At 38.1% G+C, this 60,948-nt stretch overlaps 1 protein-coding gene across 2 annotated transcripts; it reads left to right on the forward strand.

Moving 5' to 3' along the window:
• The first annotated feature begins 11,047 nt into the window (after nucleotides 1-11,047).
• On the forward strand, nucleotides 11,048-60,681 carry SPARCL1 (SPARC like 1). 2 transcript variants are annotated; one of them, XM_004463926.5, is made up of 11 exons: nucleotides 11,048-12,146; nucleotides 43,127-43,191; nucleotides 45,999-46,175; nucleotides 46,560-47,540; nucleotides 48,785-48,857; nucleotides 49,544-49,674; nucleotides 50,566-50,686; nucleotides 51,941-52,077; nucleotides 54,923-55,071; nucleotides 55,678-55,826; nucleotides 60,224-60,681. In XM_004463926.5, exons 2-11 carry the CDS (start codon nucleotides 43,138-43,140, stop codon nucleotides 60,250-60,252), a joined length of 2,001 nt encoding a protein of 666 aa, XP_004463983.1. In that variant the 5' UTR covers nucleotides 11,048-12,146; nucleotides 43,127-43,137; the 3' UTR covers nucleotides 60,253-60,681. The 2 variants fall into 2 exon arrangements, with proteins under 2 accessions (XP_004463983.1, XP_004463984.1); XM_004463927.4 differs by having other exon boundaries at nucleotides 11,441-12,146; nucleotides 49,556-49,674.
• The last annotated feature ends 267 nt before the right edge of the window (nucleotides 60,682-60,948 follow it).

Consider the following 60,948-nt stretch of genomic DNA (forward strand, 5'->3'; position numbering starts at 1 on the left):
AGTGCCCCACCCCCTTCACCCAGGTAACACCTACTCATCCATGGGTTCAACAGTCACTTCTTCAAATTAATCTGGTCCTCTGTTATATGCTCTCATAGCAAGGTTCCTTTCCTACATAGCACTTTTCAATTTGTCATTTATTCATTTGAGCAATTAATTAATATCTCTCTCTCTCACTGCACTAAAAGCTTTATGAGGGCAAAAATTTATCTTTTTTTCTTTTTGTTCCTCATTGTATCTCCAGCAGCCAGCAAGCAGTACCTGGCATATAATGGACACTCAATATATATTTATTGAATAAATGAAGCCTCTCAGCAGTCAAAGCACAGAGAAAAGCACAATGAGTTAAAATATTTGCAAAGTTCATAAATAAAAACAAACAAGTTTTAAAAAGTTATGCTTTTCCTGCATTCTGAGTTTGGAGCAAAATTTCACCCACAGGTCCTCAAAAAAGAGAACATTGTGTGACTTGGTAGAAATCATCCTTGCATTGATATAGTAATACATTTTTAACTGCTGTTTCTTAAAAGTCCCTCAATACAGGCCTATGACAACATGTCCAATTATAATTCAGTGTAAACAATTCCAAAGGGGCCAAAACAAGGTGATCCAAGAAAACAGTTCCCTCAGGATTCTGGTTTAAGGCAAAGGTTAAAGAATTTAGGGACTGCCAGTATTTCAGGCCGTCCAACATAAATATTTCTTCTAACCGAGGAAGCGGTTGTGGCTCAACTGATAGAGCATCCACCTACCATATGGAGGGTCCGGGATTCTATACCCAGGGCCTCCTGACCCCACGTGGTGAGCTAGCCCACACGCAGTGCTGCCATGCGCAAGGAGTGCCGTGCCACGAGGGGTGTCCCCCGCGTCATGGAGCCCCACGCAAGGAGTGCACCCCGCAAGAAGAGCCAACCCCCCCCATGAATAAAGCGCAGCCTGCCCAGGAGTGGCGCCGCACTGACGCAACAAGATGATGCAACAAAAAAGTGACACAGTTTCCTAGTCCCACATGACCAGAATGCAAGCAGACACAGAAGAACACACAGCGAATGGACACAAAGAACACACAACGGAGGGCAGTAAGGGGAGAGAAATAAATAAAATAAATCCTTAAAAAAAAAAGGATTCTGATATGATTAGATGGCTGAGAGTTGAAGGCTATATTCTCTGTGAACACATAAAGGGCAGATCCACATTCATACTTTAACATTCCACTGGAGGGAGTGCGATCGTTTGGTTGACAACTGTTTAGGAGCAAGCCCACATTCCCCTGGAGAAAGAATGACTCATCAGTCCCTTTCATTTGTCAAAGATGACCGAGGTTCATACCCCCCTCTTGTGGCCACTTTCAAGGATGATGGTCTGTACGCAGGAGCGCAACAAGACAAATGAGATAAATTCCTTACTCAAGTCAGATAACCACTGTAGTCCTTTGTGAAACCCTTTTTATTTTCTTTTTAATATGGCAGGATGTTTAACAGCGTGTTAAAACGAAGGCCAGAAGAGGTTTTCTTAACTAAATATCCAATGATTAACATTCAAAAAGTGCAGCAGTTGCTCTAAAGCAGATGGAGGAATTTGTGTAAATACGTGGAACCCTAGCGGTTCCTTGCACGTTACCCTTCCTATATTATATTTGTCTTCTTTCACTTTGGCCCCCTTTGAAGAACATGCCAGGAAATTTGGAACTTTGCGGGCATTTTGGAAGAATGATCTGGTGATCAATCAATAGTCACAAATGCTTATGCTATAATTGTTTATTGAGTATTTGCCACTGTAGAAAATTATAGTTATATAAGGAAATGATCCCTGACTGAAATTACCTAGTTAGGGAAGAGAGCACCTGTATACTAATAACTTTATTACATGATGAAAAGTGATAAATGCCAAAGGGGGAAAAAATGCAAATGATATGCTCTTCCCCTTATAACATAGGATACAGCCAGCAGAGGAAAATGAAGGACAGTTGATGGGCTGCTTCTTTGGAGCCAACACATTCTAGAGCAGGACAGGTATGTATATAGCCCTTACTCTGTGCTGGGTGTTTCAAGAGCTTAATACAAATAACACACTATTGAAGTTGAAAGAATAACTTCATAGCAGAGTCAGCAGGAAGGGCTTCTTGGAAGGGGAAGCATCTAAGCTGGGCCCTGAGAGATGGGTGTGATTTAAGGATAAAGGTTTCAGGAGAGGAAGCCAGCTAAGTACAAACATAGGCAGAACAATACAGAGCAAGGAAAAGAGAAAATGCTGATATACAGGTAGATCAATGGCACATAAGTGAATGGCACGCAAAGTGGCAGACAGCTTTAAATGCCTGGCTCATGAGGTTAATAATTGATTTGAAAGACAGTGGGATGCTATTGAAAGTTTTTAAGCAAGAGAGGGACATGACATGAGGTGAGTTATACTTCTAGAGAGTTAATTTTTTAAATAATGTTTAAGATGGATTGGATTGGGGAAGGGAAAAGGTATCTGGAAGTGAGATTTTTAAAAATTGGTCTTCATGTACCCCTCCCCATTATTAGCACCCTACATTAGTGTGGTACATTTATTACACTTGGGAACTCGGCATTTTCTGTGTGCTTTTTCTGTAAACCTACGACTTCTATAACTAAAAGAATTAGTGTTTAGTAAACCAACCCATCCCACAGACATGTTTTATTTGGCCCAAAGAACATTGGTCAATATTTAACAATCACATAAAGTTTCAGATTTCTGGCCTCTCTTTAAAGCAATAAAGTGATTTGGCAATACCACACTGTCATTTCCCCCATGGCAATAAGGCCACAAGAATTGCATGGCAGCTGCCACCTTTAGAAGGAACATGTTTTTCAGTTCCCCACGCCGTGGCACCGCTCCTGTCTCCCTGACACAGAGGTGCAGGGTCAGTTGCACATCAGCGCTCTCACGTGTGTTGCCGACTTACTTCTGACCGTCTTCCTTAAATCGCGTTACCTAACTGGCCCCTGCGGACCACTGTGTTCGTGAACGTGAGTCCAGAGGCAGAAAAACAGAGCAATATGAGGTAACGGCCCTTTTATCGGGGATGTGATCATAGGAATGACGAAGGGCCTGTGTAAGAGATACTTGTCCTGCTATTTCTGCCCAATTGCAACCAACAATTTATATACAACTTGTGAAAAGACGTGTTAACAAGACGAACCAAATTTAATTTATAATTAGGAAAACTTTAATTGCACTCTCTGAAAAGCAACTATAATGTGTTTTTAGAAGATTATTTCTCCCCTATTTCTTTATACAGGTTGGTGCAGTAATGAATGCAGTGATAAGTATTATACAGAGTTCCATAAGAACGCATGTATTACTCAGTTTCTCCAACCATAAATTATAATTGCCAACTGATTATACTACAGTAAACTGTGTATATTTAAGTATGAGACATGTTTCCATCAATTGGGTGATGGTTATTATCCAAGGGGGAACAAAAATTGTTTCTTTTGGAGAGCAAAACAAAATTTATTTTTTTATGTATAAAACACAGAAGGAATATAGTACATAAACAGATATGTGGTATATCTATGATATTACAGTTTCCTGAGGGGAGTGATTTGGGAAAAAGTGCTCAAGAGAATACTGAGAGGGTTATAATGAAAAGTAAAATCAATAAAAAATTAATGATAATGGGGGAGCTGGTGTAGCTCAGTGGTTGAGGACCGGCTTCTCACATAAGAGGTACCAGGTTCAATCCCTGGTCCTGGTACCTCCAAAATAGAGTTAAAAAAAAAAAAAAAATATATATATATATATATATATATATATATATAAAACAATAATGAAAAAATAAAGTTAAGAAATAGACCAGGATAGGGGGTGTACAAATCATTTGTTTTGTCTCCTTTCCAGTTGCCAATGTGGGCTCTAATCTGGCTCTCCTAACATTTGCTAGAAACAAGCCTCAGCTGCTGGAATACTGATTTGTACAACCAGAACAAGCAAAATCTCTATGACAATTATATTAAAATCTCTGTAACAAATGCTCTTTCAGAACTGAAATACTAAGAATTCAAATACTCTTTCTCAAAACCAAGGAGAAAACAAGGACCACAAATTTCCAGAATAGGATAGCTTCATTACACGTGCAATACTTCTTGCTCTGGGAACTTAACAACAGCCAAAAAAGCAACAGACAGATTTGGAGAAGGGCGGCTTTTGGCTAATAACAGTAAAGTGACCTCACCCATGAGAAGGATAAACTTCTGTCTTGGTGAACAAGACACAGACTGCAAGTCAAATGCACAGAAATATAAAGAATTCCAGCTGCCTCTCACTTGGACAAGAGATCCAAAAACGAGGCAATTTGATAAATTGTCTCTGCGTCTATCCTAAGATAAGGTCAGAACAAGAAAGCAGCTACGTAGTTCACGTTGCTAGAGCACAGCCAACCCAAATTCCCCCAAACTCAATGAGGATTCCGTCTGAGAAAAGATAACTACATAGGACTCCAGGGATTTATGTAAGCAGCTGTTGCAGTTGCAGAGCTTGACTAAAAGGATGTTTCTTCCCTTTGCCTGAAAGTAATCATCCCTCACAAGTATATTAGCAGTTCATGTGAAACGAGGAGGCGTTCTATATCCTATTACAGAAGGTCCCATGCAGAATCTCCAGTAATATTTGAAGTCCATATTGGTGGACTTGATCATCATCACCATTATCCTTATTATTATTTGATCCCTAGTCTAGCCATGCATTGGGATACGTACTTTGCAAACATCGTCACTTCTCCTCACAATTATCCTATCTGGTAGGTATTAATTTCATCCTCACTGGACACGTGAGAACATTGAGACATAGAGAGGTTAAGTAAGTTGTCTAAGGTCACACAGGTAGCAAGTAATAGAGCTGGGACTTTAATTCAGACCTAATGACTTTTCATGTCTCTGGTCTCCCAAGGAGAACAAGCATTCTGAACAGGCGATTCATCCTCAGAGGGCTTCACTGGTATAATTTAGCTGGAGAAGAAGTAGAATTTAATTCTAGCAGTTTAATTGGCATCAGTGAATACCTATATGTCATCAGGCCTAGATGATGTCCTTTGATAATCTGGCACACCCAGTATACAAGAAGTAGGTACAAAGGATTGAGGGACAAGAAAAGTATGGGTACTGAACTTTAACTTCAACTGTCCTTCAATTTAGGATTTAATGATTCTGAATCAAAGCACTGGATTATGTACATACTTGTAACTCTTGGGGCTGGAACTCAGACACGAGTCTTGTGCCTCAGCAGTGAGTTTGACAGTCCATGTTCATAGCCAAATGCCATCAGGCTAGGACCTTTGGAATCTTTAACAGTGATTAAAATTTCTTAGAGGATAAAAAGAATATGATTTCTCACTATTGTGATGAAGGATTTAGGGAATTATAAAAAAGCATTTAGAACTCAACTGTTACATGAAAATCTAGTCACACACAGGTGCAAAATAGCAGCATGAACTAAACCACATCAAAGCAATTGTGGAGTTTGGTTAAGCAAGGGGTTATTTTAAACAATTCCAGAAGAAAAAAAAAATTAACATCTGTTTCCTTCCTCAGGCCACCACAGCCTTACCTCTTTGACTCTCAACTTTACTTCTTTGAAACTCAGCCTTCCACCTCAAAATTACACTCAATCATTATTTTATGGATGTCCTCAGAGATGTCTCATTGTATCCAGATTCCCAATTACCACATGATGCCTCCCATTTTGAGACCTCTCGTGTTGGCTCCTTTGAAAGAGACAACATGTAGTTGATCCTGCTTGGAAGCCTATGATTGGGTCACATCTCAACAGGCATCATCCCCTTCCACTATGTTTGCCAGACACGGCCCCTCTACTGGGTACATGGCCATTGTTGGCTACACCCACTTCACCAGGCACTACTGTCTCTCCTGAGCACTTCTTCCCGTCAACACCACTACTGCCACCACACCAAGAGTCTCCACTGTGTACCGTTGCCAATAGCTGGAGCCACTGAAATGCCAAAGTGATTCATGTGCTCTGGACTCATCTTTGCACTGAACCTGCTGTGCTTTTTGTTATATTGTCTCACATAACTATCAGTGTTTTCAAGAGATTTAATTAAAGTAGTTCATTCCATTTAAACCCAGAGTGTCCTCTTTCTGGGATACAATGGAGTTCACTGAGGGTTGGGCTAGGGTTAAATCTAAGGAAAATAAACAATTTCATCACTCCGACAGCTACATTATTGAGCTAATCTTGCCTGCCTAGCTTCCTGTTCTCTTAGAATGAGTCTTGCCAAGGAAGGTCTCGGCTGCTCCTAAAAGGCCAACCCATCATCCTTCAGACTTGTCCATATTTATGCATAGTGCAAAAAACTAGGCTCCAACTAGAAACACAGAACAGAGATCAGAATTTAATCACAAATACCAATTACATTTTTGGAGGTTTGCTAATGTCAACATCTGATGGAAGAATAAAAAACAAATTATCACAGATCATTTGTTTGAGTCTCAGAGAAGTTCTCTCATTGAATTGCAATTTAGCCTTATTCTATCACTTACCTACTGAAGGGTGTTGTAAGAAATAGCCATAAGAAACTTGATAGTGCAAAGATGCTGTCGGGCCATCATCTGCTGCTTTACATAGTGTATTACATGCTTTCCCTGGAATTTATTTTACACTGTGGGACATTTTGGTATCTACCACTAATCATATTTTCCTCTTTCCTTTGGCCAACTAGAATAGAGTTACATCTGCAGTCCACCTCTTACAATGGTATAGGAACATACATTTGGTATTGCTCTAAGAGAATGTAACCCCATATATTTCTGTCCCAGCTCTCTCAATTATTTATTTCTATCTTCTGTTGAACTGTCCCTTATTTATATCCTACTCTCTTCTCTCTTCCTTCATTTATCTCTTTTTTCCCCACCTCTTTTAACTTTCCTTCTGCCTTTTTATCTTCTCTTCTTATTTCCTTCACATTTCCTGACACATTTTTCAACAGGCTATCCCATCATTCCATTCCTGATTAAAATCTATTTTCTGATTCTCTTACCAGTGGTTTCTCTCTCTGTGGGATGATTATACCTCCCCACCACATTGAATTCAGGCATGGCCATGCGGCTTGTTTTAAACAATTAAATATGGACAGAAGTGAGTATATCACACCCAGGCAGAAGCTCTAAGAACTAGGTGTTGTTTGCTCTATCTTTTTATTCTGCTAAGAAAACTGCTCAGTTAGCCTGGATTCCAGACTGGAGACAACATGGAGCAGAATTGTAACAGACCCGCAAAGAACATTTAGAATGAATGAAAAATAAGGCTTTGTTGTTGTAAGTCCCTAATATTTGATGACTAAGACATAACCTAGCCTATCCTGATTGGTACAGCAATTTACTCTTTTCTTCCAATTCTTCCTAACCCTGTGGTGGGAAAACATTCTAGAGCTCCCTTTTACCTAATGTATAAAGCCCAAGCTCCTTAGCCCAACTTTCAAAATTAACCAACCCACAACCTATTTTTCTCATTTTATTTTCATTGCTTTTCCTTTTAAGGTTATTACTAGAAAAATAGAAGTTAACTGCATCAGTCGCATTATATTTTGCAAAATATATTAGACATTTTGCTACTCTCTTAGTTGGTAATTGCTTCCTGTGAGTCAAATATAGTCAGGGCACACGGCCCAGGAGTTTGGCACCCTGCCAGTAGGCCCTAATTTGGAATTTATGCTCCCCAGAGTTGGACTTAGTTATGGTTTCCCTACACATGGCTTTTTGACCCCTTCTGCTCAAAACTATAGTTAGTACTAGAGTTGATAGGTCTATGTCCAGGAGACTTAAATCTTCGAGTTTCTCACATGCCAATTGGGCCCTGAATCTCAACATCATTGCAACACTGACTGTCCAGTTCATTGGACTCACCTAGGACAACTAACAAGGAGATGATGATGGACAACAACCATCCCAAAGAACAGAGTCTGCAAGCAAGATAGTCCCACCCACCTGCCCCATGGGATCTAAGCCCCTCTCAGTTAGAGGCAGAGTGGGCATCACCATCCCAGAATCCACAGGAAAGGGAAATGAAAAATAGACTAGAGTAGACTTACTGTTATTCTACTATAGAGTTACTGTGATTCTAGCAATGGAAGAACTGTTATCATTGATGTGAAGGCAGTAGCTACTGGAGGTTCTAAGGGAGGGAGAGGAAAAAATAGGTATACATATGTGGGCATTTTTGGGACTTAGGAATTATCCTGAATGACATTGCAATGATACAGGCCATTATATATCTTGTTACAATTTACAAAATTGTGCCAAAAAGAGTGTAAACTATAATGTAAATCCATGCTTAGTGGCAATGCTCCAAAATATGTTTATCAATTTTAACAAATATACCACACAAATGAAGGATGTTGTTAATGCGGGAAAATGTGTGAGGGATAGGGAGTGGGGCATATGGGAATCTCCCATAATTTTTTATGTAACATTTCTATAATCTAAGTATCTTTTAAAAAGTGTATTTAAAAAAAACAAAAACTAGTAGACAGTATGACTAAGTCCATAGAAGGTCTGGGCTGTAGAAGAATGTCTAGAGCAAAATCCTGCAAGGACAAACAGTGGTCAGAAAATAACCCAGAGAGCAATCAAAAGTTGATAACCAAGACAGAGCTGAGAGGTCAGGCTAGTACCATGAAATGGTTCAGTGCCAGGATGTGATGGTAGATTGGGCAGTGGGGGGAGGGAGATTGCAGAGGCAGAAATCAGTCACTAAACAAGAACTGAGAATGGAGTATAGGTTCCAGAAGCAAGACCCACAGAGACTGGACCAAGTATCAAGGTCTAAAAGACCTCGGTAAGCAAGGAGGAGGGTCCTACAGGCCAGCTCCTGGACAAGGTAGCTACCGGCACACTGATTCCACTTCCTACATCTATACTCACTTCCTGCCTGGAGTTCTGCAGTACCCCAAGGGAATTGTGTCACCTTCCGACAATGAGTGCTTGTCTCTTAAACACCTGCTAGGCAGGGATGGACATATTTCTCACATATCACCCAGAGATTTGTGCTGTGTAGAACAAAGAGGTCCATTATGTGTTCTCTAGTTCTTCATCTACATCAGAGGTTCTTACTCTCATAGATTCCCTAAGTGAGGTTGGGGGATGGACTTCAAAATTTTTCCCACAGCTTTCATCAGATTCCCAAATGGGATCCTAACACTAAAGTGTGAAAAATATACTCTATTTGAAGTTAGGTTGGTCAATACACATACACAAAAAAGTTCTTTATCTGTTAAAATTTTCCCTTCATGTTTAGGCATGGTATACGTTTCCAAATCTGATCTACAGCTCCATCTGTTAGGTGGATATTGTCATAGGTTTATTGTTCTCAGCTTTATGAAATATAAACTATTTTAGAAATGACTGCTTCAGAACAAAGAGTTTGGACATCTGCCAACAAACATTTCCCAAATAAAGCCATACTTAAAAGACATTGTGAATGCAAGGTCCTTTTATTTTCAAAAATCATTTTTCTCTCTTATCTAGTTAATAAGAAGTATAGGGGATTTTTAAACCATACTATAGATTAATAACTCTTAGGGAAGACAGCCTATAAAACTGAGAGTCAAAATTCTCAAGCTTTGCCACCTACAAATGAACTTTGTAGGTAGGTATTTACATGTAAGGGATGAAACCAGTTGGCTTTAACCAAATTATTGTGTTAACACAGATTTCGATAAGAAAATTTATTTTGATCATTTCACAGAAACATAAAACATCAATTTCAGTATTAGAAAAAAAATTTCAGTTTGTCAAATCTTTCTTTCCTAGTCCTCTAGGTAAACTTCCTCTACAGTCCCACTGAATTGATATAATTACTCGAAATCAGTCTCATAAAGCTTTCTCAAGTAAACGGGGAATGCTTGTTAGAGTAAGAAGGTAATATTTTGAGTCCCAAGGAAACGTTCCTTAATTAACCAGGCCAAAATCTTCAGAAATGAGGCTTCCGCCTGTCCGCTGCCACAGTCGCACCCTTCCCACACCCCTCAGGAGGCTGCTGGGGAGCCAGTGCCTGCTCCGTCCAACAGCTAAGACCAGGAGGCCCGCGGAAGCAGAGGAGAAGCAATGCTTAACACAGCTCGCTTCTTTTTTCCTTTCTCTGAGGAGATTGCTCATATCCTAGACCTTGACCAAAGAGAAATATCCATTGTCTGAGGCAAAAGGATGTTGTATCCTTCCATCCTGTCCCTGGAAAGGCGATTTGGAGCAAGTAATCCTGATTTTTGAGACGTGAGGCAGTTGGTTCCCAGCTGCACCGCTGACTTGTTTTCAGTTCCGAGGCAAATTGCCCAGTTTCCTCTGCTCCCAAATTTTCCCAACTGCAAAACAGAGATAATTCTTGTTACCTTTCTCTTGGGGTGTCCTGAAAATAAATAGAGCAGTGTTTCTAAAATACTTTCAGAGAACTGTTTGAGAGCATACGTGCCTAGAGATCTAGGTGGGTTCATGGTTTATTTGTTTTTTTTATTTTATCTATTTGTTTTGCTCTTGGCCTGACTTCATCATGAATTTAGAATATCTAAATAAATTAAATTTTATGCGTTAATTTGGTGTTAATGGATCACTTACAGTATGCAAAGTGCTGTGCTAGGAATGTGGAAAATACAGGGGGCTTAAAGAACTTAGAGCTTGCTAATTAGGAGATATTGTTACCTAGAGGTTGAATAACACATGCTTGGCAATCAGCCAAAGTCCTGGTTCAAAGCCCCTTCTACCACTTCTGAGCCTGGAGACCCTGGGTAAATTACTCAGCCTCACCAAGGTTCAGTTTCCTTATATGCAAACCATAATGGCTAACATTTATTGGATGTCTACTATGTGGCATATGTTATATGTACTTTACATGTATTAACTTATTTAAAACTTAGAACAATCACATGAGATAGATACCATTATCGTCTGCATGTTTGTATCCCCATCTTAGAGTTAAGGGCTTTGATGTATTAGAGAAGTTGCAGAATTTATCCAAGGTCATACAGTTAAAGAAGTGGTAAAGCTGGGATGCAAACCCAAGCTTCCTAGCTGCCAAAGCCTAGCAGCCACTCAAAACGTAGTTACTTAAAACATAGCTGCTCAAATAGCAATATAGAAATGAGCCCATATAGACTTGTGAAGATCAACTGAATTTTTGCATAAAAAAACTGTTAGCACAGCATTTGACATATAAAAACATGCAATAAACATAGCAGTAGCCGTAGAAGAGATTAGACATGTATACAAATAACCAGAATGCTAAGCCAAGAATAAACACAAATCTCCAGTCTATGTCATGGGGAAAGTTTTTATAGACTAACCATTATACATCAAATTATAGTAGGGAGCTCTGTGGGGGGAGAACCCCCTATAATCTGCAGCATTTGCGAATCAGCATTCAAGTGCTCTGCAATATAAAGGGGTGATGCTGCAGACATTTCTGAAGCTCATTCAAAGAAAGGCTAACGTGTCTGAAGTACTTTGCTTTTATTCAAATTCAGACTGTTTTCATGAGAACAATGCAGTAGCTGAAAAACCGTATCTGCTGCAATAATTCTTCCCTTCTTTACCCCCTCCTCCCAATTTCCTTAAGGAAGAAGCAGGATGCAGTTTCTTTTCAAATTCTAAAAATAAAATCACCTTGAAAGGGATCTTAATTGTAAAATCTTTTTAGAGTTGTTTAGGAAAGGGGAAAAAATTCATAAACAGCTAAGTGCTTATCTTCTGGCCAAGTTATGTGCCTCTGAGAACAAGAGCTTGAAGAGCTCACTAGAGGATTTAGTTCTTTCCCTTTTGGTTTGCACTGCCTGGAAAGCTCATTGCTCCCTTAGAGTGAGATGCCAGATTGCTAGAGAAATGCAGGGATCTGCAGCAAACATGATGACAGTCTGAAATTCCCCGCTGCCAGCCTCTGAAATTCCCAGCTGCCAACTCCAAATTCTCGCCTGTCACTTCAGATCCTGACTACTTGATAGCAGCAGAATTTCAACTCCAATAGACTTCCGTGTGTTTCTGAGCAAAGACGCAGAGCTAAAGAAGGGAGTTGAGGAGGTTCTCTTGTGTATTTGTCAAACCTCTTTCCTGGCTGTGTGCAAAAACGGGATTCAACTTCAATTTTCTACTCAGGTTCCAGATCCAGTCACCTACCTGAAGGTAAATTTTAATCTATTTACTGTAATATCTAATTGTATTTGTTAAACTGATTTGTATGCTCTGATAAAGCTGTCTGATATTTTTGCCTAAATAATACACAGCTATTTATTAACCAAAAAACGTTTGCACAATTTACAGAAAAGCTAGCTAATAGGGAACTTTTAACATTTGTGCTCATTTCCTCTTTTCTCCTCCAAGAGTAAAATAGTGAGTACTAATAAATGATGGTAGTTTTATTATAGATAAGATCACAAATGTAGAATTGTTGTTAGCCAGAGTAGCATTCTGCACTTGGTGAAGCCTGAATCATGAACAGTTTTATAAAAATACTTTACTAAATATCTGAAATATACCATAAGGAAAGTAGTTTAAAATATATTTTGAATCAAAGGAACTTGTAAGTTTCACATGCTTAGCTTACCTGAATGTATTCAATCATCACCATTGTTCCAGTCTATACAAAACAGCGTGGTAGAACTGAACATTTGCTTTTCCAAAAAGAAAATCCCAATAATAATATATTCTTGTTTGATTATTTTTAAACTATTGCAAATATTATCATGACCCTTTATAGCTTTGGGACTAATTGTTTCATGTCTCCTCTCACTTATTAAGATGCGCAACACACATACATAAAATTTCCCAATTCCTAATGTGTCTTATTAAAAGAAGCAAAAAAATGAGGAGGGGAACTGAAGTGCTAAAGAGATCATGCTATTTTATTACAAGGTATAATTTCTCATAAAATAAAATAATAATGCAAGTCTTGCTCAGTCATTCCTCCTAGGTATTAAAAGCTTACCCTGCAAGAGAAAGCCATGGTTTCAGCTCAAATCAATATCACTGAGACTGTACACAAAGCGGAAAGAGTATCTCTTTTATATTCCCTTTAATTTGCCAAATAGGTGAAATGTGTCACCTTGGCATTGTATCTGAGCTCTTCTCTGACCCAGGGCCTAAGGGCACTGAAGGTTCATTCAGTCCCACTCAGCAGGAATCTTTTTAAAATGTTCCCCTTTCTCATGGGTACCAGCTTTTTTATTTCACAGTTAAACCTCGATGGTTATGATTATTGTTAAATATTAAATAAACACACATATACATACCTTTCCATTCAATAAGATCTAGCAAAGCAGAGTAGTCTTTTTCATTAACGCATCACCCAATCAACTAATGCTGCTTTCCACATTTTTTAAAAAGAAAAGTACATGTTACTAATGAACCTTGTCTTTTTCTTTCAGAGAATTGTCTTTTAGCAATTAGAGTATTGGTGTTTCCTTTCCAGATCCTTTGAGATTTGATCCCCAATAGCCTCTCTTAGAGTACAGTTTCACAGACTAAGTAAAAATAACAAATAGTGGTGACAGCAGTGAGATGAATAGTGATACAACTGTGCAACTCCAAAATATTATTTATTTCATTTCCTCTTAACTATTTATTATATTTTACTAAGTTGATTATAACAGTACAGGAACATTACTATTTAGTTAAATATAACAAAACTTCCAGAACATGTGGGGAACCTTTTTCTACCAAGAACGTAAGCAACTGTTGCTGTAAGACTTGAGGTGCACTTTGCCTTCACATATCCCTCGGAACCACCTTCAGGAGAGAAGCAGCAGACCCCCACAAATCCAGGAGAACTTCCCTGGTAGGCCTGGCTGCCCAGAGAGGTCCAACCAGGCTGTAGCCTGGTTCTTAAGGGCTTATGGGGCATTTTTACCAAAGGCCGAGTTTGCAATGGCAATACTACCTGAACCTAGCTGACTTCTGTCTGGGACATCACAAGATGGGCAGAACTCTGGAAAACAGAATGTGCAGTCTTGAGTGACTGCTCCAAAGATAGGGAGATGGTGTAATAAAGTGAGCAAGACCATGGGCTCTGGAAACATATAGACCTGGTTTATATCCCGGCTTCACCACTAACAGTTCTGTGACTTCGGGCTTAAACTATTTTGTCTCAAACCTCTCCTTTGTGGAACTGCAGGTACCTCGAAGAGTTCTTGTAAGAACTAAGTGAAAAAAGCAGCTATCCCTGGTATATAGTAAGTGCTTAATCATAGCTAATATTAATATTAAAGTGCTGGTCAATTTACATATTCCTACTGGAAGTCTGTAAAAAGGGAACTTACTCTAGGTTTTTCCCTCATGGTTTATTTCTTGTACATATGCATTTTTTCAGGTAATGAAATGTCAGTACCAGGTCTATGCCTCAGAGTTAGCATGAAAGAGTGGACAGAGCATGGGGTTCAGAGTCTGACACACACTTCATACCTTCAGGACTCAGTTTACCCATCTATTAAGCAAAATAGACATAATAATACCCACAAATGGGTTTGCTGTAGGAATTAAATAGGTTGTTTATTAAATGCCAAGTACAGCAACTGGCAGAATAGTGGACACTCCATAAGTGGGAGAGAAATTTTCTTTATTGCTTAAAAGAAACCTCATGAATCCGTGAGAAGAGGTATCAGTTATGCTCTTGGAAAAATTTACTGGAGTTAACTTGGAGATCAAAAAGTGAATATTTCTTGAATTGTCCTTTTCTTTTTAATCCAAAGAAATGCAGAATAAATCTGGCATTGTATTTCTCTGGAGCCTTCAACATGAGGTATTTATTACAGCATCTTTACCGCTTCATCAATTAGCAGCGTCTTAATGGCCAAGTCAAATGAAACCAAAGAGTTTTCTGTTTCGGATTACCATTAAGCAGAGCAAGAAGAAATGCTACTGTGCAGTGGATTCTGTTTTATTGGCCTACTTGGACATTTCTAAAGGAAGAATATGGGTTTGACTTGCTCTAGGGGGAGGTTTTTTTTTCCTCTCTCACTGCAATTCAAACAAAAGGGTTTTGTTTGGGGTCTTTTTTTTTTTTTTTTCCGTTTTTTGGAATTTTTTTGTTTCTATAAACATCTCCCCTGTTTCTAGTATTGAAATGTCAGCTGCTTTTTCTGGCTGCATGTAGCAGGAGCTGCCTGTCGTCATAGCAATGAAAGAGTATAGAGAGACTCAAGTTTCATGACACACTGTGAAATAACTCTTCGTCTGCTTTAAAATCCTTCTTTAGAAATAAAGTCTCCAGCACTGGCTTGTTTTCTTCCTATTATGCAACCAATTTATGTACACCAGTTGCAGTAGATAAATGTTTCCTTTAAAAATGCAGTGACTAGGTGTTTAGAAAATGAACCAGAAAGCTATGAAAATGGTGGCAATTTCACTGTGGACTGCAGGGGGAAAACGACTGGGAAGGAAAAGAAAGAGAAATATAAACACTCCACTTTAAAACGCCTTCTGCACACCCCGCAGCAAATCCATTTTCCAAGTTCTCATGGCCTCCTGCCATCTTCATAATGCACTGTAGCACAGAGGCTATCCAGATGCATTCTGGGTCAGGCTGCCCAGACTCAAATCCTGGCATTCACATTTTTAAAATAATGTTATCCACTCTGTGCCTCCATCTTCTCATCTTTAAAATAGAGATAATAATAGCCATATTATTATTGTAGGGAGAATTGAATGAGATGTGCATGTAAGGTGCTTATCAGAGTAACTGGCCTGCAGTGAAGGTTGGCCACTGCACTCACTGAAGCCTCAATTTCAGCACTTACAAAGTGGGGATAACAGCTCATTCGTACGGTTGTCATGAAGATCAACTGAAATGATGGTTGTAGAGCGCAGAGCTTACAGAAGTTCTATCATTTAGTAAATGCTCAGTGACTAGTAATTATTCTACTTTTTTGATCTTCACAGAACTAATCAGTTCGCTTTTATGAGTTTGACTCTGATAGAAATGGCCTTTGCGAACTTGAAATCACGCAATGAGGAAAGTATAATGAATACTGCCCTCAGAGTTCTCATGGCATGAACTCCAAACACTGACTTTCTAAAGAAGAAGAAAAAAGAAATTGAGTTGACTTTTTTCACATTTATAAAGGGTAAAAACAGGCTCTTCTCATCTTGATTAACACTAGAGCAAAAAGGCATTAGAACATCTTATTTTTTCATTGAAATGCTTTTTATGAAAGTTTCTGTTTTAGTTTCTCCCATGTTTTCCAGGTCATGCAATTACGTCAATATGTCAAGTTTTATCTCATGTCTCAAGCAATTAATGTGTTCAGTGTTCTTTGCCACACTAAAAGCCAGTGGTATTGCAGGGAGCAAAGATAGAGAAGGCCTGTACTCTTAAAGCTTTCCATGCATCAAGGAGACAGTCATTAATCAAATTATCACATTAATGAAAACTGTATATACACCCAAACAGAAGGTGACCTTGACTACAAAGAACCCCAGCTGTTTTGTGACCCACATAAAAGTACAAATGGATAAGATATTGTACTGTCTACTTAGGATATTTGATCCATTGCCATACATACATATTTAAAATAATTTCATTTCATTCTAAATATTTTATACTTATAAATATTACTTTTTTCCTTACTCTCATTTCATGAAACAATTATATTAAAGTCTTTCATTTGTGTCCATAGTATTAGTGTCTGTCTTCGCTGAATCCCCTCTGCAAATATATATACTAGGGCATCATCCAGCCTTCCTAGTTGTTTATAACACAACTTTTTAAACCTACTGATGCTGCAAATTTGAGCCTGTGGCCTAATTACTCATTCTATGATGATGATCTCTACATATTAATTACTTACTCTACGGTTTTTCTCAGTGTTCTTTAAAGGGCTTAATTTTAAACCACCTGAACCTATAAAGTGTGGTTTTGTAAAATTGTGTAATTCCAGCACCTGCAATAATGAAGTTATAGCCTCAAGAATAATTTTTAAACCTTCTTTAAATATCTTTATATCCTTTTTTTTATCCAACCTGTCAAGGTGGTCTCCCTAAGAATAAAAGCATTACATGCAATCTTTTCTGTTTTCCAGTAATGGTACTTTGTCATTCAAAATGGAATAACTCAGGAAGTACCCTTTAATATAAGAAATTTTGGAATAATTCAATATAAGGCAAATCCCTTTTTTTACAGAACAATTTGGGGTTGAAAAGTATTCCCTTATATTTAAGCATATATTATATATAATTGTATGCCGAAATGAGTGTTGAGAGGGCAAAGAAACTTTGTCTTAAGGGAGTATATAAGGAGCTTACATTCAAGGTCAGTGAAGGCTTTCTCAAGAATATGATTCTTAATACAAAGGCTGAATAGAGGTTAACTCTGTGTGTGTGTCTGTGTGTGTGTGTGTTGGGTAGTGATGGAGGAGGAGCTGGGGGCTGGCAAGAGAATTCTGAGAGCAGGAACAGTGTGTGCCAAGACCCTGGAATAATGACCTAGTTGAGAAACAGAAAGGCCAGCTTTTCTGAGAGGAAGGAGAGAAGCAGTGTGAGATATAAATCCCAAGCAACTCCTCATAATGTCCACTTCCCTGACCACTTAATGTATTTACCCTTTGTTTGATTAATATTTAATGTATATCTTTAATGTCCCTGTTGAATTCTGTTTAGATTTGAAGCCCCCATAGGCATGTACCATGTCAACCCGTGGCTTGGATCCCATGGCAGCAGGTTCATTTAGGAAGGATGAGGGCATTTGAAGGTCAGTGCTCCAGAAAAGTCTATATCATCAAGTCTGATCTTATCAGATGCACTCACAGGACCAGACACTTTGATGTCAGATGGTGAATCAGCAAACAACTCAAAATAGAAAAGTGTCTTTTTAATCCTTCAGATTATTTTAGCACCAAGCTATAGAGCTCTCCCCAGAGACTCATTACAATTTTAAAAGCCCTAAAGCATCATTGCTAACTCAGAATCAGGTAATGACATGCACATGTTGGCTAAAATATGGCTAACAGATTTGTCCTCTGATAGCAAAGATTTTGACAATCACAAAGGAGAATGTACTGTTTGAGTCTGACTATGAAGTACCTGTAGTAAGTGCTTTCTTTGCTTACTACATTTCCCAGAAAGGGAATTTTTCCAAAGTTATACTAATTACTAAAAATAGCAGTCTGCAGGCTTCCTCTGATATAAACAAATACAGGAGAAGATACCTGGCCTTATTTGGAAATGTGGATGTTCATACTCCAGGAAATGAAATGCTAAAAGTATTAAGTAAAATAGAATAACAGCAGTGGATGCAAACATTTCCTTTTTCCAGGATACATGGTATATCTTTCTCAGTTTGTTTGACTTTAGGCAAGAGAAGATGAACAGATAAAGCAGTTATTATCTGCTATTGAAAAACCAAAAGCACTGACGTTTCTTCAACCTAGAGTGGAAGGAGGAGAACTTATAAATTTGGCTGAGGCTGCCAGCAATTGAGTCAACAAGCTGGGGGCCCAGCTGTCTCAGGAATTCAAAGAAATACGAGGAATATTCAATTAGAAAGACTAAGCACTAAAATTTTAAACTAAAATTTCCAAGGAGTCATGGGTGAAGACCATGTTAGAGATGGAAAAGAATAGAATCCAAGCCTCTTCCTCCCTTCAGAGGTAAGGATGGCTGTGTTTGCACTCTAGTTCAGAAGTCAGACAACTCTTTAACTAATGATCCGGGGGAAAGAAAGGAAGAGGGAAGAGGAAGAGCCAGGTAAGAAGTGCCCAGTGGAGATCAATAGTTATCTGAAGTAGACTTAAGTAGCAAGGCAATACACAGAACTTCAAAAATAAAATTTAGCTTAATTCTAAATAAATGTTCTAAAAAAATATAAGAACTGAAAAAAATCAATGCAAAAATCTATACCAATCGAACTTTAATTTAAATTTCTAGAAAATGCTAGAGAAACTGAAAAGAAACCAACTACAAGTAAAAGTTCAAAGTGAACCACAGTATCCAAAATATATTGTTTGTTTGTGTAAGTGCACTCCTAATGGTGAAGTTCATGCCTAATGGCCTAATGGCCAAACTTTAGACCAGCTGCAGAAATTTCAGAATACCAAAAGACAGAGACCAGTCAGCAGGTTTCATTCCAACGAATGTCCTATGTTCCCTACCCAATCCAGTGCCCAAACAATGGTTAGTTATTACACGTACTGCTTTTTCCATCCACTACCTGAAGGACTTTGCACTGGAACTTTAGAGACAAATATCCTTAAGGACCCATTGCCTTGGAGTATATTTTACTACCATGCAATAAAAATTATTTATTGTCCAAAAGAAATTACAATTGATTCACTTGTATGTATTACTCATCCAAAATACAGTTTCATTTCAACTCAGCTAATTAGACTACTCTTGATGAGGCAAATTTCTATGTGTTTTGGGAGTAACCACCACAAAAACAGTGCTTTAGCACAATGTTTAAAATGTTCAGTAGAACGTGCTTTCATCACTTGTAACAAATGTACCACACTAAAGCAAGACATAGAGAACTCTATATTATGCATGATTTTTCTGTAAACCACAACTTCTCTAATTTTAAAAAATGAAAAAGAAAAAAATTATTCGGTAGACTGAGTTGAGTTAATGAATTAGTTTCCTTAGGTGTGGGAAAAGATTGGAATGGAAAAGGAAAGAACAGGAGGACTAATTTACTTCCCAAGATCCCAGATTAATTCTGGTGTCATAACATTCAAGAATTGCATTAGAAAAATGGGAGAACACTGTACAGTGAAAATGTATATGCCATTTTTTGACACAAAATGCTTCCAGGACTAGTAATCCATATTTCTTTCTAAAGCTTTCATTTCATAACTTTCAACTCTTGTAATTTTATCCATAAAATAACCTTTGCTGGATGCTAATCACATCCAAATACCTTAATGCTTCTGATTTTCCCCAAGGACAAGGACTGTTGTGCTCCATTTGAAAGAAAAGTATGCACCGGCTGAAGCACCTATAAAAAGTCAAAATAGGGCAGCACTAGGGAACAAGAGGCAGTTATGTTGGCAGGTGACCAGAAAATATTCAAATTCATGAATCCTAAATATGGAAGCAATGGTTATATATCAGTCATTATCCCAGCAAGGAACTGACAGATCCAGGCAGGAAACTCAAACTTGGAATTTGAGGAGAGTGTAATTAAGGAATGATCTACCAAGGTGGACAGGATGTAGGGAAACTACAGGGGAGAGTGCAAGCAGGCTACTAAGAGCTAAGACTGATGCAGCAAGTTTGACTGCCTGGGGCTATGACCTTCAGTAGAGAACACAGTCACAGGGAGGAGCCTGAGAAAATCTATGCTCTGATCTAACTCTCATTCCTTCAAATCTCCCCTCTTGTGCTAGTGCTCCCATTAGCCAAACCCAACAGAAGCCATTGAGCAAGGGACCCCATTAATGAAAAGCATACAAGTCACCCTCTGAGGCAAACCTTAGGGTGGAGAAGGATAGAGACTGGATGTGGAGTGGATCTGGAAGAGCAAATCAAAGATATCTAGATACCCAGAGGAATAAATCTCTACCCAGAGTTAAGTGCCATCAACAAGCTATGCCTCTCCCAACTTTAGCGAATCTCCCCAGCTTCCCCTCTGAAGGCATAAATAAGCTTAGATTTCTCGCCCTTTTTTCCAGAAACTCCTCAGGCCCCAGCCATAAAATCTAGTAGGGTTTGTTTTATCTGTTTGTCTCAGAGAAAGGCAGATAATGAGTAACATCGCACTATTGGGCAAGCAATCATTCTCCCGATTAAAAGTGTTGTTGGCCCTCACCGAGGTACATGAGAACTACAAATATGTGCTGAATGCTGAAGGGGCTTCCTCTTGTCGTGAGTGCTTTCATTGGTGGTTCACACAAGAAATAAATGCTGAGCAAAGCATACATTGTTCCCAAGCAGGTCCCAACACCCTGAGAATGAGGCTACTTGGAACCCTTTCTAGGTATTATTTGCTGTTTTTCTTACTCTTGGAAGAGAACTACACAATTGACTAATTCTTGGTCAATCCACAGAGCTGACAGCCCTTGAAATTCCGCTCCCAACTAGCAGAACAACTGACTTACTCTATTAGCAAAGTAGTGGAGACAATTGCTTTTGAATCCACAGAGGTCTCGTATTATGCTGTTAGAGTTTAATGAGGGGAATTCAAATAAGAGCAGTCAGGGGAGAAAGCCAAGAACCTAGCATTAAGAGGAAAGAGATTCCAGGAAAGTAGAGAAGAGATAAATTAAGGGATAGAGATGACAGTTAAGGCAGAAAAGGAAAGGAATAATCAAGCTTTTCAGGGCCTAGGTTTTAAATAGGAATTAGCCTACTATTAACACCATGAAGCAACTCATTCAGATATTAAGTCCTGCTACAACATCACATCACAAAAGTTCACATCACAAGGGTGAACGATAATCAGAAGTAGACTCCAGATTTGTTAAGTCAGGAGTTTATGCAATGTGTGGGACCTTTTTTAAAAACAGGAAAACAAAATTAAATTAGATCCAAGGCTTTGTGAGAAGACTAGGCAAATGAGAAGCCCTGAAGCTTATGCTTCTTAGCTCTGTGGCACATCCACCTCTGGCCACGCTCAAATATCTATTTCCCAAAGAATATGCAGAAAAAAAGAAAAAATATATGTAAATAAGTGAGAAAACCCTGGCATTCACAGAGAAAGAGGAGATAGAAGGACAGATGTTATAATATGGCTTGAGCAAAGAAAAAGTCAACTGGCCCAAATAAACCCTCCCACTATACCATGTTGGGAGGACAGGGTGTGTGTGTGTGTGTGTGTGAGAGAGAGAGAGAGAGAGAGAGAGAGAGAGAGAGAGAGAGAAGACTTTCTTAATGGCTGGCAAATTCCTTAGGAAAAGAACACGGAGAATTGCTGCCATGAATCCATCTTAAGGGGAGTTCTGAAATGAGACACACAATAAGATGAGGAACTCTGAAAAGAATGATGAAGATGTATTAACATGGCTACCTCACAACCTTGCCTAAGAAAACCTGTGGGGATCCTCCAAATATAATTCAAGTAACCCTTCAATTATACACTATAGAAAGGGGAGAGTATGCTATTATTTCCTCAGTTAGAGAGAGAGCGCATGCTTGAGAATGTCTCTGAAAAGCCACAAAGATGAGGAGGGACTAGGAAATAAGTATAATGAAGAAATATTAAAGAATGAAAGATTATTCTTTCTGGAAAATAAAGACTTTTAAAATGTAGAAATCAGCTTTAAATGAAAAATGGGTGGATTGGAGTAAGAATCATGTTCATTCCTTCACTCACAAATGTGTATGGATTGCTCTACTCAAAGATAGGTACTGTGCTATGTAAGCAGTAGAGATACATGAGACATTGTAACTAGTCCATCCTCAAGGAGCTATAGTCATTAAGCTAGATGTTACTCTACCTTCTAACAGGTTCAATGAAGGGAAAAAATAATGGAGCTCTAATTGAAACACATAGCAGGAGCACCTAGCAGTGTTTGTTTAGAGGGCATGGGGATCAGAGAGGCCTTCTCTGAACAAGTGATGTTGAAGTTGAAACCTAAAAGATAAATAGGAATTAGGTTAAAGGAGGGTGAATTGCAAAGGGAAATAATATTGCCATCAGGAGTGACATATGCAAATGTTCAGAGGAAATAGATTTTGTAATGTTTTAGAAGCTAAAAAAGCTAAATATATTAGGAATGTAGAATTGGAAAGTGGAAATTGTAAGATATGTTGCCAAAGAGGTAAGCAGGTTTCCAATCTTGAAGATCCTCATATGTCTTTAAGCAGTTTGCATTTCTTCCTGGGAAGTAATGGAGAACCACTGAAGGATTTTAAGCAAAGGAGTAACAATGCCATACTTTTTACTCTCATTAGTTTTGGCTTGAGCTTGCAGTACAGACTGGAAGGCGATGAGGCTGGAGACAGGGAAACTACATAGTGATATATTTCAGCTCCATAGAGTGTTTCTTGAAAGGATTAGATGAGTAGATTACTAAAGGTTAACAAAGAACATTAAAAGATCCTTCATGTGATGGTTAAGCATTTTGATTCTGGAACCTGAGTGCAAATCCTGAATCAGCAACTAACAGGCTGTGTAAGCTTGGGCAAGTTACCTAATTATTTCATGCCTCTATTAATCCATTTGTATTATGGTGATGTTTCTTGGTAAACTTTAGTAATAATAGGGTTGTGGTGAGGACTATTTGAATCAATAGTAAATGTGCTCTCTTATTGATATATCTTTGACTGCAAGAGTAGAATTCATTTTCAACTGCTGAATTGATTGAAGCATGGCCTGGGCATAATAGATGCCCAGTAAATGATCATTGAAAAAAAAAGTCCTCAATCAAATTTAGATATTTCCCCCATGCTTCAAAAAATCCACCTGTGGAATACAGTAACAGAAGACAGCTCCTGCAAAAAACCTCTGCTGGTACTCTGGCAGATGCCAGAGACTGGAGAATGACTCCACAAGCACTGAATTGAAGAAAGAAAAATATCAGCTTTGCTCACCTTCTATTTGGTTGTGAGTAAAAATCCAGAGGAAGATAGATGCCTGCTGAAGTATTAACAATGCAATCCCAGAAGTTAGTGACCTTCAAAGATGTGGCTGTTGACTTCACCCAGGAAGAAAGGGACCTACTAGACACATCCCAGGGAAAGCTATTCAGAGAAGTAATGCTGGATAATATCAATCACCTGGCCTCAGTGAGCGAGACTCTCAAAATTTATCTACCATCTGTATCTATCCACTTACCATCTATCTAAGCTACCTATCTAATATCTACCGATATATTTATATCATCTTCCATTTATTTATTCAAATACCTAGGTTGGCTTCTTCACATTGTATAATCTTTATTTCCTCTTCTATTATATTTTACATTATGATTTTAATAGATTTTTGTCATTTTATGAAACACACAACTGCCAAAATGTAATTTGTTTCCTTTTTTATGTATGTTTACTTCATCCCAATAGAATTTAATCTTATTGACCATAAGAAAAAAAAAAAATCCACCTCTGGCCCTCAAATCATTGCTCTGTATCTTTTATTCTTTTTACCACCAAAACTCTCTTACTTTGCTTTTAACCCACTTGCCATTTGGAATCTTTTTTAATATTTCTTTTCCTCTCAACCCTACAGCACACTCACACAAAACCCACATGCACATTTTAGTGAATAGTGTAGTCATCATTTCCCTTGACCTCAAAACAGCTCTAATACTGAGAACTCCCCCTTTCTTTTGAAATTCTTTTTTTTTTTTTATTTTTTATTTTTGAAATTCTTGTATCCTTTGGCTTCCATGCTCTTTATTCAGAATGAGGCATAATAGCAAAGAGGAATGTTCAGGAAGCTCTCATCGGATGATTACTTCTATTATATGGAAGTTGAGGTCACAGATGGGAAAGAACGGGTGGTACATAGATGACGGGCTTAGCACAGTACCTGGCATACAGTAAAATCTCAATAAATATAAGCTCTATATTAGCTACTATTAAATAGTCAATGACAAAAGCCTACTTTTTCAATAAAATGATACTTTGATGAACATAAGTGATTCTACTACTTATGAATATATTTTACTCAAAATATTTGATGCTTATTCCAATTATCTATTGCTGCTTACAAACTTAATGACTTAAAAAAACAGCCATTTTAGAATGTCTCAAGATTCTGTGGGCCAGGAATTCAGACAACTTACTCACAGGACATTTGCCTGATAGAAGAACTGGTCTATAGGGATCAAGAGGACTCCACACTCATGTCCGGTGCCTTGGAGAGAGCTGGGATCACTGGAGAGTGTTGTAGAAAGTGTCATTTGTAGCATGCAGTCCTTTAGAAGTGACTCTGGACTACCAAATGAATGTTTCAAGAGAGCCAAGTGAAAGCTGCAAGGTTTCTTATAACCTAACTTCTGAAATTCTAGAACCTCACTTCTGCCTCAGTCAATTTGTCAAGTCACTAAGCCAGTACACATTCAAGGGGAGGAGAATTAGACTCCACCTCTCAATGGAAAGAGTAGCAAAGAATTTGCAGCCATCTTTATTTTACCACGATGTTTATATATACTAAAATGAAAGCCGTTAAGAATTTGTCTCAAGAAAGTTCAACCATGTGAGTTAGAATAGCGTTGGCATTAATAGGTGTTTGGTTCTTAGACCATCTCTGCCATGGCAGATGTTTCGTGTAGATATTTGTTTTAATGGTTCGTGAACCAGAAGGACTCTAGGCATTTGAAATTTCAAATCCTGGGTTTCCCAAAAGAGGCCATGCCTTTAAAATGTAGTCACGGTGTCATCTTTTAAAATTCCAGATGATGTTTTCCTGAAAGTTTGGTAATGAGGTCCGCTGTGCCTAACAAATGAAAAAGGTTCTCCTTGAAGTTCCCCTCCAGCCATCACATGATCCATGAAAACAAACAGGCATGCAAAGGAAAGAAAGAAATAACTTAGGGACTCTGCATAAAGTGATAGATTAAAGCCTCTGTGAATTATTGATTATTAGGGTTATTAAACAGTTTTCTGCCATATGAGGATATGAAAGTAATATGATATCTTTCATTTCATCTTTAGAGTTGGTGAAATTACTGACTGTATAATCCTATCTGGGTCTCAAAACTATCCTAAGAGATAGATGGGAAAGGCACTAATACTTTTGCTGTTTTGTAGATAAAGAAACCAGTGACTTGACCAAAGTTTCTTACCTGGCAAATAGCAGTTCAAGTCTGGAGCTTAGATCTTCCAATTCCACACCAAGGGTTCTTTCAACTCTGTTGGTGCCTTTGAATAAGCTCATATGTTGAGGCAAAATAATATTTCTCTAACTTCACATCAACAACACATATTTAAGTCTTCAAGAATAACTCTGTGCATTCAAAAGTTTGCCTCATTTCTGCATTTTTCATCTAGAGTTTTATTTGCTCTTTCTGAAAAAATAACAATCTGCATTTTGTAGATAGCACGCACCAAACTTGAATGCCTCCAAATAAGGAGGCACTTATCCAAGAAAAAATAGTATTCATCATACATACTTCATTTCCTAAGTACTTTGCAAGCATCAGCTAATTAAGCCTTCCCATATGACAGTTGTTTTCAAAACATCTCCTATTTCCCAGGAAAGTTCTCCACTCTGTCTTATTTACAAAAATCAACACATTTGTTCAGGTCTTAAAATAAGAAGCTAAAAGACCATGAAATTATTTTGATCTTTGTATGATAAATGCAATTAGTTCAGTGAAACAAAAATGCTAAGTGGCTGGCCTGAAGGACAAAGTGGGAATGCAATAGAAGAACTCAAGGCCTTCAGAATCCTATATACTGGACTGTCCTACAAGGGTCTATCTTATAAAACACAATGCAGACATCTTCTTTATTACCCAAAACTCAAGGCTGTTTTCTACTTGGATCACTCTAGATGAGATGAACATATTGTGTCTTGAATTTTGTTTTTGAATTCAAGATGAACATAAACACGAAATTCCTTAAAAAAAAAAAAGTTCTATCCTGGAACACCAAAAATAACCAGAAGAAAGTTGGATTTGACCTTCAGTTATCTTTTGCTGCATAACAATCCATTCCAAAATTAAGTGACTTAAAATCACAACCTATTATTGCCTCAAAAAGCCTACACAACTGTCCACTTAAGGTGATATTACAAAATCTATACTTGTTCTATGCCATAAAATATCTCCCTATATCTATGCCAAGATTCTCCACATTCCAGTAGACCCTATGGATTAAGATCAATGAGAAAACATCTCTTAAGACATTCAAAAGACATTAATTCAGGAATATTCCTATCTCCTAAGCATGCGTTAGATGCATGCAGAAATTTAATCTAAATGTACAGAATATAGGACAGGTGGATTTATTTTGAATGGGTAACCTAATTGGAAAAATGTTTTGGAACTTGGACTCCAGGGCATCTTGAAATCATCAAGAGGGAAGAAAAGTGAGGAAGGGGGGAGAAGAGACCTGGCAAAAAAGTAAGAGAATACTAAAAATTTATTTCCTTATATCACACTTAAGAATGTTATATTTGCCTTTAATAACACTGATGAGAAGCAGTAGGCAGAGCAATGGAAATAACATCTTATATGCTATGATACTTAAGAGTTCATAAAGAGCTTCTCCACCTTAGTGACTCCCTGTAACATTGGAAGGAATTGTTTTCCCACTCCATAGACGAAGTTTGGAGAAATTAAGTGATTTGCTCACAACAGCATTTAGTACTTGACATAGTCAGGCCCAAAGCTTCTGGCTTCTAGTCCATAGCCTCTTCCATTAGACCACGTTGTGAGAACACTGGGTTGGAGTCAGAAGCCCTGAATCACAGTCATATGTCACCTCTTAGATTTTGCACATTTGGACAAATAGTTTAGATTCTTCAAGCTTCTTTTTCTTTATATTTAAATATTATCTACCTTCTTTTCTTCATTGGATCAAATGAGACAGTGTATGGTAAAACACTTTATAAAATGTGAAATGCCATATAAATACAAGGAAGAGTAGACTAAGTCCACCTTAATGAATCGATATTCCTGGGGGCTCTGCCTCAACACATCCTTACAGTTAAGCTTTCTTCCCTTTTGTCTTCAAAACTAAAGAATCCCTCCTTCTCTTCAAAGCTAAACTTTCCACCCATGCTTTAATATTAGACTAGCAATTATTTATCAAGGGCTTATCGAGATTGCACCATCTCATTTAACCTTTACTGCCATTTTACTAGGAACTGAGGCCCCAAAAAACTAAAAGAAAAGCCCATACAAATTATGTATTAGAGCCCAGTAAGACCTTCTATTTCAGAGCCCATGCTTTTACTCACTGTACAATATTGCTTTCCTGATCACTAATGCTTCAGGCAGCTTGTCTGGTTTTTCCTGTTTCAGTTATCTATTGCTGCATAAAAATCCATCCCGTAGTTAAATATCTTTACATCACAACCTTCCAATTGCTAATGACTGAAATTTGAACTGGGTTCAACTGAGTGTGTCTTCTGCTGATGTTGTCTGGAGTTGCTCATGTAGCCCCAGTGAGCTAAATAGCTCAGCCGAGATGGGACTATCCAAGAAGTTCTCTTATCCTCCAGAGCTCTCTCCATGTGGCCTCTCCTCATTCAGTCTGAGCTTTTTGATAGCATGGAACTGACTTCTGCAAGAGGACAAACTCCAATGTGCAAGTTTATCAAGCCTCTGCTTGCATCATGCTTTCTAATGTCCCATAAGCCAAAGTCGAGTCACAAGGTCAAGGCCAAAGTCACAAGGGCATAAAGCCCAAGGGTTGTGGTTCACAGGGGCCATAATGTTTACCACATCTCTGCTCTTCCCCTCTATCTTTAATGTCTCCTTCTTTAGTCATGCTTTCCTTACAGCCAGAAAGTATTGGGCCACTCATGTTTAAAAGCGAATAAAATTTTCCTTTGAGCAGATAGTCCCTTTTAGCTACCATCTTACTCTCCTTCCTTTCATAGCCAATCATCTTGAAAGAGTGGTCTATATGCACTGTCTTCATTTCATCCTATTTACTCCCCAGTCACTGCAGACTGGCTTGCACCAAGTCTACTGCACTAAAACTACTCACCTAAACTCTCCAATAACCTCTGGATCTCTAAAGTCAATGTGTAATTGTTTGGCCTTGTTTAAACTTGATATTGAATACTTCCTTTGTCTCATATGACTCTCTCCAGCTTTTCCTCCATTCTCTCCTTTAATTAGCTCCTCCCATCCTCTGATGGCACCTAAAAAGGTATTCACTGGCTAGGGTTCTAGCTCCAGCCCTCTGGTCTAACTCACTGCAATATTCCTCAAGGTAATAGCATCCAAAATATACCTGTAGCCCCAAATTCTATGTTTAGTCCCTGACCCATTTATTCAAATGTCTGTTAAACATTTCTACCTCAAATTCCACAAGTTTAAAACTAAACTCATACTTCTAAAACTGGATCTTTTTCCTATAATCCCTTATCTTGGTGATTAACATCACCATTTACCCAACTGTCCAAATTAGAAATGTGATTACCCAAGAGTCTCACTTTCCTAATGACTATGTAAGTTGCATCTATTTTTCCTTTTAATATTTCTTAGAACTACTCAAGAGTTTGCTAGTAAATATTTAACGACTGGCTCTCTGAAAAGGAGGAGGGAAACTTTTGGTAGCATTTGGTGATTTACATGGTATAAATTCGCCCACAGTGGCTTTATCATACTACCAACGTCATGCCACTACTGGACAAAGCTGGGAATAAGTGCACAGTAGCACACTATTATATAGTATTTCCACCTACAGATACAATATGCATAAATAGCCTCAAGAGAGTAGGTACAGTAAAATAATTTTAAAATGTTGAGTTTTCAGAATTTATTTCCTTTGTTTTAAACTGATTAATTTGATTATAAGTGTATATAATTTAATTTTTAGTGATGGTACTGTTTAACAACTTGCTTGCTGTTTAACAACAGCTTGCAAAATACCTGAAAATTTAATGATTGACTTTCACAAGTAAGTACAAGCTGGATCTAGCCCTCTTCTCTTCATTTCCATGACCACAGTCAAAATGTAAGGCTCTGAACACCTCTCACCTTGACATTGCAGTTATCTTCTAACACATCTTCCAACTGGTCTGTCCTTCACACAGCTGCTACAAGGGTCCTTTCTGATATGTAAATCTGGTTATGTCATCTGTCGTCCCCCTCACAATCATTAACGGGGTACCCGCAGCTTTTCAGTTAGAACTCCATACTTCTCATTTAATGCACAAAGGCTTTCACAATCTGGATATCCACCTTGTTTTTGAGTCTTATTGCCATGTATTTCCCCCATTAACACCATAGTGGCTCAAAATATATGCTACTATGTCCTGTTCATCCATGCTGCTTCCACTCTCTTGATTGCCCTTCCCATCCTTCATCCAACTAACCTTTCCTGATTGATTTTTCAAATCTCAGATGAAGAATTAATTGCCTTCTGTGGGAGTCTTCTTTATACGGGGACAATATAGCTTAGTGATCAAGAACTCAGACCTGAAACCAAATAGCCAGGTGTCAAATCTGCTCTGCCACTTCTTAGCTCTGTGACCTTGAACAATTAACCTCTATGCCTTGTTTCCTTACCAGAAAAAAATGATAATAATAAAGTGCTGACCTGTAGGATTGTCAGGAACATTCAAAGAATTAGTATATGCGAGCCCTCAGAACAGTGCCTAGAATATAAGAACTTGGGATATAGTAATTTTTTACTATCATTAACCACCTAATTTTAAATACTTCTGATTTCTAATCCCATTGCATTTTGTGCACACTCAGCACATTAGACTATGTCACTGATTTACTTGCCTTCCTCCTTTATAACTCTTAAGGCAAGTACTGTGTTTCCCTTTGCTTAAACAGTATCTAGTAAGCACTCAATACGTGAATGAAAGTGTGAATGAATAATGTGAGTTCTAGCCAACTGGACAAATCACATGTTTCTTCTTCTCTCATTAGGCTGCATTTAGATTGTAGGTCCTGTGGTCAAATTAAAAGGGGAAATTGTCTCTAATTTAATTAGCTATGCATATTACTATTTTAAAAATCAAAAGAAATCAACCTTTTGACCTATGACACTTTTGATGATTCTTGTTTCCCGTTTAAGTTATTACCATGTGCAAAAAAGATGGTAACATTCTTTTAGCCTAATTTATGCAGTAACTTTCTCGTAGTTATTTGTGATGATATGGGGAAAACTCCAGAAAGGTAGAGGGGACTTGGGCAGATATGAGGCCAAAATGGACTGTAAGCATTCCACTGGAAAATTATTCTGACTTCAGAGTAAAACTTAAATTATATTTTGTTTCTGAGGCACTAAGTTGTTTATTGAACAATGACCACTGAACGTCTATGGAAGATGAGGGGGAAAAAAATTTTAATTTATTGAGCACCTCCTAGGTATCAGGCATTTTTTTAAAATTATTTTCTTTTATTTACTCTTTATTATTACTCTTACCAAATTAAATTTTATTTTATCCCCATCTTGAAAAGGAGAATCTGAGGATCAGAGGGTTAAGCAATTTGCCAAGGATCACATAGATGGCAAGTGTTGATCCAGAGTTCAAATGCATGTCTTTCTATCCTAAACCACCATGTTCCTTCCACTAAACCACTGGTTCTCAGTTGGGATGAGGTTGCTCTCCAGAGAACACTGGGCATTGTCTGGAGACATTTTTGGTTGTTATAACTGGTGGGGGGTATTTTGTTACTGGCATCTAGTGGGTAGAGGCAGGGATGCTGCCAAACACCCTGCAATGCTCAGGACAGCCCCCCATAGCAAAGGGTTCTCTGGCCCCAAATGCTACCAGTGCCAAGGCCGAGAACCCCAGTACTAAACTCTTCCATTTTTTGTTCCTATGTTTTTTAAAATGGTAGAGGAGACATAGTTACACAAATCTATCAAAAACTTGTGAAATGAATGAATGAATGAATAAAAGAATTCAGAGGAAGAAAACTGTATTTTTGAATAACTTTCTAAAAATTAGAATTCAGCAAGAGAACAAAATTTTTAAAATTATCAATAATTGATATAAGAAATAGACTTTACTTATTTACTTTAAACATCAGTTATGGATTGAATTGTATCCCTCAAAAAGATATATTCATATTTCTGTAAACACTTTCTGGTTATCCAATTTTATGGTTGCCTAGGAATGCAAACAAATGAATCGCCCAAAGTTCTGAAGTACATTTTTAATATCTTGGCCCTGGTATTATGATTAACAACTACTTTTTCTGCAGTCACCTTTCACAGAATAACCAATCATATTAAAGTACATCTTTTTTTTTTTTTTTTTTTCTTTCCCCTTCCCCTCCCCCAGTTGTCTGCTTTCTGTCTGCTTATATTCTTGTCAGCAACACCGGGAATCTGTGTCTCTTTTTGTTGTGTCATCTTGCTGCATCATCTCTCCATGTGTGTGTCGCCATTCCTGGGCAGGCTGCACTTTTTTCACACTGGGCGGCTCTCCTTATGGGGCACACTCCTTGCGTGTGAGGCTCCCCTACACGGGGGACACACCTGTGTGGCACGGCACTCCTTGCGCGCATCAGCACTGTGCTTGGGCCAGCTCATCACACAGGTCAGGAGGCCCTGGGTTTGAACCCTGGACCTCCCATGTGGTAGGCAGACGCTCTATCCGTTGAGCCAAATCTGCTTCCATAGAGTACATCTTTTAAACTCTATAGTAATACGTCAGAGATTTTCTCTCAGAGAGTCATATTAATCTGGTAACTTTGTATAGGAAAGTTGTCATTTTAAACACCAAAAACATGATAGGTAAAGGAATAGCCCTAAATACCTAAATGATAGTAAAACCCTAAACAATGCCCACTTTGTCTGTTGGTATTGCCTGAGAAGTAAAAGCCTTCGATATGCCTTTCCTACTAGAAAAGTTCTAGAATATTGGAGAGTTAGGCCAAAGGGCAAGTCAGGATCTTGGGGCAGTGAGTTCCTCCTGTGTACAGTCATAAATGTTCTCATGTTGGCCAAAGTAGTTTTAGGATTGTGTTTCTGTATCATAACTGTACTATAACTTTAAGGTGCTCTTACTATCTGAAGAGCTTATAAGTTAGAGCAGTGTCTTAATTGTACTGCTGGGAAATAAAGGTTATAGATCATTTTCGATGTATCCTTCACCAGGTTATACCATTTAATTTTTAATTTCACTTTTGCAAGTTAAATGTCAACATTTCCTTTAAAAGTATCCATTGTTTGTTGAAAGCAGATTTCATCTGTAGTTCTTTTCAAACAATATTTTCTATACCTTTCATAGAGACTTCTGACATTACTAAACTTCAAGCATTATGTGTAGTATAGGATACTGAAGTGTTCCACAGTAATTTTGAATTTTTCACATGGGTTAGTTTGGCAACCTTAACTATCAAATTGACCTTGAATGACTGTTGAGGCATGACTTTTTCTTATTTTTCAATTTATTCACATTGCTTGTACCCAAATAGTCTACTCACCTAAAGAGTTCCATTAACAACAGATTCGTCTATTCTTGTTCTTCATTAAAAGCTGTTTGGATTAACATGGTTTGCTGTATGTAATTTTTAAACTGGGCTCATCACATTGCATTGTATTTTATGATTTTACATGACAAGAATCTGTAATGAAAGTAAAACCTACCCCACGCCCCAATATGGCCTTGGGTCTCTGTTAAGCAGTATTAAAAAAAAAAAAAGATCTAACCCATAGTCCTGTAGACATCACCTTATTTGGAAACAGAATCTTTGAAGATATTATTAGTTAGGATGGAGCCAAACTGGATTAGAGTGGATCCTATTTCAATAAGAAGAAGAAATTTGAAGACACATAGAATGACATAGAGGGGAGAAGGCCCTGTGCACACGGAAGCAGAGATTAGAATTATACTGCCACAAACCTAGGAATGCCAAAGATTGCCTATAACATCCAGAAGCGAAGAAGAGGCAAGGAAGGATTCTCCTCCACAGGTTTCAGAGGGAGTATACTTTGATTCCCAACTTCTAGCCTCCAGAACTCTAAAACAATAAACTTCTGTTGTTTTATTTATTTTTTGATTTTTTTTATTGATTTTGTAAAAATATTACATTAAAAAATATGAGGTCCCATTCGACCGCATCCCTCCCCCCCCCCCCAGCAACACTCACTCCCATCATCATGACACATCTATTGCATTTGGTAAGTACATCTCTGGGTATCTCTGCACCTCATGGTCATTGGTCCACATCATGGCCCACACTCTCCCCCATTCCATCCAGTGGGCCCTGGGAGGATTTACAATGTCTGGTGATTGCCCCTGAAGCACCATCCAGGGCAACTCCAAGTCCCAAAGGCACCTCCACATCTCATCTCTTCCTGCCATTCCCCATACCCAACAGCCACCATGTCCACTTTTCCCACTCCATTGCCACCTTTTCTCTGAGGTCCTTGGATTGGTTGTGTCCGTTGCACCTCTATGTCAAGAGGAAGCTCAGATTCCACATGGTTACTGGATGCAATCCTCCTGCTTTCAGTTGTAGGCCCTCTAGGCTCCATGGTGTGGTGGTTGCCCTTCTTCAACTCCATCTTAGCTGAGTGAGGTGAGTCCAATAATTCAGATTGTAGGAGCTGGAGTCTGTTGAGGCTCAGGGCCTGGCTATCATATTGTCAGTAAAAAGATTCAATCCCTTAAATATATCTTAAACCCCAATACCAACTACAATTCCAGTAAAGTAGCATGATAGTCTTATGAAAAGAGATCCCCTCTGGCCCTCTGGGTCCAGTTTCATCACTCAGAAACACCAGCTCCATAGAAGGGCCATCTGACATGGCAGTGAACCCTATCTGCCATGACCGTAGAACCCATGGGTCCCTTTAGCCCTCAAAGGAACCAATACCTGGGGATTGTATCTACTTTATCTGTCTCTTAGACTCTGCTCAGTTGTGCATAAGGGAAATCCTTCTGACAGCCTCCAGACTCTTTTTTTTTTTTTTAGAGACTCATAGCCATATAAACTCATTTCTCCTTTCTATTTCCCCCTTACAGTAGGTCAAACAGCATTTTAAAGTCATATTATTCTACGTAGACAGGGATATTCTACTGATCCGCATCGAACCTTCAATTCAAGGTCATTTTCCAGTTGCATTATCAGTTGTTAGTTGATAGTGATCCCTCGGTGCCAGGGAGGCTCATCCCCGGGTGTCATGTCCCACGCTGGGGGGAAGGCATTGCATTTAGATGCTGAGTTAGGCTTCGAGACTGGCCACATTTGAGTAACATGAAGGCTGTCAGGAGGAGATTCCCAGGCACAGTGCTGCTCTAGGCCTTGTTCTTATTTCAGGCCTGTAGGCTCACAGGCATAGTCATTAGTATCAGGGGCTTACTGTTGGACCTTCATTCCTTCTCGGTCCTTGCCGCTGCACTTGGGGGGCTGCCGCTGCTCCCCTAGGGACCACGGCACAGCACCCCCGGCTAGGGACCCAGTACCCCCCCAGCTTTAGTTTTTAATTGTTGCCACTATGAGTATATCCAAACATTACCATGCACCCTGGACATATGCCCTGTATAGCTCCCTGTCAGCCATTTATCCCCTGTCAATAGTATCCCATGCCAGTATTTCTCCGCTGCCATTGTTGGACCACTCTGGGATCCAGAACTTTCTGAATATTGAAGCCCCAATATCATGTCAGGATCTCTTACTAGCAAAATGGAATATAGCGATGGGTTTAAAGGTTAGATATAGAATACGTGTTGACTTGGGAACTACTTAGTGTGTGGTACTTTGTTACAGCTGCCCTAGAAAACCAGTATAGCATCAACTACTACATATGAAAATATTTTATTTTGGATGCAGTAAAATCACAGAATATATTTTTTGTGGAGTTGGCAGTTAAGGACAAGAAATAGCGGCTGCTTGGGGTTCATGAAATTCATAAAATTGTTTTCAGTTTTAAAATTGTGAAATAGTAGGGCTAGAGGCTCATCAGAGACAACCCCTTCATTTGTCATCACTTGGGAAAACTGTATCTAAGAAAGGGTAACTGATTTACAATGGGGGCAGGGCTGGTGCCAGAATCCAGCTCTCCTGAAGCTTAATGTTTCTTTATAAGGTGTTTTTTCAGTGTAACTGAGTGTTAGAGAATTTTTTGCCTATTTTTATTTAAACACATTCTTCCAAATGCAATGAATATCTCATGATGATGGAGGAGATTGTTGCTATGGGGGGAGGAGTGGGGTGAGGGGGTTGGGGGGTATATGGGGACCTCATATTTTTTGAATGTAATATTAAAAAAATAAAGACAAAAAATAAAATAAAATAAAAATAAACAGTCTTCATTCAAGGGAAATTGAATTTTCCTATGCTTTGCCTTGTTTAGATTTCAAAAACTGCTGTTGAAAGAGCCTCTTGATATCAAGTAACTCAAGCATCCTTCTGTGACAAGCCTCTTACATAAAACCTTAAACCTTAAAATGTTTGGAACTCTTGTTTAAAAACTAAAATTCAAGTTGAATTCTGAATTTGTCCCAAAGGCTGTGATTTTCTTCTCTTTCCCTACATCTTTGTAAAAGAGGTACTAGGGGGATATTCATTTGCAAAATCAGATGGAAAAGAACAGTCCTAGGAGTTATCCTCAAGGCCCAGCTGCCCTTCTTATCATTACTGTGACCTTGAGCAGGTCACATCAGAGCATTTCTGAGCCCATTTATTCATCTGCCCACGTGACAGTTGTGAAGACCAATGAGATAATATTCATCTGTCAATGTATTTGGTAAACCTGTAGCATCATGAAAACATAAAATTCAAGTACATTTTATTCACCATTGCCAATTCAAAATAAGATTTCTTTAAAAGATATAAATGAGGTTAAACACATATCCCACAGTTAGTACTATAAATTTCTACTTAAGTCCTATATAATCATTTTCAGAGGGATCCCTTAGGGTGATGATACTTGAAGCCTCTGAGCTAAGTCCATGTTATTTTTCAGGAATTGATTAGTTTAATTAAAATCATAAATGATTTGAGTTTTTATTCACCACTGCCAATTCTGAGTCACTTTCCATGTGCAAGCTTACTCTCCATCCTTCTAAATTGTTCCCTGGTCCACGTGGCCCATCCTGTGAGGTTTAAATTGTGGGATAAAGGTGATAATATGATCTTTTTTACTTGTTTCTAACATAATGAGGAAGGTTGTGCTAACATTTATAACCTCCTTTTTCTTAACAAAAAGTTAATTTGCTGTGTTAGGACCAAAGACCCAGAGTAATTTCTATGGATCACATGAAGAAGAAGGAGAAGGAGAAAGAGAAGAAGTTTTCAAAGAAACAGAAGTCATCACTGATTAAATGGCATAGATGAAACATACATGTGTAATGCCACTCCCAGCCAAAATTTCAGTATAATTATTGGAAAAAAATAATATTGGTAAAATGGACAATGACAAAGAAAAAAGAACAGGAGACAAAAAAAGATAAAAGGTACTGACAAATTTTTAGAAGTTGGAAAGAAGTTGGATGATTGACTTAGTAAAGCAGGGAAAGATTAAACCTAAAGGGATTCAAAGAAGGATGACAAAGACCAAGAAGCTAAGTCATAGTGCAGAATCCAGAGTTTTAAGAATTGGAAACAACAGGTAATTTGAGGGGTGGCATGAGGGGAGGGACTGACATCAGGAGGATTAGCTGAAGGCCTATTAGACAAATTGTTAGACATTAGATCCTGCCTCAGGCCTGCATAGCCAGGGACTTCCCTGTGTCAATCAAAACAGGACAAAGAAGGTTATGGTCTGGCCCTGGACTCAGGGTAGGCCACAGTAGAGGGCGAGGTTTGGTGCCATTCAGAGATAGAGTGGACTAAGTGTAAGTCAGCGTGGGCACCTTCACACATACATCGCACAGAATGCTGGCAGCCGGTCTTACACACCCCACCTCCCAAGGCAAGAGCTATGAAGGATGAAGGTCTTCTCTACAGAAAAGTCTCTCCAAGAGAAAAGATGTACTAACAATGACATTTGGAGTGTCTATCAAAACTGTTAGGTCTCTGCCCATGGTAGATTGAATTATGTACCTTCTCAAAAGACATATTCTTGGTCTCAATCTGTGTTTCTGTGGGTGTGAATCCATTTGTAAATCGGAGCCCTTAAAGATGTATTATCTGGAAAGATGTGGACTCATCTGTGAATAGGATCTTCTAAAATCCTATTTAGGTACGACCAGACTGAATCATCCTATTATCAGAAGCCTTATAAAAATCCAGAAATCAGAGAAAGACACAGAAGGAGACCAAGGGCATCGCCCTGTGTACAGGAAGCAGAGATGCAAAGCAACAAACTCCAACTGATTGTGGCAAGGCAGCACCAGAACTCTGTAGACTTACAGGAGAAAATATGGTCAGGCTGTTGCCGCAATTTAGGACCTCTGGCCTCTGTAACCATGAGCCGATAAATTCTTGTTGTCTATACTATGCCATGGTGTGATGTTTGTCACAGCACCCTGATAAATTAATACACTGCCCCACTCCCTCCATGGAAACCCTCCAAGGCAACAAACCCTGCCCATGCACAAGAAATTTCTACTTGTTTTCTTAGTTACTTGCTATTTAACATTAGTAGACAGCCAAGAACACCAGACATTTAAAAAAAGCTTCCAGCATGAGAAACAAAAACCAGGAAAAAAAAAAAAAACTGGATCAAAAAGGAAAGAGAAGGAAACAGAAAGCACAGGGAACAGAAGAGAAATTTTAAAGACTTGATTAATAGTCCCAAAGAGATAAGATATATCACACTGATGAAGAAAGAATATGATAATGTAATAAGGGAGGATCATCAGAAAATAAGAAAGAGTTCCTGGAAATTAAAAATATGTAAGCAACATGCTTAAAAAATCAATAAAGAGATGGAAAGTAAAATTGAAGAAATTTCCCAGAATTATGAAAATAAGATGAAAAAGAGGAGTATAAAAGGGATAAGTAAACTAGAGAATAACCCAAGATTCCTGAAATCTAACTAATGTGATTTCCAGAAGGAAAAAACAAAGAAAATACAGGGGCAAAAATTATTAAAGAACTAACACATAAAAATCTCTAAAAATAAATGAATTTCCAAATTCAAAGGACCCAGGGAATACCTAAAGTAAGTAAAAGAGGATCCACACCAAGGCAGAGATTGTAGTATTTCAGAACATTAGAGATAAATATAAAACTTAAAATTTACAGAATGATAACATCAGTGAACCTCGAGAAAATTATGTAGAGTAAAATAAGCCAGACACAAAAGGACAAATATCGGATGGTTCACTAATATGAACTACTTACAATGAATAAACTCATGGAGTTAAAATTTAGAGAATAGGTTACCAAGAGATAGAATGAGGGTTGAGAAGGGGGAGCTGATGCTTAATATCTGTTGAAATTTTAATAAGGCTGATTGTAAATGTTTGGAAATGGACAGAGATGATGGTAACACATCATAGTGAGTATAATTAACAGTGCTGACTTATTGATGTGATTGTGACTGAAAGGGGATGTCTAGGGTCTTTAATGTCAACATAGAACATAGTGAACCTAGTGGTGCATGAGGATTATGGTTAATAATATAAATACAAGAATGTTCTTCCATTAATAGAACAAACATATGTAAACTATGACAAGATGTTATTAATATAGTGATGTATGGAGAAAACACAACTAGCATAAATTATGGACTATAGTTAATTGTAATATTTTTTCACCAATTGCATCAATGCTAAGAGTCAGCAGTAGGGGGTAATATGAGATACGGAATTTTTCTTTTTGAAGTAGTAAAAATGTTCTAAAATTGATTGTGGCAATAAATGCACATTTCTGTGATTATACTGAGAGCCACTGAGGGTACACTTTGGATGGATTGTATAAAACATGTGACTATATAACACAGTGAACCCAGTTATGGAAAATGGACTGTGATTACTAGTACAAATATAAGAATGTTCTTTCATGAATTATAACAAATGTACAATACTATTACAAGGTATTAATGATAGGGTGGCAAATGGGAAAAATACGTCTTATGTAAACTATGGGCTACAGATAACAGTAATATTTTAATATTCTTTCACCAAGTGTATCAAAGATACCACATTAATGCAAAGGTCTGCAATAGGGGAGTATATGAGAATGTTGTATTTTTTTTTACATGACAGTTTTGTAAATCTACACCTTTTCTAATCAGAGGGAGAAATAGGTCAGTGGTTATATAGGGTTGGAGAGGGATAGATGGATTGAGACGTGACTGCTAAGCAGTATGGGATTTTCTTTTCAGAATAATGAAAATGTTCTAAGATTGATTGTGGTCATGGATGCACAACTCGGTGATTATGTTAAAAACCATTGATTGTACACATTCAGAAAAATGTTTCCAGAGTGGGGAAAAATACAGTTTTCATCAAAAACAGATTGAAGGGAAACACATTGAGGGAGCAGGTGTAGCTCAGTGGTTGGGCACCTGCTTCTCATGTACAATGTCCCAGTTTCAATCCTTGTTACCTCCTCAAAAAAAAACAACAAAAACAAGGCAAACAAATTAAAAACTTTTCTAATAGCACCACTAGAAATTTAAAAAAAAAAAAAAAAGGAAAAAAACAGGACCAATGCTTCAAAATCCTGAGGGAAAAAAAAATTCCCTATCTAGAATTCCATATTTAGCTAAATTCTTAGAGGGCAAAATACCGATGTGGCCCTGATACAAAGTCTTAAAAATTTTATCTCCAATATTCTTTTTCTCAGGAAGCTTCTGAAAAATATGATCTGTGAATATGAGGGAGAAAACTAAGGGGAAAAAAACATATATGGGATTCAGGAAATAAGAAGTTAAACCCAAGAGAAAAGCAAAGGGAATAAAATTAGAAATTTAAAAAATCCGTGGAACTACACCACACAAACAGTGAACCCTAAGTTACACCATGGGCTTTAAGAGTGCAATGAAAAAAAATGTGTTATCATCAAGTGTAACAAATGTTCCACACCAATGCGAGGTGTTGGGGTGCTGGGGTGGGATATGGGAATCCTGTATTTTGTGCATGTTTTTTCTGTAAACCCACAACTTCACAAATAAAGAGAAAAAAAACTAAGGGGATTTGCAGAGTGGTGGTGAAGAGATCCCAAGAGTGCGCAGTCCGCCACCCTGCAAATCCCCTTAGACTGTTTTCTGTCCAGATGGAGAAGAGAACCTTAGACTTTCCAGGGATCCTTTCCAAGAGGAAGAAAACAGAACTGAGAGATTTCCTTCTTTGTGTGTCTTTTTGTTTTTGCCATGTTAAGAGAAATTTTTAATTTTTTGTTGGATAATTTGGGAAGAATAAATGGTGGGTACATGGAAAAGTAAGTAAAAAACTGAAAAAGGGAGGCAATTTCTCAGTGCAGAAAAAACAAAATAATGTTCAAGAAAAGAAAGTTAATTATGATAAAACATGGGAAATTACTACTTGTGCCAGCTATGAAGAATATTTACATTGCCACAGTAATGTATATATTTGAATAATGATTTAAACAAGATTGTGATAAAATTAATTTTGGAAGAGAAAGAAAGGAAAGGAGGAGGGAGATGTTTGTATGCATGCTGGCATACATGTGTATGATGTGATAATTGTTACAGTATTAAAACAATCTAATAATGTTTAACATTAACATTTCTTAAATATCCATTTAAAGTTTAAAAGGGGGAAACGGACTTTCGCCCAGTGGTTAGGGCATCCGTCTACCACTAGGGAGGTCGGCGGTTCAAGCCCCGGGCCTCCTTGACCCGTGTGGAGCTGGCCCATGCGCAGTGCTGATGCGCGCAAGGAGTGCCCTGACACGCAGGGGTGTCCCCCGCGTAGGGGAGCCCCACGCGCAAGGAGTGCACCCATAAGGAGAGCCGCCCATCATGAAAGAAAGTGCAGCCTGCCCAGGAATGGCACCGCCCACACTTCCCGTGCCGCAGACGACAACAGAAGCGGACAAAGAAACAAGACGCAGCAAAAAGACACAGAAAACAGACAACCGGGGGAGGGGAGGGGAATTAAATAAATAAAAAATAAATCTTTAAAAAAAAAAAAGTTTAAAAGGTAACCCACACACAAGCCAGAGCTCCCTCTCTCTGCCTAGAGGAGCCCGCACCAAGTCTCAGTGCGTATTTCCATCTTTCTCTCCAATCTCTCAGCAAGCTCTATTCTTTCCCCCCATTTCCCAGTAAATTTTTTTTTTCCCAATAAATTCTTACTGGCCTAACTAAAAATGTATATATTAAAAAATATATGTATAAGCATATTATTTAGAAATGTTGAGGTGAATATAAGAAACTGATCCCTTTCTTTATAAATCTCAAAGTATTATTTAAGCTCCATGAATACATTTTTGTAAAAACTATGATTGCAAAAAGTAATTTAAAGGAATCATCTACTATTTCCGGAAGTTACAAAAACCCTCTATTAAAGACTGAAAATTCCATCACTGATCCAAATCAGAGTTTACAGACTACCAGGTTTAGGAATTGAAGTTGTCCTCCATGACATTGCAGGGGCAGATGCAGGACATTATATATCCGCCTTAACCCACTCAATGGCCTGGGAGAGAGTGTAAACTACGACATAAACTATAATCCATGCTGTGTGTTTTCCAAAATATATTCATCAAATACAATTAATGTACCTCACTAATGAAAGAAGTTGTCGATGTGGGAGGAGTGGAGGGTGTGGGGAGTGGGGTATATGGGAACCTCTTATATTTTTTTATGTAACATTTTGGGTGATTTATGTATCTTTAAAAAAAAAGATTAAATAAAAAAAGAACTGCATTGTAATTGGTGTGGTGGGATATGCCTCAGTCCCAGAGATCAGCTCAGGGGCAATTCGCTGACCCTCTCTGAGCCTCACTTGTCTCATTTCTAAACTGAGGGAGTTAGTTTCGAACTGACTAAACTCAAATGCAAAGTAAATGAAAAAGTGAGACAGACCAGGCACAAATACCAGCACCCTTAGAGAGGGTAGCCTCAGACTTAGCTCGCTGTTGCTAGGAGGTCCAGTTGGGTCAAAAGATGTTGGCAATCTGGATTTTTGTATAAAATCTCCAGGTTTTAAAATGTTGTTTAAACTGCATAGTACCTGCCAATCAAATCTATCCACAGGCCACGTGAAGCCCACAGATTGCCAAAGTGAGATCTCTAAATTAATGAACAGTGAAGTCATTTCTACGTCTGTGACCCCATGGCAGTGTCTCATTTCCAAAAAATTCCTCATTGAATGTATGGGATTCTTCACCAACAAAGAGGCAGTTTGTTCTGTCCAAACCTGACTTACACACATTATTTCATTTTGTAACTTTTGTCTTCATTGTGAATACTCACAAAACTTAGACCCAAGATTTATGTAGAACCTTTACTCAAAGAAGAAGCACAGTCATAAACAGAGATGTTTCTGCAGAACACAGCCAGGACAGAAAAAAATCAAGGAGTAATTTTCATGGGGACATAATTAAGAACTGTCATTTATCTGTTTATTCAGTCTTATTCTCCCACAAACATAGCAATCACCTTTAAATTCAAAGGACTGTACAAACATTTCGATGTCAATTTCAGTATTTGCTAAGATTTTCTTTTAATCTTTCATAAGGAAACTTTTACCCACCACTGTTAATTATCTTGTTGGTTCACAGATCTAGAAAGCATGAAGACTGTACTTTTTTTCCTACACATCTTGGGAGCTGCAGCTGCAATCCCAGTAAGTTTTCTTCTGTTATTACATCTCTCCCTCCTGCCATTTAGTTTAAAAAGCCTTCCTTTAAAACAAAATATTTATATCCTGATTTGAAATTCTCTTTTTAAATTTTAATCATATTGTTTATTGCCCAAGCAGAGAATGCATGATAAAAAATCAAGATAAGATCCTTTTTTAAAAATTATTTCTTTCATAACTATCAGGTTCCAAAAGACACAGTAAAATGTGCAGCTGAAAGTGTTGGTTATCAGTTTATAGTCACAAATGCCAAAGGGGACAGGAAGAAATAAATTTTCCTATGGAAGCCCATCACACTGGCATGAAATCTGAGAGTTTAACTTTGAGAGCATATCCACACTCTCCAGAGCATTTTGTCAAGTTCAAATGCATCATGGATGAGAAATTCTGTAAGAGCCTTAAATAAAAAAACAGGAAGCAATGGACTGGGGACAGCAACTGGTATGGTAACCATCCATTGGCTCCTACCTCCCTCATGGAAGGTTGTGCAAGCAAACATGCTGAAAACAGACAGAGCAAGAACATTCTATTCTTCAAGTTCATATTACTCACTAATGATCCAAACATACTGGACCCACCATTCACACATCCATAAAGCAGCCATACACAACTCAGATCATTTAAGACCATGTCAGCAGCCTCAAAACAACCTGAAAGTTAAAAAAAAAAAAAAAAAGGTTTTTAAAAAATGGAACCATGACTTGATTATTTGAATGTCCCCCAAATGATCTGTATCATCTGTAATCCAACCAAAGGATTTGTGCCATATTTTCTTTTCCACCAAATGGAGGAATCATCCTCCTTTAAACAGACAAAGCAATTGCAACCTCTGTAGAGCTAAGTTTCTCCCCTTGCTTTTTGGATAGCTCATGGGTGGCTCTGGTTAACAGATGTGTCAGCAAAGACAATTCCATGCCACCCAGAACAAAGCAATTCTAAGTGAACAGAATTTATTACCATTGCAAAGAATCATGCTGAAGTAGCATGGAGCTACTGTAGTTGAAATTATGCAGTGTATTCTGAATTTATAAAAGTGGGACAAATTAATGTTCAGCACAGAAAGGAGCTCCCATAGAACCATTATTTTCTCCTGAAAATGTGTTTCGTTTTTGCAGCTGTTGCTGCTATGTAAATGAGCATCAAAACAGTCTGGGATCCAAATGTTTGAATAATACGCCTGCATATAGACACATTCCAGATGTTTTCTTTCTAGGGTGGTTTGTTATCATGCAGACACAGCTAAATGCTAGAAAGCCAAATATCTTCTCATAGGATTTGCCTATCAAAAACTCCCTGGATCATTTTCCCCACTTGCTTGACTTCTCCAGAAGTAAATGGATTCTGTTTGATTAGGAGATTCCAAATGGATTTCAAGAGGACATGTTGTTATATATACACATGTTGGCATAATGATAAAACAGAATATCAATTTCAGAATATTTCTGAAAGAAGATAAGCTACCAGGTTTTGTGTTCATTTCTTCCTGCTGGGAGGGAGGGAGTGGTAAAGGAAGAGGCAAGGAGAGAGAGAGAGTGGATCTCCATTAATAAGCCCTAAAACCTGCCCTATCTGCAACCTTCTATGATATTGCCGTGGGCAACTTGCCAAACTAGTCACATTGCTTTCTCTTTTGCCCTCTTGAAATGGCTTCTTTGAGAATTTTCAAATATTATTATTATACCTTAATTGAAAGAGGGTAAGAAACAAGAGAGCACACTAAATCTAAAATAAATCCTGTGCTCTATGACTTTATTTATGTTATACTGTTAACACTATAGGTCCCGCTAATGGAGTCAGGATGAATCCATCCAATTAGAATTTGATTTTTATACTTACGTCTGGATCCATCTGATATTTATCCGGGTGTTATCAGCAAGTCTACAATAAAGATCCACCATGAATATCTGTCTCAGATATTAGCTAGTTGATATTATTACCTCCTTAATGATATTATTTCTAGTAATAGTAATTTTGACTTGGGTAAGACCTTATAATTTACAAAATACATTATATTCATAATTTATCTTGATATTTCTTCTTCCTTCCCCTTGCAGTAGGGTAGGGTAGAGATTATTTCCCTATCAAACCATAGAAAGATAGTAAGTTGCAGAGCCAGTTCTTGCAGGGAGGGCTCTTGGTTCCAAGTCCAGTTGTTCAACTTCCCCATTATGCATTGCTGTCTAGTTCTTCATCTGTCTCCAATCTTTACTAGAAATAACCAAAGGATCCCTCCAGTTGAAATAAGAATTCATAGTTGCTCTTCCCTGCTTCACATATTCACTAAATTAATTTTAGATTGTTTTATTAAAAGATTTCCTGATAGATGTAAATCTGATAGTGTTAAGAAAGTAAACAAATACTTGAAAAAAGATTAATAACTTTTTCTGCTAATTATCAGTCAGTACTTAATATTCTAAAGTTAACTTAATCTGACTTTAACTTTCTTTTCAATAATACTTTTCAAAAGTGTTATGTAAAAGTTTGAAAAACACAGAAAATATTCCAAAATTCAAAGATCACCATGACTGAAATCTTTTTTAGCTCTATTTTCATCCAGTCTCTGCATATATAACTTTTCCTTAAAACATGATCGATATTCTTTTTTTTTCTTTTTCATTTAACATTGTATTCTGGGCTACTTTCTGTATCCTTAAAAATTCTAGAGAATATCATATATGTTAAAATGAAGAATATTGCTGTTAATTATCAAGAAGATAATAAGAGAGTAACTAGCAATTTTAAAAATTAACAACTAGACATGAATAATGCAAACCAACTTTTGATTTTTTCAGACAAGTGTAAAGTTCTTACCAGATCATTCCAAACCAACTGCCGAGTCCTGGAGTGCCGTTCAACAGACTGAAACATCAACAATACCTGACAATACTGCAATCCCCATTTTCGGGGTCAAAGACACAGAAAAGGAAAAGGAAACTGCGCTACCTACAGAAGACCATTCCAACCTGAAGGTAAAAGAAACATAGCTATTCTAATATAATTTTTAAATCTCCAAAGGTCTCAATTTCAAAGCATGGTCAAAGAAATTACCTTACTGATGCTTCAATTTAGTTAATGCTGCCACTGTGATGATCATGATGATATCACTGCTCCCCCTCACTAAGGAGCTATAAGGATTAATGAGTTTTACTCCCTGGGCTGAGGTGCTATGTAATTGTTTTATTTCACAAAATTCAAATGTATGTTAAATCCTATAGTTACAGAATGTGAAGAACATCATAAAATTTACTTGATAATGGGTGAAGAGAAAGAAAAATGAATGTTAAATACTGGTTTAGGAATTGCATTGCTAATATGTTATCATTTATCTGACGAATAAACTGTTTTCTTTTAAGGATGAAAATTCTTCAATACTAACACCAAAAGAGGAAAACCAGGAACAGTCAGCAGATCAGTACCAGAGTTACAGCCAAGAGCTGGGATTAAAGGACCAAGAAGACAGCGATGGTGACTTCAGTGTGAATTTAGAATATACACCAACTGAAGGTATCCTGGAACTAAAAGAAAACATGAGTCAGCCTCAAAAGAGAAAACTCTCAGAGAACACTGACATCCTTGCTCCTAATATTAGTTCCACTATGGATTCTAACCAACAGGAAAGTATCACAAAGAGAGAAAAAAACCAAGAACCACCGATAAATGAGTCACATCATCAGTTGAACTGGAGCAGAGAGCATAATCAAGACCTAAGTGAACAAGGAAATCAAGAGAAGGATTCAGATATCCCCAATGGGGAAGAGGATATGAAAGAAAAGTCAGGTGAAGTTGGTACCCACAATGATAACCAAGAAAGAGAGAAAGAACTTCCTAAGGACCATTCTGACAGCAAGGAGGAGGAAGATGGTACCCAACCTGATGATATTCAGGAAGATTCCAATCAACCAACTCAAGGAAGCAAGATGCAGCAGGAAGAATTTGAGCAGGGTAATGAAGAAGAGGAAGAGGATAATTCCAAAGCAGAAATAGAAGAAGAAAACACATCAAAAATCAATAAGCACATTCAAGATACTGAATGGCAAAGCCAAGAGGGAAAACCTGGCCTTGAGGATATCAGCAACAACAAGGAGATGGATAAAAAGACTGATTCTGAATCTTTGCTTGTGGAGCCCACTGATGATGATAATAGCATGCCTAGGAATCGGGCTGAGGATTTGACCAGGCACAGGTCAAATGATGATCATTTTGTCCCAAGCCAGGATTTTCCACAGAGTGAAAGAGCACAATCTAATTACTATCATATCAAATATGAGGAGGAAAGAGAAAGAGCACGTGAGAAAGAGAGTGTAGATACCAGTGCACCTGGAGAAAACCAAGGGGTGAGATTATTTCCAATAATGCTTTTCCAATAAAGCAATTAACATTATTAGTAAACAGCCATGACTTCTCCCTGTGTTCTACAGTCTCCTGTGCATAGCTCCATCAGTAAATTACTAAAGTAAATATTACAATTATTTATTTTCTATACATCTTGATCATTAGGCTAAGAATACTGTTTTTGAGGGGTCCCCTTAGAAGCAGACCCTGAATTTGAGTGCAATTTATTTGAAAAGGACAGAGTACAAAGATGGAAAAGTAGAAAAGTGATATAGGGAAGGTAAGGAAGCTAATAAAAGGTACATTATTAAAACCATGTAAAGCACATTCCTCAGTGTCATCCCATTTGCAGAATGAGGGAACTTGGGTATTTATATTGACTGAGGTTTGCTGGGAGTGGAGGTGCTGTTAATTCCCCAGCACTTCCAGCCTGTCCTTTTAAAGACAGATCAAATTTTCCAGGCACAAAAATGCAGATACCGGGAGTTGAAAGTCGCTGGAGCCAGTTGATAAATTCTAGCTAATCTGAGGAGTGGAAAGACACTGACAGCTGCTACTATATAATGTCTTAAGAGCAGGTGCCATGTCTTATTCACATTGACTTGCCATAACATAATAAAAGGTCCAGTCATGTCGAATTAAATATAAAGATTAAGAACAGGCTGCAGCTCCAACTTTATTAAGCAAACATCCCAAAATAGCAATCTGGAAACTGCACAGAAGGAAACCTATTTCATTTTGTTTGTTTAATCATTTGGAGCTTTCATGCAAAACCCTGGCAGCCACCCATCAGGAGGGTTTAGCACAGCTTTGGATGGTGAATAGTCACCTCGACTATTGAGAGCTCTGCTGCCATTCTAAGGTAGAAGTTTCCTTACACTTTAGAAATCTTGTGAGAAACCTTATCAACATCTTCAAAGAGATTTCTGATATAACCTTGCCTTAACTACAGAATCACAGGATAATACCTAGTGTTTTCTCAAATTTTTACTGCATAATCTCCAAAGATACAGCACTGAATCCAGTCAGTAAAGATAGAAATGGCTCCTGTTTGTGAAGGATAACTGACGCTCCCTGCAACACCACTTGGTTTTGTGATTTTTGGGGGGGAGGGGTTTTGTTGTTGTTGTTGTTGTTGTTTTGAGATCTGAAAGAATTTAGGCATGAAAAATTCTGTGAACATATGCACAGTGAGAATATAAATTAAGTAATCCATACTTTAACTTCTGCTCTTGTTATTATAAAGGCCAAGAAAGCAGAGAGCTCACCAAATGAAGATGAAAGTTTGAGGAGAGGCAATAGGAGGGTGAAGGTTATCGGTGAGTATGTGCTAAGCAAGCTGTTTGCAACTGTATCAGGAAGAGATAGGCTTCCCCCTCCTTTCCTTTGCAATGACTGCACAGAATTTTTCCTCTCCCCAGTCCTCCCCAAGAAAATGCTCCCATAAATTATTGATTTTTTATCATGCAGATTTGATATCCAACTATGAATAAATGTGTTTACAAACTGGAAGTGTCCTGCGGAGATTCTAGTGCAAAAAGCTAGAATTCTTTGTCCCTAAATTCTTTTCCTCCTAAGAAAAATTAATGCTACCTTATTTCTTCTCAAATCCTTAACATGTTAGTCTCAATCTCATATTTAATTAAGAGGCTAATTCTTACCACAATTACAAACATTTTGAATTTCAACGTAATGAAATTCCCATGGCTTATTTAACTCCTGATGATTTGCACAAGGCTGCACTGGAGACTTCGGACTATGACTATCTCTGGCAGACCAAGAGGCCTGTTTATTCTTTTAAAATCTCTAATCCACACTGTTGCACAAAAATCCTAGCCTATCATGTAAAAGAGTCAGATGCTAGAAGGTCTTATCTGGAAACTGACACATCAATTAATGTGTTTCAAATGTTTTTCCAAATTTTCTCTTATTAATTAACATGAAGCTAATAGTCTAGATGAATTTGAGTTTACATAATTGTGCCTGTCCATGTTTCCCATCCAAGCTTTTCTGTTAGATTCTTGCATGAGCTTCCAGTGTAAAAGAGGACATGTCTGTGAGGCTGATCAAAAGGGAAAACCCCACTGTGTTTGCCAAGATCCAGTGACTTGCCCTCCTACAAAACTCCTTGACCAAGTAAGTAATTCTACAAAACCCTCTTTGAGAAGCACCAAAAAGTTAGTGATTTGAATGAAAGTAGTGTACAATAGAATATTTTTGTTACAAAAAATAAATAAAAAGAAAAGGCAGATGCCCAGGTTATGTTCTAATATTTCAAGTAATACTGAATAGGAGCAAAACCAAATACTTTCAATTGTGCCCTTAAAAAATGTTAAAGGGAAGTGGACTTGGCCCAATGGGTAGGGCGTCTGCCTACCCTGTGGGAGGTCCACGGTTCAAACCCTGGGCCTCCTTGACCCGTGTGGAGCTGGTCCATGCGCAGTGCTGATGTGCACAAGGAGTGTTCCCCAGGTAGGGGAGCCCCATGCGCAAGGAGCGCGCCCGGTAAGGAGAGCCGCCCAGCAAGAAAGAAAGGGCAGCCTGCCCAGGAATGGCACCTCACACAAGGAGAGCTGACAAAACAAGATGACGCAACAAAAAGAAACGCAGATTCCCAGTGCCACTGATAAATCAGGATAGAAGCGGTCACAGAAGAACACACAGCAAATGGACACAGAGAACAGACAACTGGGGGCAAGGGGAGAGAAATAAATAAATAATAAATCTTTAAAAAAAATGTTAAAGATATTTGGTCTGTCAAGTTCATCTGAAAGCTTATTTTACCCTAGGAACTTCTGCAGTTTTCATTCTACTGTGTTTGTCTGGAGTTAAACTGTCATCAGTGGCATAGTTCCGTTGATTTCAGGTGAGGGGGCAAATAGGAGAAGTGCGATTTTAATAACCTCACCTAACTGATGATATCTTTGCACAGCACAGTTTATCAGACTGCCCAGGAGCTTTAAGGAGCGGAGTGTTTTCCAAAGAATATTGACTTTATCAGATTTTTCTCTCCCTTGTCTTTCCCAGGTTTGTGGCACTGACAATCAGACCTATGCTAGCTCCTGTCATCTGTTTGCTACTAAATGCAGACTGGAAGGGACCAAAAAGGGGCACCAGCTGCAGCTGGATTATTTTGGTGCCTGCAAATGTAAGATTCTGTCACTAATGTCAACCACATTGAGAGGATTGTGGGTAAACTGTGCATGCCTCAATAATAGTCAAGCAGGAAAAAGCTAATGTAGTTCTATACCCAGGCAGCACATTAAAGTCAACTGGGGAGGACTTAAAAAAAAAATAAGTAGAATAATGCCCAGGTCTTAACCATAGAGATTCTGATTTAATTGGATGGGGCTAGGACCCGGGAGTTGTTTTTGTGTTTGTTTTTAAAGTAACCTAGACAATTCTAATGTGCAGCCAGGATTCAGAATCTCTGATAGAGTATGTTATGCACTTAATAATTGAGATGAATCATAGGAATTTTGCTAAATTATTCACCCTCTTTCCAATTTAAATTAAGCTTTTGCCGAAAAGTTTATGACAACATATTCTCTCAGAAGTTTTTAAAAATAGTCTTCCTTCTCTCAGGATGCTCTCAGTTGTGTTTGGATCCCCTCGCAGCTAAGTGATTCACCACATTATAAAGGCCCACTAATACTCCCAGGACTCTTCTCCTTCAAGACACATAAGAGGGTTACAATTTTCAGTCCCTATGAAGTTAGACAGGGTCATATGACTTGCTTTGTCAGATGAAATGTGAGCAAATATCATCCATGTGAGTTCAGGGCATTTAAGAACTGGTGGATGGTTCTCCATGATCTCTTTCCTTGCCACAACAAACTCAGAAGACTTGTCTTAAGATGGTGACCCCCTAACATGGTGGAGTCTCCGTCACCTTGAACTCCAGGATGACTACAATGAGCAGAAAGCTGTCCTGTCAACTTGCACTGGACTTGTAGCATAATCAAGAAATAAACTTTTGTTTCTAAAAGCCCCTGAAATCTAATGCTTTTAGCTACCATAGTATAATCTAACTTCTACTTTTTCTTTTCTCCTAATGAAGAGCTCTAAATTCCACATCCCTGGTCCTAGAGCAGAGGTTCTAGACCCTGGTTGCACATCAAAATTACTTCGAGGGCTTTTAAAACATCTTGGCAGTGAAGCTCTACCCTAGACCAATCAAATCAGAATTTCTTGGAATGGAAGCTGATGTTTAGTACGTTTTTAATAACACCCCAGGCAATTCTGTTATGTAGCCAGGGTGAGGGACAAGTGTTTTAGATAGTGGTGACAGTGAAGATACTCTATAAGCCACCAGAAGTTAAGTTGCCCTGTTATGAGGATTTGGCATCTGAGACAAATAAGGCCCAAAGATTACAGTATGTTTACTTTCTGCTTGAAACAGCTATCCCTGCTTGCACAGACTTTGAAGTGAATCAGTTTCCTCTACGGATGAGAGACTGGCTCAAGAATATCCTTATGCAGCTTTATGAACATAATCCTGAACACACTGGATATCTAAATGAGAAGCAGAGAAATAAAGTAAGCTACCTGTGGGTCAGTAACCTTAGTGTCTGTTGACAGAACCTCGAGAAAAAGATGTGTGGGAGGGGAAGGGCTGCTTCCCTCTGTACACCCGCAGAAGCCCCCTTTGCTTCCCCACTCTTGGTTAGCCCACTTGGATTAAAAGAACAGCAGTGGCCACAATTCATATCACAGCCAAACCACCCAAATCCTGCCCAAAGGGCAGTGGCCTGAGGAAGGACTCCTCAGCCCCTACCTACAGCAAGCTCTGGTTGAGCAAAGTGAAAATCAGTTCAGCATTTATATATCCAGGCCCCAAAACATTATCTAAATCTAAACACCTTTTTTACCATTTTAGACCAAACAGATGTTTGATATAAGGCATTACTCATAATGTCAGGTATGTATTAAGATAATAAAGTACAAGATATTGATTCCAGAAGTACTCAGGGAACATTCATTCATCAGATAATTATTGTGCATTCTAGGTGCCTGGGATTTATCTAACTGCTGCAGATACAATGGTGAACTAAACAAAAATCTCTTCCTTTATTAGCTTACATTCTAGGGGAAGGGACAGACTCAAAAGATATAAGCAAATATACATGAATATGCACATGTATAAATAAACAAATATATATACAAAATCTATGTCAGGTTGGATTAAACATGCTATGAAGTTTCCCATAAAATAGGATAAGGGGTATAGGAATTACCAAGGAAGTGCTATTTTAAATAGGCTGGTGAAGGAAGCCCTCTCTCATAAGACAATATTTGAGCAGAAACCTTAAGTGAAGGGCTGTTCTGGGTAGACATCTGGGGAAGAGTGCTCCAAGAAGAGGAAAAGAAAGTACAACAAAGCCCTGAAACAGGACTGTACTTGGACGAGCGGGAAAATCAGTATGTTTGCAGAGGAATGACAGAGTAAGGGAAGGAAATAAGATCAGATGAGATGAGATGGAATCAAAGAAGCAGAGAGGGTCGGACCACTTGGGGCCTTGTAGGACATGGTAAGGACCCTGGTCTTACTTTAAGTGAGATGGGAAGTCATTGGAGGATTTTGAGCAGAGAAACAAGGTGGTCTTATTTATATTATTAAAGGATGGTTCTAGCTGATGTGTAGGGAATAGACCATGGGAGAGAGCTTGAAGGGAAATAAGAACACCAGTTAGGGGTAGTTAGAATAATTAAAAAAAAAAAAAAGGAAAGCTTGGATTTGAAGAATACCAGTGGAGATAGCAGGTGGGAATATTTTAAAGTAGACTCATTAGGATGTGGGAAGAGAAAGACAGAGCAGAGTCAATGGTAATAGCAAGGTGTTTGGGAGCCCCTGGAAGAAAGGAGTTGCCATGTACCAAGATGTAAGAGTAGCAATGGTTTGTGGAGAGGAAAGAAAAAAATCATCCAAAGTTTGATTTTGGACATGTAAGTTTGAAAGATCTTCTTAATAGGTATTTCAGTGAAGATGTTCAGTAGGCAATTTATAAACAGCTTCTAAAGTTCAGGGGAGTGATCTGGATTAGAGTTTATCTATCTATTGCATATAGGTGAAATTGCAGCATGAGATTGGCTATGATCACATAGTCCGATGATCAAGCCCTGGGATAATCCACGATTTAGCCATCAAAAGATAAGGAAAGACTATCAATAGGGACTGGGATAAAGGTAGTCAGTGGTGTAAAAGGAGAACCAAGAGTCTGGTAGTCTGGAAATGAAGTGAAGGAAGTATTTTAAGAAGTAGTGTATGGATTAACTGTGTCAAATGCTGCTTATAGGTTTTTACAAGAGGACTGAGAGTTGACCGCTAATATGGCAAGTGGACATCACAATTAATATTGATAGAAGCTGATTCTGTAGAGTAATGGAGGGGAAAGCCTGAGTGGACAGTATTCACTGAGCAGATAAGAAAGAATAGAAGGATGGATGAAGAAACAGCAAGTATAAATAATATTTTTGAGTTTTGCTATAAAGGGGGAAAGACAAATGGGAGAATAGCAGGAAGGGTATGTGAATTCAAGCGTCCCATCTACCAATGGAAGATGGTGGAGAATGTTTGTATGCTTTTGGAAACGACTCAGTTAAAGAAGGGAAAATTAATGAAGGACAGAGAAGGTCCCCAACTGCCAAAGAGGTGCTCTTGAGTAGAGAAGGAGGGGTGGGCTCCTAGGCACCTGTGACGTAGGCACACAGGAAGTTCATCCATGGTAACAGGGAGGGAAGCTGGTAGATGTGTCATGGGAAGTGGTGAAAGTTCTGTTCTGATCATGTCCACTTTTTCCATGGCATAATAGGTAACAGCACAAGTTGGGTGTTTCATATGCATTTCCCAAAATAAATTTCTGTCCTTTTCTTTAAGTAATCATCACAGAAAGCCATGAGAGCCTTATGTACAAAACAAGGACATTTCAAAGGGAATGGGAGGCAGAGCAGTAACATGCCAGGGCTAAGCCGAAACTGAGCAGGCACTGGGTGGGAATAAGGGACTGAAAATAGAGTATGCCAATGTGGAAAAGGCAGAAATTTTCATGAATATAACCAGCTCTTTTACCAGGTCGGTTCAGCCCTCTTCATTAAAAGGTCTCCCTTCATTTTCAACAATGTAGTGAATATTGCTTGGTTAAAATAAATAATCAGAGAAGACTTTAAATTTCTTCTTAAAACCACAGGTTTTTAAAATCAGCTGTTATTTTTTGTAAAAATCAGGAAAATTGTAGAATTGAACAGAAGACATTTAGTTTGGTCTTGCGATGGCCGGGGCTCATTTTCCTCTGTCATGTTACCATTACTCTTGAAATGAAGTTTATCAGGACAGTGTTCCATTACATCTGTCTCAATCCCTAATGATCTCTTTTCCTAATCCCAGGTCAAGAAAATTTATCTGGATGAAAAGAGGCTCTTGGCTGGGGACCATCCTATTGAACTTCTCTTACGGGACTTTAAGAAAAACTACCACATGTATGTGTATCCTGTACACTGGCAGTTTAGTGAACTTGACCAACATCCTCTGGATAGGTAAAAAAATTTTTACCTTCTCATTAGTAGGTCATCTCATTAGTAGGTCATCTCCTGTTTATAATGTCTACTTATCTATAAAAGATGGAAATCAAGACAAAGAAGGAAATTTCTAAGTTCCATGTTAGAGCACTCAAATGCCAAACAAATGTGGTTAAGAGTCTAAACAGAAAACAGAACATATGCTACAGCTCTCAAGTTACAGTCCAGCCTCACGAAGACTCCTTCCACTCTTTCTAATTCTTGATCCTAAATTCCCAAGAAAATCTGATTGGTCCAATTTAGGTTAAGAGCCTACATCTGGCAAAAATCGGACATGACTGGTATATAAGAACCAGGCTGTACAAACGTGATTGCTAGGGCACCTCCCTATAGATTTATGGTAGTGGGGTCATTTCCAGTAAAGGAGAATCACTGAATTCATGCCCCAAAAACTTTCTGCTTTACCCACAAATAGTTTATTTCATTTGCAGCTTTTCATGAGTGCTACTATTCATTTGGCATATTTCAGCAACCTTGTAAAAGAAAAATGTTTAGGTGACCCAAATAGTTAACTTCTCATAAGCAAGCTACTCAGTTAATAGACTGTCATTTATTTCATTGCAGAGTCCTGACACATTCAGAGCTTGCTCCATTGCGAGCATCTCTGGTACCCATGGAACACTGCATAACCCGCTTCTTTGAGGAGTGTGACCCCAACAAGGATAAGCACATCACTCTGAAGGAGTGGGGCCACTGCTTTGGAATTAAAGAAGGTAAATTCATCCACAGCCAAGGGAGATGGGTGTCCTCCTCTGCAGACCAGTTCTAAGGCCCGCTTAGAGCAGTCCTGCTGTACGCTCACATTGAAACATGGAGACAATAAGATGGCAACATCCCCGACAGGATTTTCTGTGCATGTGCTGTCATTGCAAGATTATTTCTTTCTTCCCTTATGATGCTTTGCTTTGAAGGTTAGTAAGGGTGAACAATCGGGTCAACTGCCCTGAGTTCTGAGAAATCAGCTAAGCCTAGGAAGGTAATGTGAATCCAGAAAGTCTCAGAAGACTTTATACCCTTCCTTAAATTTATATCCCTCCTTACTATAGGGACTGGGCCAAACTTTCAAAATCATACATGAAGAGTAAAGCAGCAAGCCTGCTTCTGACAATGAGAAATGAGAAGCAAGCTTAGTATTCCTACTTCACAAGTTGTGTCTAGCTCTTTTTCCTTTAATCCAAAACTGAACCACTGCTGCATCTTAAGTGACAAAATAAATAAATAGATAGATAAAATAGATCAATCAATCAATCAATCAATGAGAAGGTTCTTCTCTTAACTCCTGCAGTAGAAGAATTTGAGATTAGATATATGTTTTACTGGTCAATGTCCAATCTACTTCTTTTTCTTTTCCTAAGTTAGAGGTAATTTTTATGAGCAAGCATGCTTTCAATAATCAAGATTTGAAAGAGATTTAAAAAATGAGTAATCAAAACCACTCACACAATGTAAGCCAATAGGTTTTATACAAAGCTTAAGACATACATATAGGATGAATATGCAGCCAAGCAATTTTCAAAAGTAAGTTCATCAAAGGTCAGCATCTCCCACAAAAACAGAAACCCATATGACTTTCACTTGAAAAATATTCTTTGTGCATATGTAAAAATGCCTTGAAATTACAAAGAAAGGGCTGAGAGTATAAGAACCTAGTTACTGATAAATAGTGAAGCTGAAAGTGTTCATCCTTTTCTTCCACGATGTTTTTCTGTCAAATAAAAACAACTGTAAGGAGCAAAGAATGTTTATTTTTGTAAGCATCTAGTACTATGTATTGGTTATCTATTGCTATATAAGAAATTACCCCAACACTTAGCAGCTTACAACCACAAACATATACCATTTCTCACAGTTTCTAAGAGTCAAGGATCTGAAAGTGGTTTGGCTGGATGGTTCTGACTTAGGATTTCTCATTAGGTTACAATAAAGCTATCACCAGGGTTGCTGTCCTCAGAAGCTTTAACTGGAGCTGGAGGATCTGCTTCCACGCTTACTCAATGGCTATTGGCAGGAGATTTCAGATTTTAGTCCTGTGGGTCTCTCCATATAGCTGCTCACAGCATGATACCTGGTTTCCTTCGGAACAAGTTAGACAAAAGAGAAAGAGACCAAAAATGAAGCCACAATGTCTTTTATAACCTAATCTCAGAAGTGGCATACTATTATTTCTGCCCTATTCTGACAGTCATGCAGAGGAACCTGGTACAATGTGGGAAGGGAATATAGTAGGTGGGGATCATCAGGGGCCAACGGGAAGGCTGGTCACCACATCCTGCTTAAACCCTGTTAGCATGGATATGTAATAAACCAGCTATTAACATCCAGACCCATAGAGACTATGTTAATTTCCTTTCTAACTTCTATTATAAAAGCACAGTACTTACAAATTCAAATATATCCTAAGAATGGAGGAAATTGTCTCTTCCAACATTCATGGTAACAAGACAAAATGTACCCAAGTACAGCTGTGCCCCACTTCTTCCCTTATCAAATGCAGGGAAATTACCTGGGGAAAAGGATATGTGTATGTATGCCCTTCTATATGGCATGCAGTTTTAAAGGACTGCTCAAAAGTCAAGGTTGAACGGAGGCCTTTTTTTTTTTTCAAGAAGCCAGTCACAATTCAATGTTCCTTATGCAAAATTCCTGGCAGCTCTTAGTACGCTTACTCAGACTCTGCGGCTGTCTGGGAGAAGCAGGAAAGTCTTAAGGTCCAGTGACTTGCAAAGCTACTGATAATCTTGTTTGTGCACTGTGGTTTGACCATTGTGTTGTTTTGAAGAAAGGAAGAAACTATCACATAATGAGCCAGTAATACAAATATTAAATATTCAGTCTGAACAAGTAAACAAGTTACTGCTTTGGAATGCAGCTAGGGGAAGGAGAAAAAAAGTATTTGTTGTGTGAATACCTTTCTATTTATATGAATTAGTATGTGCCATTTATCCTCAGTGAGTCTCATTTTCTTTATCTATAAAACATGGGCTTTCATTAAGGAATGGAGGAGCCCTCATCTATTTTGTGTCCATGAGGTATCAGGTATTGACATATACTCGTTAATCTTTACAAAAACCCTCCAAAGAGACTCACGGGGTCAACAAGTCAGATCATGCAGGTCCTAACAAAGCCCTTAAAGATATTATCCTAAGACTACTGGGGAATCACCTGTTTTAAACAAGATAGTGATTTCACTGGGATTGTATTCAAGAAAGATACCTCTAGTTATATTGTGGGGAAGCCAGAGAACAGTTGAGAGGATTTGCAGTAAACCCAGGCCAAGAGTTGATGAGAGCTTGAACTAGGAGAGTGACAGTGGGGAAAAAGAAGAGTAAACACATTCAAGAACATAAAGTATTTAAGATGTATAGCAGGTAGAAATAATAAGTCAGTGTTTGATAGGAAATATGTGAGGGCAGGAGCAGGCAGTTGAAATATTGAGAGAAAGAAAAGTAAGATGCCCAGGTTCCTTGCTTGGGCCTATACGGTAAGCAAAGGTAACTTCCACTGAAATAGAAAACACAAGAGCAGAAGCAGATATTAGGGAAATGATGCATTCCATTTCATGAAACATTGAATTTTGAAATATTTGGCAGACAAAGCACAGTTGGGAGTTGAATACATAAGTCTGAATTTCAAGTCAGAATTCCAGAATTTAAATACATATTTATAGATTATGAGTGCACAGAGAGTAATCAACACTGGAGCAGAAAACTAGTTCTCCCAGGAAAAATGTATTGAGTTACATGGAAAAGGACCTACGGTTGAACGCTGAGAAACAACATTTAGATGATGAATGGAAGAGGAAGAAAGAGTCCACTAAGGAGAATGAAAAAAGCCCAGCAAAGAAGGAAGAAAACTAGGATAGTGTTATGTCAAGAGAGGTGTTTCAAAGAGAAGGAAGAGATCTACAGTGCCAAGAGCCACTGACATGTCAAATAAGATAAAAAACTGAGAAATGTTCATTGTATGTAGAAATAAGGACATCATGGGGGACCTTGGTGAGACTAATTTTGATGGAATGGTAGGAATGGAAGTCAGATCCTGTAAATTGATAAAGCATGGGAGATGATAAACAGTAAAGAGCAAATGTATGAAGACAGAAAAGAGCTAAAGAAAGATATAGAATTGTGAGAAAAATTTTCTAGATTAGAAAAGGCTTACACAGTCATTCGTTCATTCACTCACTCAACAAATCTTCAGAAGCTGAATATACAGCATATTTAAATGCTAATGGGAAGGGCCCAGTAAAAAAAAAGAAAAGTCAAGAACATAAGAAAAAAAAGAGAATAGAGGGAAAATTCTGAGACTGCCAGAAGAGATCCTGAGCACAGGTAGAAGAGTTAGCCTTAAGGTCAAAGGAAGGACATTTCTTGCCTTTACAACAGAGAGAAGCCAAAAAGTATGAGTGCAGGTATAAGTAAAGTTATAAGTAATGAGATTATTATCCCCGTTTTACAAATGAAGCCAGCATTCAAAAGAAATATAAAATAAGCTTTCCCATTCTCAGGGTGTATGAAGACTTATATGAGGCAGGCAAATTACCTGATACCCCAGACAGCAAAATAGTTTAATATGCTTCAAATCAAACTGCTTCCAATATTTGTTCAACAATCACTGCTGAAGATGGGACCATACCAGTAAGAAATGGTCCCTGAATATCCACTAGAGCAGTTGTCTTTCCATTGATATGGTAGCAAGTTCTCTTTTATAAGTTACTTGATTGAAAACTATTTAACAGGCCCTATATGTCTATTAATTTCATTATATTTTAGCTCCCCTTTAGAGTAGTAGACTTGGCATTGCTCTGCTGGGCACCCTCCTTAACCTGCCCCTCCTATATCAGAGGTTCTTATCCTTGGTGAGTGCTCAGACCTATCTGGAGAGTCTCCTGAAAGGAGAGGTGCCATTGGCCCACCCCTAGGGATTCGGACTCAACAGGCCAGCGATGGGACCTGAGAACATGTTTTTCAAAGATTTATGGGTAACGTTGATGCCCTAAACAGAGGTGAGAATCACCTTATGAGGTGGTTTCTTTTATTATCATAGCACTACTGTGGCAACTTTCTAAACTGTTTTTTTTTTTTTTTTTTTTTGTCTGGTCTTGTTTTTACAGAAGACATAGATGAAAATCTCCTGTTCTGAATTAAGATTTGAAAGAATTCAAACTTTCCAGCATACTCCTCTGTTCTGACCACTTCTGAAGCAGATGCAACTGTGATGCTTTTAGATTTATATTTAGGAAAATGTTTGCATGCCTGAGAAGACAATGAGAGTAATTGCTTGAGAATAGTGTATCCACCAGTCATTTAACATTAACTTTGGAAACAAAACTTTAAAATTAAGTAAAGGCAATACATGCAAAATACATTGCTGTGAACAGTTTAACTCATAGTAATTTCACTCTCTGCATCAATTTATGAGATAATTACTAATTATGAAACAAAAAAGTAATGCATTCCTGCTCTTTCATGAAATCATGCGCACTTCAAGAAAATGGAATAATGTTCTTTTGTGGTTAATGTGCATTATTTCCAATGTCTTAATGTCCTATAAAAGTCCACTAAAACCAAATGCTTATTCGTGTTTATTTCCAGTCATTCATTTAAACAATCATACATGAAAGGCCAAATTATAGATTTTTTAAAATTAATTTGGTTTTCTGTAACTTCTCTATTGTTCTATACTCTCCTCCATCAAGGTATTTATGTCATTTAAGAGCAATGGCAAACAACCCAGGGCTTGGTCACTTCATATCAAATTATAATTATGTATCAAAAATAGAAAGAAATTTAAAAAATTATACTTGTGCATTTCTACGTAAAAGTAGTGTGAGTGTGT

Source organism: Dasypus novemcinctus, chromosome 1 (genome assembly GCF_030445035.2).
Source record: "Dasypus novemcinctus isolate mDasNov1 chromosome 1, mDasNov1.1.hap2, whole genome shotgun sequence".
Classification (NCBI taxonomy): Eukaryota; Metazoa; Chordata; class Mammalia; order Cingulata; family Dasypodidae; genus Dasypus; species Dasypus novemcinctus.

Excerpts from the sequence above, each read along its gene's own strand:
- SPARCL1 (XM_004463926.5), top strand. The coding sequence starts at position 43,138 with ATGAAGACTGTACTTTTTTTCCTACACATCTTGGGAGCTGCAGCTGCA. Across the intron at positions 46,176-46,559 it reads AAGACCATTCCAACCTGAAG|GATGAAAATTCTTCAATACT; the intron begins GTAAAAGAAACA and ends TTTTCTTTTAAG. Across the intron at positions 55,072-55,677 it reads GACCAACATCCTCTGGATAG|AGTCCTGACACATTCAGAGC; the intron begins GTAAAAAAATTT and ends ATTTCATTGCAG.